At 37.4% G+C, this 61,735-nt stretch overlaps 3 protein-coding genes across 5 annotated transcripts; 2 read left to right on the top strand and 1 right to left on the bottom strand.

The window, feature by feature from the left end:
- The first annotated feature begins 34,184 nt into the window (after positions 1-34,184).
- LOC145137533 (uncharacterized) lies at positions 34,185-37,738 on the top strand. Of its 2 annotated transcripts, none has more exons than XM_079071665.1 (2): positions 34,185-35,631; positions 36,487-37,738. In XM_079071665.1, the coding sequence occupies exon 2, from the start codon at positions 36,504-36,506 to the stop codon at positions 37,428-37,430; it is 927 nt and encodes a 308-aa protein (XP_078927791.1). In that variant the 5' UTR covers positions 34,185-35,631; positions 36,487-36,503; the 3' UTR covers positions 37,431-37,738. The 2 variants fall into 2 exon arrangements, with proteins under 2 accessions (XP_078927791.1, XP_078927790.1); XM_079071664.1 differs by having other exon boundaries at positions 34,192-35,631; positions 36,475-37,738.
- Positions 37,739-45,853: 8,115 nt separating this feature from the next.
- LOC145137765 (uncharacterized) lies at positions 45,854-47,818 on the top strand. Its single transcript, XM_079071903.1, has 8 exons — positions 45,854-45,964; positions 46,144-46,309; positions 46,443-46,533; positions 46,793-46,851; positions 46,959-47,019; positions 47,202-47,292; positions 47,375-47,451; positions 47,555-47,818. The coding sequence occupies exons 1-8, from the start codon at positions 45,937-45,939 to the stop codon at positions 47,669-47,671; spliced, it is 690 nt and encodes a 229-aa protein (XP_078928029.1). The 5' UTR covers positions 45,854-45,936; the 3' UTR covers positions 47,672-47,818.
- Positions 47,819-48,769: 951 nt separating this feature from the next.
- On the bottom strand, positions 48,770-50,751 carry PYM (partner of Y14-MAGO). 2 transcript variants are annotated; one of them, XM_079069970.1, is made up of 4 exons: positions 50,379-50,751; positions 50,108-50,233; positions 49,527-49,709; positions 48,770-49,119 (listed from the first exon to the last, which is right to left on the bottom strand). In XM_079069970.1, the coding sequence occupies exons 1-4, from the start codon at positions 50,574-50,576 to the stop codon at positions 48,979-48,981; spliced, it is 648 nt and encodes a 215-aa protein (XP_078926096.1). In that variant the 5' UTR covers positions 50,577-50,751; the 3' UTR covers positions 48,770-48,978. The 2 variants fall into 2 exon arrangements, with proteins under 2 accessions (XP_078926096.1, XP_078926095.1); XM_079069969.1 differs by having other exon boundaries at positions 49,527-49,712.
- Positions 50,752-61,735: the final 10,984 nt, after the last annotated feature.

Consider the following 61,735-nt stretch of genomic DNA (forward strand, 5'->3'; position numbering starts at 1 on the left):
CATCTACTCTCAAAGTATCACTGCCACCAAGCACAAGAACCCAGTCCTTTGTCCTTCGCAAATACTTGAGTATATTCTTAACTGCTATCCAATGAGCTCTACCTGGGTTTCCCTGATAGCGACTGACCATGCTCAAAGCAAATGCCACATCAGGGTGAGTACATGTCATAGCGTACATGATCGATCCGACAGCGGAAGCATAAGGTACACGACTCATGTCATCTATTTCAACATCTGTACTCGGGCATTGAGTCTTACTCAATTTGGTATTGCTCTGGATAGGTAGCTCTCCCTTCTTGGAATTTTCCATACTAAACCTCTTTAGTACCTTATCCAAGTATGTGCTCTGACTAAGTCCAATTAGTCTCTTCTTTCTATCTCTCAATATTCTAATCCCAAGAATATAGGCAGCTTCTCCAAGGTCTTTCATTGCAAAACACTTTCCAAGCCAAGACTTAACCTCTTTCAAGGTTGGAACGTCGTTACCAATGAGTAATATGTCATCGACATATAACACCAGAAAAGTTACTATACTCCCACTAGCCTTGATATACACACAAAACTCATCTTCACTTCTAGAGAAACCAAACTCTTTGACTTTCTCATGGAAGCAAAGATTCCAACTGCGAGATGCTTGTTTCAATCCATAAATCGATTTCTCAAGCTTGCACACTCTATTGGGAAACTTTGCATCAACAAAACCCTCTGGCTGACTCATGTAAACATCTTCAGCCAACTTCCCATTAAGGAAAGCAGTTTTGACATCCATCTGCCAGATTTCATAATCATGAAAGGAAGCTATGGCGAGCAATATCCTAATAGATTTAATCTTAGCCACTGGCGAAAAAGTCTCATCATAGTCAACCCCTGGGGTTTGAGTAAAACCTTTTGCAACCAGTCGAGCCTTGAATGTATGCACATTCCCATCCATGTCTGTCTTCTTCTTGAAGATCCATTTGCACCCAACTGTCTTGCGACCTGGTGCACTATCAACCAAATTCCAAACTTGGTTGTCATACATGGACTTAATCTCGCTGTCCATTGCCTCTTTCCACTTGGAAGCCTCTGGGCCTGCCATTGCTTCCTTATAAGTGACTGGTTCATCTAAGTTTACCAGTGTTCTGTCACTTATGAATGTGTCACCATCTGAAGTAATATGAAAACCATACAACTCAGGTGGCACACTCACCCTAGTGGATCTTCTAAGAGGTAATGAGTTATCAATTGGTTCAACAGGAACTGTTTCCTCTGGTTGAGTGCTAGTGTCATCTAAGGTTCCTTCATTGGCTGACTCTTGAATTTCTTCAAGGTCAATAGTGCTCCCACTGTCCTCTTTGAATATGAGCTCTCTTTCAAGAAAGACTCCTCTTCGTGCTACAAAGACCACATTCTCACTAGGCCTGTAGAACAAATATCCAAAAGACTGTTTTGGGTAACCAATGAAAACACATTTCTCACTTCTAGCTGCTAGCTTGTCGTGAGTCTCTCGTCTTACGAAAGCTTCACAACCCCAGACTTTAATATGTGCTAACGAGGGAACTTTCCCTGTCCACATTTCGTGAGGTGTTTTGGCAACCTTCTTTGTAGGGACAAGATTGAGGATGTGGGCGGCTGTCTCTAAGGCATACCCCCAGAAGTGAATAGGAAGCGAAGCCCGACTCATCATAGAACGAACCATGTCTAACAAGGTTCGATTGCGCCTCTCAGCTACACCATTTAACTGTGGTGTCCTAGGAGGAGTCAATTGTGAGACTATCCCACATTCTTTCAGATAGTCGTTAAACTCGATACTAAGATACTCCCCGCCTCTATCGGATCTAAGTATCTTTATCTTTCTGCCCAATTGATTTTCGACTTCATGCTTAAACTCTTTGAACTTTTCAAAAGTTTCTGACTTATGCTTGATCAAGTAGATATATCCATATCTGCTATAATCGTCAGTGAAGGTCACATAGAATCGATTAGCATCTCTTGTAGTTGATCTGAAGGGTCCACACACATCCGTGTGTATGAGATCCAACAGACCTTCACCTCTTTCACAAGACCCTGTGAATGGTGATTTTGTCATCTTTCCCAAAAGACAAGACTCACACATATCATCTGACTTTAGGTCAAATGATTCCAACACTCCATCCTTTTGGAGTTGGGCTATGCGTTTCTTGTTAATGTGTCCAAGACGACAATGCCACAAGCATGCCTTGTCTACACTATTAGACAAGTCAATATTAAGTACACTATTTCCTAGGCTATCAACACAAGTCACTGTTTCATACACACCATTACAAGGCAAAGCTTCAAACATAAAAACACCATTCTTATAAACAGAAATTGAACCATTCAAATCATTAAAAGAATATGTAAAACCTTGTCTGAACAATGCATGAAATGAAATAATGTTTCTCGTCATCTCAGACGAATAGCAACAATTTATTAAATCTAATCTAACATCATTACTAAGCAGAAGCTGATAAACTCCGATCTTGGTTACTGGTGAAGACTTTCTGTTTCCCATGATCAGGTTTATCCTTCCTCGCTCTATCTCCTCACTTTCCTTTAGACCCTGCAAATCAGAACAGATATGAAAACCACATCCTGTATCAAGGACCCATGAACGAGAAGATAATGAGTTATTAGCAGAAATAGTGTAAATACCTGCCGAAGATGGCTTCACTTTGCCATCCTTGATATCTTGCAGATACTGTGGGCAAGATCTCTTCCAATGCCCCTTTTGGTTGCAGTAAAAGCAAACTGCCTCTTTTGGATCAGAAACATGGGGAGTGGAACCATTGGGCTTAGCCTTTGGGCCATTACTAGATAACCCAGCTTGAGCCTTGCTCTTCCAGTTTTGCTTGGGAGGACCTTTCCTCTTTTTCCCCTTTCCCTGTCCAATAGCCAAAACAGGGGCACTAGCAGGTGTGGAGGGTATACTTTTACCTTTCATCCCTGCCTCAGCTGTCTGCAACAAGTTGTGCAATTGGGCCAAGGTCTGCTCAGTATTGTTCAAATGGTAAGTTAGAATAAACTGACCATAACATTCAGGAAGTGAGTTCAAGACCATGTCAATGGCCAATTCCTCATCAAAGTGAATATTGAGCTTGACCAAACGCTCTATGTAGCGTTGCATTCTTTGCACATGTGACACAACTGACTCCCCATCTTTCATCTTGCAAGCCATGAGTGACTTGACTACTTCGAACTTTTCTTGACGAGCTCGCTTATGGTACTTTTCCATAAGGTCCTTGTTCATCTCGAAAGGCCAGTAGTCCTCATAGTACCTCTGCAGTTCTGGGGACATAGTTGCCACCATGATGCATGCCACTTTGGTAGCATCATCGTAATGTTTCTTGTAGGCAGCAAGATCTTCAGGAGTAGCTTCATTCTCATCAAGCTCTTTGAGCTCCTTTTCAAGAACATATTCTTTGTTCTCGAAGCGAAGAGCCATCTTGATGTTGCGCATCCAATCGTTATAGTTTGAGCCATCCATAACGACTTTGGAGCATATATTGAGCAAAGAGAAGTTTTGGTTGGAGGAGGACGAAGCAGAAGTGTTTCCAGGAGTAGACATCTGAAAAGAAAGAAAGTTTTAGTTAGATTTCAAGATACCTTAATAGAATAACCCAAAGATATAGTATCAAGGTTAGGATCCAACTATGAAGATTCACAACTTAGAAATGGGATGCCGAGATCCAAGTGCAAATTTCATAAAGGTAGGTGAATGACGATTCACCAATTCCACCATTAGACGAAACAAACGAAGTGAAATTCCTAATTCTTTTGAGATACATTGAAACTATTCAAAGGCATGTTTTATTCTCAGATTATGCTCTTCTATTTGTGACTGGGATGCCGAGGATCACAAACAAGATGTGAATAACCATGCAAATGTGCTTGGTAACCTCATTGTCTTTATCATTAACTATTGATGTGCTGGTAAACCACACACGCTCCATCAAAATGACAATTATGAGATACCCATTGCTACTCTTTATTAGTGCCTTTTAGTGTGCTGGTTAACCACACACGCTCCACTAACGACCAATAAAGCATAATGTGCAATTTCATGGATTAGCATACTTTTCACATTTTTCCTAAAGTAACTAGAGTTGGGATTTTGAAAATAATGTTCTAGTACTTTCTTTAATATCATTATACTTTTAATGAGAAGTAGTTGTCCTATCAAATCCGTTCTGCTAACGACCCTCCACCAATCAAGGAAGCGGTGGGTGAGAGTGGACACCCATTCAACTACCATTTTATAGGCAGTTTCCTTATACCCCCCTTATAGATTAGCTTCGTGAATGAGGCATACTAGCGATTTGACTGACCATATTCTTATACATATAATATTAAACCTTTAATTATAATATATATATAAGGTGTGTTTTAAAACTTTTTAAAACTTCAAGGGTTTATATAAATTTCGAAATTTAAGCTGTTAAATTCAAATTTAAATAAACCAATTCACTAGATTTAATATTTATCTATTAATTAACTATTAATCAAATTATTAAATCTTGTAAGGATTATCTAATTAAATTAATCAATTAATTTAATCCTAATCCTTATCCCTCTAATTTCGAAAAATAGGGTAAGGATAATTATCCAATTAATCTAATTAAGTAACAATTATCCAAAAAACAAGAAACCCTAGTTATCCTCTAGCATATTTCGAAATTTACAAGGGAGGAGGCTAGGGTTTTCAAAACCCTACCCTAATTTCGATTAGGGTTCTTTGGAGGCTAGGGTTTTCGAAAAAACCCTTTGATCCAAAACCCTAGAAATCGAAAATTTGGCCTTTAGGGTTTAATAGCTATAAACCCTAATTTGCAATTCAACAATTGTAGCAATTCAATTTAAAACAACAATGGCTCTGATACCACTGAAGGGTTTTAGGTAAAACAAATAAACTAGAAAAACAATTCCTAAGTTCACATGCAACCTACTTTGGATCTATGTTTTAACTATTGAACATACAACTTTGAATTGCAATACAAGAACCCTAGAGGAGAGAGGCTATTATCGAAAATAGTAAACTAGGGTTTAGGGTTTACATACCTTTCAATTGTTATAGCAAATAATTGATATTCCCTTGATCTTGATCTTGATCTTCTTGGAAGCTTTAGCACCACAAGTGTAATGCCTCTAATGGAGTCACACCCAAACTAGCAAGAAGGAAAGTAGAAGAGAGAGAGAGGAGAGGGAGTATGCAAAATCTCGGCCTTAGGGTTTCTTCAAAAGAAAGAGTGACCAAAAACATGAACCAGGAGGCTCCTTATATAGCTGAGGGATCTAGGGTTTAAGGGAAACCCTAGTTATCCTTTGCTTAGGGCCTAAGCAAACCCAAGGGCCTTATCCAAGCCCCTATGGACGAAATTATTAGGTTTTCCCCTAAAGATTTCGTCCACCCTCTTCCAAGGGGGTTCTAGAGCCTTCCACTCAACTATTAGATAATTGCAAACTAGTCCCTGCACCTTATAATTAATTCTTTTAACCCCAAAATCAATTCTGATTAATTTCTGGCTAACAATTAATTAAACATAATGATTTCTAATTAATATATTAATCCATTAACATATTAATAAATCATTTATATATATATATATATATATATATATATTAATTTATTAATCTTATAAATTAATATCTCTCCTTTCATAATTTCCTTGTCCAGTTGCTAGGTTGAGGGCAACCCAAAAGGACTGTGCTGCTGTCAATTCAAGTACATACCAATTATAGTTATGGGCTTAGACACCTAATCCAACAATAACAAAACCCACTTGTACTCCTACTATTCTAATGGAGCTTAAACGTGTTTATTAACTCCTTGTTTTCTTGACGTTCGTATGATTCACTAGATCATTACTATTTCGCACATCTCATTATAATCAGGGTCACTACAATTGGTATCAGAGCGGGTGTTCTTGAAGCTCTTAAGAGTTGATCCATGATGACAACTTTTGATTTGGTGAATCTCAAATGGGTGTATGTTCTTGATTTTTGAGAAAGTTTGTCTTTTAGAAATCGAATTTATTCCTTTATTTGATTCAAAATTCGAGTTTCTCTCTCTACAATACTTGTTATTTTCACTTTCTCTCTCTAGAACTTTATTCATATTCACTTTCTCTTTAGAGATTTTCAAGTTCTTATGATATTCTTCATTTTTCGGATTTGAAAATGAAAGAAACAATTTGTGAGAATTGGTTTGTAGATGATTATCCATGGTCATTCAGTTTTGAAGGATTTCTCAGTTGTTTTGCAACGGGGTATTTTAAACAAAATTCACTCATTTCTTGTGAGAAATGTGAATGTGGAAACTTCATTGGTTATCCTCTTGATCATGATCATAATAAAGTGTTGTTTAATCGTTTGGTAACAACTTATCATGAAAGAAGGAAGAAGAAGAAAGAAGATGAAGTCATTGAAGGAATTTGTCTTGACGAATGCAAATATGGTGTCAATGTTCTTGCACTTTACCCGGATGTTCATGATGTTCAAGAAATGGGAATTCAATGTGATTTTGATGAAGGTGTGTGTCACACCCCCGAACCAGACGGCGGAAACGTCCGGGGCTTGCACGTGGCTTCATCTTGAAATATCATTACAATGAATATACATGAAACATAACATCATCATCACCATGCATAATATAATACAACTATCATTGTTCACATCAAGTACACTATTAAATTACATGACCATAATATTCAACGTACGATGTTTAACAGTACACAAAACAAGATCCCATATTCTTGTTGATTCTTCCGCTTAACGAGTTCCTGAGAATACAAGTTATTTTGAAAACGGTCAACATAACAATGTTGGTGAGTTCATAAGTGTATTTTAATGAAAAGTTTTGTATCGTTAGTAAAACACCAGAAAATCCGATATTTTCTGCAAAACAGTTTGAAAATGATGTATCAAATCAAGTATTAATGCATGTGTGGTTTCCATTGTAGAAAATATGTAAGAATAAGTTCCCGAAAATCCTGTTTGTTTCTGTTGTAAGTTGAAGGTAGTGTACAAATGTATATTTTTCCCCAGAAAATCCGATATTTTCTGACTATAAAAGTATTGTAGTCTTAAAACCCTAAGACCAGGTATTAATGTGTGTACATTTTGTGTCGCCACGATTTGTATTTGTATTCCGTAATATCCTGATGGTATTGATCTCTATGTGAGTCGTTACAACCATGCTTAATAATGACTAATTCGCCTGTCATGGCGTATCAGACGCCGGTTTGTCAAAGGTAAGGTTTGTCACCCTAGACTGGCCTAGTCTAGCTGTAGCGAGCAGCTCAGGTGTGGGGTGTCACCCCGTATAGATCAATACACAAACTCCCGCTCTCCCTCCAGGAGACTCTGGTTATAACTACAGGCTACGATCATACATTCAAGGGTGTCAACCGACAAGTCTCACTTGATCCTTAACTTGTTCACGAGTAATGTACTACACCAAGTATAATGTTTACGGGTATGTTTTAAGTTTTCAAATTCAAAAGTATGTATATGAGTATATGAAGTTCAAAAAATATGTAGAGGGACAACTAAGGTCCAATAAGCATGTGACTTTCAGTCCAGACCCAATTAGCATGCAAATGGACCCATAAGGCCCAATAAATATGTGAAAGGGTAATTCAGGCCCAATAGGCATGTAAATGGACCACTAAGGCCCAATAAACATGTGATACATAGTTCAGGCCCAAATTAACATGGAAATGGACCACAAATGTCCAATAAATATGTCATGGAAAATATTAGGCCCAATATACATTTAAATAGGCCCCTAAGGCCCATTAGCCATGTAACGAGGGTATTAGGCCCAATAAAATGTTATCGAGGTATTTAGTCCATTTATTATTATTTCGTTGTTTGTTTTTGATTAAGAGTTTAACAGAATAACATAAAAAGGTTTAATTTTCGTAATAGTGACATTTTTGGCCCACTAGACCGAAAATATACAATTTAGTCACATTTTTTGAAAATTTGACACTTTAGGTCCCTTAAGGCTAAGAGTTTTCATTTTATGGGCTTAATTCTAATGAAATAGCTTTTATGGCCCATTTTGGTTAAAAACTTCATTTTTGGCCCAAAATCATAAATATTAACATCTTTGGCCCAAATATATTTAAATTGCTGTCTTCGACCCTTTTACTATGAGAATTTACATTTTCAGCCCATTTTTGATAAAAATGACAATTTCGGCCCAAATTTTATAAAAATAACATTTTTGGCCCAAATTCGAGGAAAGTGACATTTTCAGCCCCTATATCCGTAAATTCACATTTTTTACTCAAATTTGTATAGAATGACATTTTAGTCCACAAAAACCAAAAGTTTTACACTTTAAGCCCAAGAAAACCGTAAGGCCCATTTTATGGCCCATTATGCGAAAAATTTCACTTTTAGCCCCTTGGAAACTATGAATATTATAAAAACCCATTTTTATGTAAATGAGACCATTTTAGCCCTTGTAAAAACCGTATATGGCATAGAAGTCTCAATCTTTTGTTTATTAGTCATAAATAGTCCTCTTTCAAGAGTTTTTTTAGTTTCTTATGGATCTTCACATATTTAGCATATTTATCTTTATAGTAAGTTGTATATAGTGTTGTAGTTTCCAAATATTGTCTAGATCTATGATTTTCTTTACACAATCAAAACATACACTTAGAAAACACACATAAACATGCATAAATACATAGATCTAACATATATCAACTTGTATTCTCCCCCAAAAACAATGTAAAACCGAAATCAAGGGGGTATGAACTCACTTTGGGGTTTGGATTCGGTTTGATGAAGAGATTGATGAAGATCTCGACTTTAGCAAGCCTCTTGAAGAGGTTTTCGAACTTGGATGGTTCTAAGAAACATGATCCACAAAAATATGGGTGTAAGAGGAGTGATTTAAGTGTAAAGATGTGGTATTTCAACTTAGGTTTGTAAGATCTTACCTAGGATGATGATCTTAATGAAAAACCCTCTTGAAGACACCCACAAACTTGCGAAAATATGGAGGAGAGGGAGGAGTTCTTAGAGAGAGTTTGAAGTAGTTTGAAATGAGAAATGGAGGTGGGGTGGTGGAAGTCTTGGCCGAGAGCAATAAGAGAAGAGATAAGGAAGATAGTTTGAGGTGATGTTTGCATGGATACCTACCATGCAAACATAAGGTGTCTTATGCACATAAATCCTCATTTTTTTGTCTATCAAGCACATTGGGCCGAGAATTTGGGCTAGGAAGATAAAAATGATTTGGTTTGGGCCCATTCTTGGTCTTGTTCGAATTTATGAAGCCAAAAAATTATTTTTCTGCCCATTGGGCCCTTATGAGGGTCTACGGCCCAAAAGAAGTCCAATAGGTAAATTTACGGCCCATTAGGACTAATGGAAGCATTTATGGCCCAACGAGGCCCATTTGGGATAAGAGAGCCCTTTTTGGTCCATGATGATATATGGTCCATTGGCATGGCCCAGACTGCTCTAGCGCGTCAGCCTGGCCTGGCGCGCTCCTGCCAGCCCTGCCTGGCGTTCCCTTGCCAGCCTTGCTGGGGACTCCCTTGTCAGCCCTGCTGGGGACTCTCCTGTCGTCCCGGCCTGGCGCTCCCTTGCTCGACGCCCTCCTTGTCATCCCTTCCTGGTGCGCACCCGCCAGCCCCGCCCGGCGCCTCCGGGCGGCCTTGCCCATCTCCTTGCTAATTGGGCCTGAATTGGGCTGGCCCAAGGCCTGACCCAATTCCCCTTGACCTAATTGTCCACTATAAATAGATTAGTGCCTCCTCCATGAAGGAGGACCCTTTCCCAGGTGGTTCAACCACCACTAAGACCTTTCCCCTAGACTCTTCCCCCATGGCTCAGCCGCCACACTATACTCCGGCCGGATGGCTCAGCCGCCACCCGCCGCCGCCGTCAGCCACCATACACCACCACTAACACCAAGATGGTTCTCTCCAGCTATGGAGAACCATCTCAGATCTTCTAGCTGATCGAACTTGACTGTCGGAGTCCGCTCCCGGGGCACAGTCCCTGGGGCGGCTCTAACGACTTTGCACTGTGATGTCCAGATCTCCGCCGCAGCAGAAGACCAGAAGACTCGCCGGAGGTCGATGTCGCAACATTTGGCGCCATCCCGGATTCGAGCAAGTAGCAAAAACCTCAGTTGGCCTCAAGCTCGTTTTTGCCCAGATTTGTTCAGATCTAATGTGTTTTCGTGTAAGGTTTTCCTCAGATCTGTTCATTTCTAGCACCATTTTGTTCAAATCCATTTGGTTTCTACCAAGATCTGTTCAGATCGATTTGGTTTCGCCAAAATCTTTCCGATCTGTTTAGTTTTTTGCTCAGATCTTTAGATCTGTTGAGTTTTTGCTCAGATCGTTAGATTTACCTTGTTTTTGCTCAGATATCTAAATATGTCTTGTTTTAGTTTATTTGAGCAATTCTCAAGTTAAAACATTTTATCAGATCCATCTTTGTTGGATTATTCAGAAAGTTGGGGAGAAAATAGATTTCTATGAGTTTTTCCCCATCTTTGTTCATATTTTCGAGTTTTATTCAGCAAGTTGAAGAACAAACAATATTTTACAAGTCTTTACCTTTTTTGCTTGCTCATTTTCAAGAAAATCGGTTTTGGTTCCTGATTTCTCATGTGCAACTTCATTCAAGTTGTTTATCTGATGCTTCCTCTAGAAGCTTAGAGATGGAAAACAAAAGATTTCAGATCTATTGAGCAAGCTAAAGAGTAAAGAAGGTTTAGTGAGGATAAAACTTTGTTAGATCCATTTCGTATTTAGTTCAGATCTATGGATCTACATGATTTTCTTCACTCAAATACTCCCCAAATATGCAAAAACTTTCTTAGATTTGTTTTTTGTCTATATCTTGGGGGTTTGTTTCAGAAGAAAAGAAGTTTTATGAGTTGTCACTCATATTTTTCAGTTCATAAAATCAGGAGAAAACTCGAATTTTTACACCGCTTTTTATATTTTTGGTGTTTTTTCTTTAGAAGTTTAGAGGAGAAAAACGAAAATTTCCTCCAGATCTGCTCTTTGCTCATATCTTGATAGCTTGTTGAGCAAGCTGAAAAGAAAAAGAAGTTTTATGAGCAACATCCCACCTCAGATCCGTTTTTTCACTTTTAATATGGGATTTGTCCAGCAAGTGGGAAGAAAAGAAGTTTTTAAGAGTTTTTGTTTCATTTCCAGTTCACATATTATCAAAAATCGTTTTTAGCTATGATTCTTTGTGCTATCCCATCCCTGTAACAGCTATTTGTACACATAGTTGTATGGCTTGTATATTTTACAAGGCAGTTTAAAAGGAAAAAGAGAAGGGAGGAGAAGTTTTGATGGGTCTTAACCCACCCTCAGTTCATAGCTTTTCAGAAACTTCATTTAATTTATGCCTTTCCATTAATCTTCGGTAGTTTTGAAAAGGAAGAGAATTCTTATGAGTTTTTACCATCTTTCAGATGTCATATCATCAAAGGACTATTTCAGTAATAAGTCTAAATGCACAAGTCTATTTAAGCTGTGCTGTAATTTTTGTACATTTCAAAGGGTAAAAATTACTTCTACCCTATAGCTTTACCATTTTGGTTAATGGTTTTCAAAAAAAAAGGGGGATAATGGGATATTGTCTACATAAAAACGAACTAAAATGCAGAATGCTTCACGGGGACCCAGCTGGTCCAATTCTTGCGTATACTCCAAAAAAAGAAAAAAGAGAGAGAAAAGAAGAAGTTCAAGAAACGATGCACACTGCGTTTGTTGTTTCTTTCAAACCGACAAAAAAAGAGGGGTAGCTGGGACCCTATCTGCATATGGTACACATGAAATGCCAAAGTCAGTCGGTCCCACATGCTGTGAATGTTGAATGAAAGGCTTGACCACAAGACTCGAAGTGGTCCCACCTAGTCACGTGGGTCTCTCCCAGTACAATCGGTGACTGCCTCATTCAAAACCCACTCCCGTCACAGGCATCGACGGTCGACCATCACCAGTCGACTCCAGCTACAATGGATTAGCTCCGACAACAATCACCGTCTCCGATTAACCCCAACAAGCTCCAATACACCCCTAGTCACTGACACAGCCTCCAGCCGCCGAGCACCTTCAACTGACGACACAACAGACCAATGTCGCCGGCGAGCTCACATCAGCTATCCCTGCAGATGTCTCCGGTGACAGCAACTTCAGTTATAGGCCATCGTCGGACCACCTCCAGTCGCCGGCCACCTTAAAGTGACAACCCAGCAACGCAGCGTCACCGGTGCAACCCAGCACCACCGTTCCTTCACCACAGTTCCTTGATTCGTCGCTTCTCTGGCCTCCACCTACAAGTCATGAGTCCCGATGAGGAACTAAACCCACCGGGAAACCTCCAATCGCTCCGCCAACAACCACAGCCCGCTGATCTCCCTGCAATACAAGGGATGCCACTCGACCATCGCTGCCCTAACCAGTTCGATCGCCATCCCCCATGTTTGATTAATCCCAATGCATCCGTCGGAGTTCGATCGCCAGCCCCCATGTTTGATTAATCCCAATGCATCCGTCGAACTCTGGCAAGTAATCACCAGGAGCTCTGGTCACCGAAACCAAAACCAAATCGGCACCAGTTTTCGATTTCTCTTTGTGCACCCTTGGGAAATATCGTGAGAGCATGAGGAGGAGGCGGCAAGACGAAACAAGAACAAGAAGGCTCTGCGTGATACCCTTGGAGCGTTCAGACGCACAAAAGAGAGAACTTGGGCTTAAAGCTCTAGAAACCCTAACGAGCTGCATTCGTACGTGGGCTATAACATATGATTTGGGCTTCCCACATATTTTGGCATCTGGACTGCCTAAAAAACGATTAAATGGCCCCGTTTTGGCAAGAATAAATTGGCCTATTAGTCAACACTAAAGTGATATGATTACACTCAACAAACCTGTTTCTAAAAAATTCGTTATTCGCGGTGAGCCAGGCCTAGACCATTCAACATTTTCAAAAAAAAAATTAGCTTGGGCCCCTTTTTTCAACAATGAACTCGGATTTTCTTATATAAATGGGTCTATAATTTTATAAATGGGCTAAGCAATTTTATGGGCTACCCCAGCAAAAAATGGCCCATTCTTAAGTTTATTAGATCATCTGTTCAACATCCATTTACAACAATTTCGTTCACCAAAATTCGATTCTAGAAGATGTGTTGGAGTCAAGCCAACTCGACGCTTTCAAAAAAAAAGAAAAAAGTAGGAAAAAGGAGGCGTGGGCCTAATAGACTACAATTTTGTTTTGGGCTCCTCATAATTTGGGCTATCTCGCATTTTTGTGTCGTTTCAACAATAAAAATGGGTCCTCTTTGTAAGATAAGATCAACAGTTTCGTGTGCTCTAATTCAGTTTAGCTAAATCCAAATCAAGAAGATGCGGTCTAACTAGCTCAACATTAAAAAAAAAGGAGGGAAAAGAGTAGTACATCACTACTACTCGTAAAGCATTCTGAAATAACTCTCAACAATTGTGTTGCTCGGCTATCAGCAGCTATGTTGACCAACTTCAAGAAGTCTCGTTGCTTAGCTCTCAACAGTCGCACTGCTTGGACCCCAGCGGTCGCGCAACCTGACCCTCAGTAGCGACGCGGCCCAGCACAATAGCGGCAAAGCCCAATCATCAACAGTTGCGTTCTCTGACCAGCAGTCGTGCTACCCGGCTCTTATTAGCAGCTATATGACGGTCATTTCCCTTTTCCTCGCCTCTTCAAAAAAAGGGGGGGGGGTTGGCACGACACTATGCAGAAGTCATTTTTATTTTGAAGGAGCAGAGTTAAAGTACATGAAGAGCTAATGTTATGCATGACAGTGCACTCGGGGTGACATTAATATTCTAGAATGAAAGAGCAGCCTCGTGGTTCAACCCTCGGTAGTCTCGTTGCCCAGCTTTCAGTGGTCGCGCTGCCCACCTATCGCTAGCAGCTCGCTCCCCGGACCTTAGCGGCCCTGCTGACCAGTTCTTGACAGCAGTCTCGCTACGCACCACTTGATGGTAGCTACACTATTCAGCTCTAAGTAGCATCCCCGCATAGCCCTCGACAAACAGTCAAGACACCGAGGCATCAATTATTAGTGCGACTAGCGATGCAGCAAAGCATCAGGTACCACTCCGCTTTAACCCAAATTGATCACACGAGCTAGATACATAGGTTGTAGGACGCTAAGCCCAATCGTGCGAGGTTCAGTACCCTCGCCTTGAGTCGCCTGGCTTCCCAGCCCGGATCCAGTACAGCGGCAAGCTCCGCATGCGAGGTTCAGTACCCTTGCCCCGAATCGTCTGGCTTCTCATCCCGACTCAATTATAGCGGCAAGCTCTGCATGCAAGGTTAAGGACCCTCGCCTTCGTTTGGCTTCTCAGCCCCACTCCATTATAGCGGCAAGCTCCGCATGCGAGGTTAAGTACCCTCGCCTCGAGTCGTCTGGCTTCTCAGCTCGACTCCATTACAGCGGAAAGCTCCGCATGCGGGGTTCAGTACCCTCGCCCCGGGTCGCCTGACTCCTCAGCCTGACTCCATTATAGCGGCAAGCGCCGCATGCGAGGTTCAACACCCTTGCCTTGAGTCGCCTGACTTCTCAGCTCGGCTCCAAAGGCATGCTCCGCATACGAGGCTCAAAGGCTTGCAACCTTTGCCTATATGATCCCACGCGATGCTCTCCCGCATGAGTTATCTATGATCGTTGGCAGCTAAGCCCGATCCATTCTACGCGATGCTCTCCCGCGTGATGTATCTATGATCGTTAGCAGCTAAGCCCTATCTATTCCACGCAATGCTCTCCCACGTGATGTATCTATGATCGTTGGCAACTAAGCCTGATCCATTCCGCGTGATGCTCTCCCGCGTGATGTATCTATGATCGTTGGTAGCTAAGCCCGATCCATTCCGCACGATGCTCTCCCGCGTGATGTATCTATGATCGTTGACAGCCAAGCCCGATCCATCCCACGCGATGCTCTCCCGTGTGAGTTATCTATGATCGTTGGCAGCTAAGCCCGATCCATTCCACGCGATGCTCTCCCGGGTGATGTATCTATGATCATTGGCAGCTAAGCCCGATCCATTCCACGCGATGCTCTCCCGCGTGATGTATCTATGATCATTGGCAGCCAAGCCCGATCCATCCCACGCGATGCTCTCCCGCGTGAGTTATCTACGATCGTTGGCAGCTAAGCCCGATCCATTCCACGCGATGCTCTCTCGCGTGATTTATCTACGATCACTGGCAGCCAAGCCCGATCCACTCCACGTGATGCTCTCCCGCGTGATTTATCTACGATCGCTGGCAGCCAAGCCCGATCCACTCCAAGCGATGCTCTCTCGCGTGATCTATCTACGATCGTTAGCAGCCAAACCCGATCTGTTACACGCTAGGCTTTCCCGCATGACATCTCCATGTTTGTTGGCTGCTAAGCCCGAGCTATTCTCCTAAGTCGCGCAACATAAGTCGCGCATCGCCGCGCACCATAAGTCGCACATCACAAGCTTATTCCACGTCTAACACCATGATCTCGGTGTTTCCTCTCTCACAGTCATCATGGTTCTCTTGTGCTCGGACGATCGATGAAGTGTTATCCACATTACAACTTGCTATAGTGAGGTTACTCTCTAGAAAGAAGGTCGTCCCGACATCGGCCCTGCTGCCTACTACCTTACAGCATCTCTGTTTCCTGGCTCTCGGAAACGGTCTTGCTATGCAACTTTACCTGTAGCCTCGCCGTGTACCCCACATCATCTCTGTCTCCTGGCTCTCGGAAACGGTCTTGTTGTGCAACCTTATCTGTAGCCTCGCCGCATACCCTACAACATCTCTGTTTCCTAGCTCTCAGAAACGGTCTGGCTATGCAACCCTACCTGTAGCCTCACTGCCTGTCCCTCACGAATTCTGTTGTCGGGCTATCGACAATAGTCTCACTGCGTGACCCTTGCTAGCAACCTAGTCGCCCAGCTCCCGGAACCTCTACCACCTATGACACGGTCAGCAACCTTATGGCTTATCGGTTTGACAGTGCCCATCTCGTACAAAGAGTTTTACCACTTTGTCGCGAATTGACATAGCAACTTTGCCTTATTTATCATAGTTGATCTGGCTACCTACGCTACCCACATCAGACTTGTTGGGTTTTGAGCATTCTAACACTCCTATGGTGTACATGCAACCCTATAAACCTTGGATCTATGTTTTCTCTATTATACATGCAAATATTAACTAGTCCAAGGTTTCATCCTAACTAGCATATTATGAAGCACCTATACTACAAAGTTCTAGTTAGATGACATACCTTTTGATGTAGCTTGATGTCTTCAAGCTTTAAGAGCTTAGCCCCAATAGTATGGAAGCCTCAAATGGAATCACAAATCACCAAAACACCTTGGAAGAACTTGAGAGAATATGTATGCACACTAAAATCGGCCCACTCTTATTTTCACACACTTGTGCCAATTTTGTGAGCCAAGGACCCCTTTATATATTATGGAGGATTAGGGTTACATCCATGTAAACCCTAATACCCATGACCTTTCATTTACATAGGATCCATGGGTTAAAAGCTCCATGGACCATCCATGAAAGCTTAGCCCAACCTAAATGAACTTGGCCCATTCCATATATATAAGAGTCCATATTTAATTAGTTCTTTTTGATCACTTAATTAATTCTAAATTAATTCTTGATCAATACTAATTAAATAATATGATTACATATTAATATATTAGAACTTATAATATATTAATATAAATCATAAATATACTATTCTCAAAAGACTATCCATATAAATTGTGTCGGTGAAGTGCAACCCAAATGGACCATGCCGGGTCGGGTCAAGTACATACCAAATATAGTTATGGACTTAGACATTAATCCAACAGTCTCCCACTTGGATAAGTCTAAAACTATTATTGAGTATGACTTCAAAACCTAACTGGCAATCGTAGCTCTTAAAGCCGCTGTCGAACTCTGACCTTGTCAATGACTTGTGAATTAGATAAGGGATCATATATTCCTCCATTCTAGATATCATATGGACTGAGACATGGATTATAATCATTCTCTCTGTCCATTTGTTGTTTCCTGATTTTCGATTTATGATGACTGACTGATTGAACAAATCAAATCAGTCCTGGCTTGGCCAAGCACTCACATGTGTCATCGCTAAATCATCGAGGGGCCCACAGATATCGCTTTTATCTCGAAGGTAAAAGGAATGGATAAACTTCGACTCATATGGCTTGTTCTACTACTTGTTGAATCATACACAAAGGCACGTTTTATAACATCGAGTTACCAAATGTGTTTTCGTGCAATCAATGTATAACCAACTCATAGTAACAACTCATATCTCTAGGTTTGAAGAATATAAGATATTATCGTCTCATGATCACTCGTGATAAAATCCATGAAGTGATTCAAATGAGCGCGGGTTGAATCCAATACTCAGAACTTATGAGCACTCATGAGTGTTGTAGCACCACTTTGTCCACCAACTTGGACCTCTACAAACCAACCCATGACAGTCTTGATTCATATCTACTTCCAACATATGACCGACTGTGGATGGTTTGAATAACTTAATCATTCAGGAAGAGCGACTTAGTTATTCTGGAAGTCAAAACATGCAAAGTGAAACACAAGAATAAATGAATCAAATATGGTATCAAACCCTATGAATATAAATAAACACTTTTATTTATCACCATACTGATTACTCATTATTCATTGTTTCGGTTTTATCAACTTTATACTTGAATTAAAAACACTAGTTGTCCCATGCTCCAAGCATGTACACTATGTTTTTCTTAAACAATAGCTTTGCCATACACCAAGTATGCACCTCTATGTTTGTCTATGATCCTTACTTTGTGAAATAAACCAATTGAACATAATTTCAATGATTCTAATTTCACACTCCCAAATCCTTATCGAAAAATGTGAGAATTTCAAATTCCTATCATTTATCGAAATCTGTTTAGATTTTAAACTTATATGCACTGACCCTCCTGTAATGAATATGTACAAAGTCACAAAGACTTGTCAACAGTCATTATAAGGTATTCCAATGGAGATCAACTCCATGGAAACTAAGTCTCATATTCAAAGTACATTGCTTTGGACATGCTTCTTGCATTAAGTTTTCTAATCTTACACAGATAACTTCCACCTATGGAGACAACTCCATATTCTCATTTTGACTATCACTTCTGAATAAGAGATGCCTCTTTTCAGAATATGTCAATATGGTCCTTCCAAAATTAGCACTATACTTCCAACTGTCCCTGAGCAACCAATCTTTGGTAAACCTCAGATTGTCCTCGACAATTGCTTAATCATTTTAGTCATATCCAATTCTAGACCTTTTCCCTTCTTAATGCCTCTGGGCATTTGGAAAAATTTAGAAATGACAAATATTATAGCACATGCAATCGATCCTGTACCCAAAGCAAATGGTACACGATTCATGATGTCTCACATAAAGACATGATTCTATACCAGTCTTTTGCTACAATATTTTTATTTGCCATGTTTTCAAAATTTGACTATGAAGAGGGATGTCGTAATCATAATCGAATTTTGAGAACGCAATATATAGAATTTCCTTAAGTTGAACCAATCCAACATGAAATTCATATATATATATATATTCTTGACTAAAGATGATTAAGGTCTCAATCTAAGCCTTTAGAACTGAAATGAAGTATATCCTCTCCCTTAATTATAGCAAAACAACTTTTTCAATCCCTGCAGCCTCACGAATTGAAACTTTTGTTTTCTATAATTAACATTGCTAACTTGCAATAATAACAATAATTATCATGCTCCCACTAACATGATGATTATTAGCATAACACTTATGCTCCCACTAGCTTTGACATGTACTCAGAAATCAGCTGGACTTCTAGAAATCAATACTTTATTGACTTTCTTACCAAAGTTCAGATTTCTGATACGAGATGCTTTGATAAAAATTTATCAAAATCATACACCTTTCCTTAGATAGCATGCATGTGTGTCTAAACAATTTCAGAACTATGAAAAGGGATGCCGTAATCATAGTCTCAATTGTTTAGACCTTTTGTCATCTGCTTCAAATCTACTTGGTGGAAGTGTTTCCTCACCATCATTTTCATGAATCGGAGAGAAACCTTATGACCCTTAGATTTTATGGTGTATGTGTTCTTATCCATGTGAATCATCAAAACCATAGTCACAAGACAAGGATAATGACAAATCCAAACTCATATGGACTGAACTTATGCAATCTTAACTTCTTGTCACCTGGCAGTACAGGGCCTGTCATTGCTTCCAAGTTGTTATGCAACCAATTGAGAACTTTCAGAACTCCTATGCAAAGCCAACTTTAACTGGAATGGGCACAGAATATGTCAACACGATAGGTTATAAACCTCAAGTCGTGTGCTAGTGAAGAACCTCAGGTTTTATTCTTGATTAGTTCTTGAAATTCTTTTTAGGATCTTTAAGACTCCCACTATCCTCTTGACATATAAGACTATCTTGCCAAATATTCAAGAGATAGTGCGGATTCTTTATCAAGACAAACACTTCACACAATTGGCCTTAGTTGGTCTTTGTTTTATCCAAAACATCACAACTTACCAATTTCAAATGTACAAGACTAGGACACTTTTACTCTTACATTTGACAAGTGTTTTAAACCTTTCTTTAAGATATGTCACTCAAGTTACAATCTTGTAGTATGACTCTAAGAATTGTTTTGGAACGAAGTATGACTCATCTTCCTGATCTAACCATTTCAACAATTCATGACTCCTCTTCTTAGTCATAAGAATGCACTAAGATGACCTTTAGAGGACTAATTGTGATATGATTTCTAAATCATTAAGATGATCATAAATATGATACTCAAGTACTCTCCCATCTTTTCAGATTTGAGAAACTTTTATCTTTCTGCCTAATTTGATTCTTCCCATTCGTTCTGCCATACATTGAGACTTTTCCAATGTTTCAGAATTATACTTAAACTTGTAAGTATAACCATATTTACTAAACTTTAGTAAATCAAATAGTCTTAACGAGCTTTGTGGTGGACATGACCAGTGCACAACAATGTGTACTCGATCCCTTTAGTCCTTCACTTGACTCACACATCCATGTGAACAAGTAATTAGTCTTGATTTTCCAATGCTTGAAAGTTCTCATTCATCATACTATTCAACTTGCATGATTCCAAGTTTCGGTCCAATTGAAACGTGGGCGATGAGGAACTTTCCTGATTTGGTAAATTTAGACACTACCACAAATGAAAGAATCAAATCCATTTTCCAATATTGCTGTCAGTGGAATCATATAAGCAACAATTTTCCACAAATGCCATTGTAAGGATACTTCAAATAAATAAAATTAAACAATTTTCTTTTATTTTAAAACTTTGCGGAAAAACTTATCCTTACAATCCACATGGAAAATTGTTGTTATTTATTCCTTAGCAATATATCATAACTTCTTAAGCAACTGCTCAAAATTCTGATGCGATCGAAATCCACCTTCGCGATCAGAATCAGCATATACTTCCTTTAAGATTTCTCTCTATTCTTTGATTCTTAAAACATCAACATGTGACCCAATCACATCATGTAATGAGGATCTCAGAATAGAACTTAACAGAGTTAGATAATGGGCTCTACCTGATGTAGAGTCAAACTTATTGACTTTAACATCCTTAGGTAAATTTGGCAGCTTTGCAATCAACGCCCCTTCCTTTGGCAAAATAAACATATGGACCCTTTGGTAATGGGACTATCTCAGACTTAGCCTTTCTCTTTACCATTTGGTTAACCGGGTTGACTATGGCCAATCCCTTTCCATTGGGAAGAGAATGCTTTTTCTGGATTTCCAGTGTCACCATTGTCACTGTCCATAAAGTTTTTGGGAAGTTGATCTTCTAATCAAATTTGCTTTACTATCGTTCCAAATCATTGCTGATTCAGCAGCACCAAGCAAATAGATATGATCATTAAGGTTCATGTCATAGTCTGTTTCATAGTAGTCCCAAAGGAACTCACTATGTGACTTAGAAAGTGATTTAACATCCAACTTTCTCAAGACTTTGACACCCAACTCTCCCGGCTTGTCAATATGTGACTTCATCTCTAAGATATGATCACACATAGACCTTGCTTGCCATTAGGGCTTGAGTGACCTTGAACTTGTGGGTTAGGGAGAATAATTGGAGGAGGTGGAGGAAGAGAAGTATGACTTCCATGAGCCAAACTCGGGAAGTCATATCATTAGGAAAGCTTGGTTTGGGAAGATCATTGTTGTCTAAACCAGACATCAACAATGGGAGAAATTCACGTAAAGTTGATTTAAGTCCTTAATATAACACCCAATATGATATATTAAGGCTAGGACCCAACAAACTATTTTATAACTTGGAAGAGGGATGCCGTAATCCAAGCTATAAAATATTTGAAGGTAGGTGAATGACGATTCACCAATTTCCACCAAGATAAACGAAATGTATTATTAGGTTTTAATTGGTTTTGAAACTCCTAGATTCTTTTGAGATTCATTGAACTTTTCAGTGGCATGTTTCAATCTCGAGTGTGCCCTTCAGGTTTTGTGACTGGGATGCCGAGGATCACAAAACAAGGTGTGAATAACCATGCAAATATACTTGGTACCCTTAATATTTACCCCTCAATCGATGTGCTGGTTAACCACACACGCTCCAACGATACTATGATAAACATTAAGTTACCCTTTGCCTACCTTGTTAAGTGCAGGTTAGTGTGTCGGTTAACCACACACGCTCCACTAATAGCTTAAACAAAGTGCAAAGTGTAATTTCATGGATTAGCACCTTATTCACATTTTACTAAGTAACTAAGATTGGGAATTTATAAGTGTTTAGTTACTTAGTATTTATCATTATACTTATAATGAAGGGAGAATTATAGTCCTTGTCCTACCTATTCGGCTAACGACCCTCCACCAGTCAAGGAAGCGGTGGGTGAGAGTGGACACCCATTAAACTGTCATTTTATAGGCAGTAACCTTATACCCCCCCTTATAGACCGGCTTCGTGAATGAGGCCTACTAATGGTAAGACGACTTGCTCTTATACATATAATATATTAAACTTTTAATATTATAATAGTATAATGGTGTATTTTAGACATTTAAAATACTTGGTGGTTTAATCTATTAATTAAACTATACTCTTAATTTAATTAAATTTAAACCATGTCATTATGGAATTATTAATTCTCTTTTAATTAAACACTTTAATTATCTATTAATAAAGTCCATAAGAGTTAATTGAATTATTCAATAAAAACATCATAATTCCAATTATTAAATTCAAAATTAAAACCATTTAATTAATTGTTTAAGTTATGAACCCAAGAGTTTTAGAATTCAATTCTTTTTTTTTATCATAAAAAACTTTTTCCAAATTCCAAAATTTGAGGGCAAGTTTTGTAACTCTTGAAAACTTTTGGATTCCATAACTTATGGAGTTAAATACTTGTTTTATGATGAAACTTTTCATGTTCCATAACTTAAGAACAAGTTATGGAATTCTTTAAAACATTAAGACCAATTTTGTAACTCCATAAAAAACTTTGAATCAATTTTTTAAAAACCTTTTCATATCCATAACTTATGGAGGTTTCAAAAAACTCTTTAGATCAAACTTTTAAAACTAATAAAATAATCATATCATTTTATTTTTTACTAAATTTGACCTAATTCAACTCATATAGCAAATGATTCAAATTTTACAAATAATTAGTTTTTCACAAAAACAAGTAATTATCTTAAACTTTGACAAACGTCATGTTTTTTTTTTCCTTTTTTTTCAACTTGAAAATAAAACATTTGCATCAATATAACAGAAAACAACCCATGGCTCTGATACCACTGTTGGGTTTTGAGCATTCTAACACTCCTATGGTGTACATGCAACCCTATAAACCTTGGATCTATGTTTTCTCTATTATACATGCAAATATTAACTATTCCAAGGTTTCATCCTAACTAGCATATTATGAAGCACCTATACTACAAAGTTCTAGTTAGATGACATACCTTTTGATGTAGCTTGATGTCTTCAAGCTATAAGAGCTTAGCCCCAATAGTGTGGAAGCCTCAAATGGAATCACAAATCACCAAAACACCTTGGAAGAACTTGAGAGAATATGTATGCACACTAAATTCGTGTTGGATATAGTGTCTAAGTCCATAACTTTATTTGGTATGTACTTGACCCGACCCGACATGGTCCATTTGGGTTGCATGGCATTGCAATACTTTGATAGACTAGATGAGAGAATAAGGCACTTATGATTATTAATATATTATAAGTTCTAATATATTAATAATAGTATTATTTAATTAGTATTGATCAAGTATTAATCTAGTATTAATTTGGTGATCAAAGTGAGACTAATTAAATATATAGGGTTGATTATGACAATCATCAATTCTTTTATGGTGGATTAATGATCCATGGTTTATGGGTTTGGTTATAACCATATGGAGCTCTATGGATAGTCCATGGGAGTTACAAACCCATGGGTCATGAGAAATCAAGAGTCATGACAATTAAGGGCATTCATGTGTAAACCCTAATTGTGACAACACTATAAAAGGAACCCTATGGCTAGCAAAATCGTGACCTAGTTTTTCTAGTGAGGGCATAACCGATTTTCAAGTGTAAGAAGTATTCTCTCAAGTTATTCCAAGTCTTGTGGTGTTGTGTGAAGCATTTGAGGCACAACATTTGGGGTGCTAGGCTCACAAAGTCTTGAAGGAATCCAAGCAACAACAAGGTATGTATTTCTACTAGTTTTATGTTCTATGTAATCCCCATGCCATGCTAGTTAGGAAATAACCTTGAAAAGAAATTTGCATGTATATAGAGAAAACATAGATTCAAGGTTATTAGGGTTGCATGTACACTTAGGAAGTGTTAGAATGCTCAAAACCCATCAGTGGTATCAGAGCCTAGGATTGTTTTCTGTATACTTGATGCAAAACTGCTTAAAAATCGAAAATTCTGCACTCTGACGATTGGACTCGCCGAGTCCATGGGGAGGACTCGCCGAGTCCATGAACAAATTCATCCTACTCGACGAGTAGAATAATGCACTCGCCGAGTAGGAGCGTGCTGGGCAGTTTTTTCGAGTTTTGTTGTTGGAAATGAATTAAGATCATTATCCCAATCTGTTTTGGACTTGTAAAATCTGTTTTTCAAAATGATAATGATTATGTTAACCCATTTTACATGACTTTTATCAATTTTCAAGTATTGTATATGTTTATATGATTTTCTTGAAATTGCTTGACATGAATTTGTGTTCATATGAGTTTAGAAGATCATAGGAATTATGTGTAACCTCCATGTATGTTTAATTCATGATCTTAATGGCTATGATGGTGTCCATAACTTGTCCTCAAGTTATGGATAACCAAAAGTCACTTCTTTTAATTATGATTAAAGAACTAAAGAGGTTTCATAAAATGAAGAGTCTTCATTTTTATGAACCATTAAAACTCATAAGTTACAAATTGAAGAGACTTGGAATAGTTTCAAATCTTGCCCTCAAGTTTTGGAATTTGAAAAGTCTTACACTTTAATACTTTAATTCCAAATTAAACCTTAGATTTTTAAAAAGTTTAAAAATCAACACTTATACTATTATTATAATTTTATTATATAGATATGTATAAGAATATGTCATTCTTACCGTTAGTAGGCCTCATTCACGAAGCCGGTCTATAAGGGGGGTATAAGGTTGTTGCCTATAAAATGGTGACTTAATGGGTGTCCACTCTCACCCACCGCTTCCTTGATCGGTGGAGGGTCGTTAGCCGAACGGGTAGGATACGACTTTAAATACTCGTTAAAAGTATAATGAATTATAAAGTAACTATACATTATAAATTCCCAATCTTAGTTACTTTAGGAAAATATGAAATTGGTGCTAGCCCATAAAATTACACTTTGTACCTTACCAAGTCGTTAGTGGAGCGTGTGTGGTTAACCGGCACACTAACATGGACTAGTAAGAGTGGCAAAGGGTAACTTGACTTTATTATAGATCGGTGGAGCGTGTGTGGTTAACCGGCACATCGATTAGGTAATATTGTTAAGGGTACCAAGTCAATTTGTATGGTTATTCACACCTTGTTTGTGATCCTCGGCATCCCAGTCACAAACTTGAGAGGGCACAATCGAGATTCGAACATGCCATTGAAAAGTTCAATGTATCTCAAAAGATCTAGGAGTTTCAAAACCAATAAAACCTAATAATAAAATATTTCGTTCTTATGGTGGAAATTGGTAAATCGTCATTTACCTACCTTCAAATATTTTATAGTATGGATTACGGCATCCCTCTTCCAACTATAAATAGTTTGTTGGATCCTAGCCTTAATATTTCATTTGGGTGAATTATTAAGGATTCCTAATCTAATGAAACTTGTCTTTCTTTCCTTTCAGATGTCTTCCAACAATGTTGCTGGCTCAAACCCAACAGGCTCCTTTTCCCTTATGAACTTATGTGGTAAGGTCATCTTTGATGGATCCAATTTCAATGAGTGGATCAGAAACATCAGAATGATTACCCGCTATGAGGACAAAGAATATGTCCTCGATAGGGAGCTTAAGGTTGTGAATGAAGCCACTGCTACTCCTGAAGAGTTTGCGGAGTTTGTTGCACATGAAAAGGATGCTACTAAAGTAGCATGCATCATGATGGCCACCATGACTCCTGAACTTCAAAAATCCTATGAAGATTTCTACCCCTATGAGATGCACCTGGATCTGATGGAAAGGTACCATCAGAGCGCGCGTCAGGAGAGGTATGAAATCATCTCCTCCATGATAACCGCAAGGATGAAGGATGGTGAACCCATCACCGGTCACTTGCAGAAGATGCAAAGGTTCGTTGACCGGTTGCTGAAGCTAAATGTTGACTTTCCTGAGGAAATGGCGATTGACATCATTCTCCATTCCTTGCCTCCAAGTTATGATCAGTTTCGTATGACTTATCATATGAACAAGGAGGAAGTCACACTTAGCAAACTTCAAGGACTCTTAAGGACAGCTGAAAATGGCCTTAAGGGTAAAGCGGTTGCTACTTCTACTCCTTCAACAGCCCCTGTTCTGGCTATTGGGCAGGGAAAGGGTAAGAAGAGGAAAAACCCTTCGAAGGGTACCAAGGGTAAGACTCTTGATGGTTCCTCTTCAAGTGGGACAAAGAAAGGTCCCATTACTCCTTCTTCAAACCCAAAGGAAGCACAGTGCTTCTATTGCCAGGATAAGGGACACTTCAAGCGAAGCTGCCCTAAATATCTGCAAGATGTAAAGGATGGGAAGGTTAAACCCACCCATGCAGGTATTTACACAATATTGTCTAATAACTCATCTAATGCTAATTCTTGGGTGCTTGATACAGGTTGTGGTATTCACATTTGTACTGATTTGCAGGCACTAAGAAGAAGTGAGCAAGTGGAGCACGGGAAGATAAACTTAGTCATGGGCAACAGGAAAGCATCACCTGTTACCAAGATAGGAGTTTATTCTTTATTGCTTAATAATGGGTTAATGTTAGATTTGAATAAGTGTTGTTACTCGCCTGAAATGGCGAGAAATATTATTTCTTTTCATGACTTGTACAAACAAGGTTTTTCATTTTCATGGTGCTATTAATGTTTATTACAATGATGTATTTTACTTTAAAGCATTACCTTGTGATGGTGTATATGAAGCCGTGAATGTTGTAGACAATCTAGGAAATAATGTGTTGTATATTGATTCTTCAGATAGCTTGGATAAAGCATCCTTGTGGCATTGTCGTCTTGGACATGTTAACAAGAAGCGCATAGGCCAACTCCAAAAGGCTGGAGTCTTGGAATCATTTGACCTCAAGTCAAATGATAGTTGCGAGTCTTGTTTACTTGGAAAAATGACAAAGTCACCCTTCACAGGTACTTGTGATAGGGGTGAAGGTTTGTTGGACCTTATACACACGGATGTGTGTGGGCCCTTCAGAGTTGCTACAAGGGATGCTAATCGCTATTATGTGACTTTTACTGATGATTACAGTAGATATGGATGTATTTACTTAATCAAGCATAAGTCAGAAACCTTTGAAAAGTTCAAAGAGTTTAAGCAGGAAGTGGAGAATCAATTGGGTAGGAACATCAAGATGCTCTGATCCGATCGGGGAGGAGAGTATCTTAGCATTGAGTTCCTTGACTATCTTAAGGAATGTGGGATTGTCTCACAATTGACACCTCCCAGAACACCACAGTTGAATGGTGTAGCTGAGAGGCGCAATCGAACCTTGTTGGATATGGTTCGTTCCATGATGAGTCGAGCTTCGTTACCAATCTCTTTCTGGGGGTATGCCTTAGAGACTGCCGCCCATATCCTTAATCTAGTCCCTACTAAAAAGGTTGCCAAAACACCTCACGAGATGTGGACTGGGAAAGTTCCCAATTTGGACCACATCAAGATTTGGGGTTGTGAAGCTTTCGTGAGGCGTGAGACTCATGATAAGCTTGAACCTCGAAGTGAGAGGTGTATTTTCATCGGCTACCCACAGAGATCCTTTGGTTACCTCTTCTACAGACCCAGTGATAATGTGGTCTTTGTAGCAAGAAGATGAGTCTTTCGTGAGAGAGAATTCATAAGCCAAGGGGACAGTGGGAGGCAAATTGACCTTGAAGAGCTTCAAGAGTCAAGTGGTGAAGGAACCTCAAATACTATCGACCAACCTGAGGAGGAAACTCCTGTTGATCCGATAGATGAGTCTGTACCTCCAAGACGTTCCACTAGGGTGAGGAACACACCTGATTTTTATTATGGTTATCACATCACCACTGAAGGTGATACATTTATTAGTGATAGTACACTAATAGATTTGGATGAACCTAATAATTATAGGGAAGCCATGGCAGGCCCTGAGTCTGCTAAATGGAAGGAGGCTATGGACAGCGAGATTCAGTCCATGTATGACAATCAAGTTTGGAACTTGGTTGACAATGTACTAGGTCGTAAGACAGTTGGGTGCAAATGGATCTTCAAGAAGAAGACCGACATGGATGGGAAGGTACATACTTACAAAGTGCGACTGGTTGCGAAGGGCTTTACTCAAACTCCGGGAGTTGACTATGATGAGACCTTCTCACCAGTAGCTAAGATTAAGTCTATTAGAGTATTGTTAGCCATAGCTGCATTTCATGATTATGAAATATGGCAACTGGATGTCAAAACCGTTTTCCTTAATAGAAAGTTGGCTGAGGATGTTTACATGGCTCAACCAGAGGGTTTTGTCGATACAAGATACCCTAATAGAGTGTGTAAGCTTGATAAATCCATTTATGGATTGAAACAAGCATCTCGCAGATGGAATCTTTGCTTTGATGAGAAAGTCAAAGAGTTTGGCTTTTCTAGGAGTGAGGATGAGTCTTATGTGTATGTCAGGGCTAGTGGGAGCATAGTTAGCTTCTTGGTGTTGTATGTGGATGACATACTTCTCATAGGAAACGACGTCCCAACCTTGCAGGAGGTTAAGTCCTGGCTTGGGAAGTGTTTCGCTATGAAGGACCTTGGGGAAGCTGCCTATATCCTAGGGATAAGGATATTGAGAGATAGGAGTAAGAGACTAATTGGACTTAGTCAAAGTACTTACTTGGATAAGGTGCTGAAGAGGTTCAGCATGCAAGAATCCAAGAAAGGGGAATTACCCATCCAGGGTAATGCCAAGCTGAGTAAGACTCAGAGTCCATGTACAGAGGCTGAGATAGCTGAGATGAGTCATATACCATATGCTTCCGCTGTGGGCTCGATCATGTATGCTATGACTTGTACTCGCCCTGATGTGGCCTTTGCTTTGAGCATGGTCAGTAGATATCAAGGGAACCCTGGCAAGGCACACTGGACAGCGATAAAGAACATTCTCAAGTATCTGCGGAGGACTAAGGATTGGGTCCTTACCCTCGGAGGCAGTGATGACTTGAGAGTGGAAGGATATAGTGATGCTAGCTTCCAGACTGATAGGGATAATTTCCGCTCTTAGTCAGGCTGGGTCTTTATCCTAAATGGAGGGGCAATTACTTGGAAAAGTTCCAAGCAGGAGACAATAGCTGATTCTACTTGTAAATCAGAGTACATAGCATCAAGTGAAGCAGCTAAGGAGGCGATATGGCTAAAGAACTTCATCGAAGACCTTGGAGTTGTACCAGCTATAAAGGAGCCAATGGAAATTTTCTGTGACAGCGAAAGTGCGGTTGCTTTGGCTAAGGAACCGAGAGATCACGGGAGATCTAGGCACATTGACAGAATATACCATTTCATCAGACATCGAATAGAAGAAGGACTCCTCGTGGCTAAGAGGGTATCATCAGATGAGAACCCGGCAGATCCCCTCACGAAGGGACTGAGCAGGGTTAAGCATTTACAGCATGCGAGGCGCATTGGGCTGAAGGATGATATTAGTTTCAATAATTAGATTCCTGAAACTTGTAAAATGTAATTGACATTTGATGATAAATAAAAGTTGTTATTTATTTATGAGTAAGGTGTTACTATCTTGTGTTGATTGTTTACTATGTTTCAATTTTGCATGTTTTTACTTCCAGAATAATTATGTTATTATTCAAACCATCCACAGCCAGTCAAACTTTGGAAGTAAGTATTGATTTAAGACTGTCATGAATTTGGCTTGTATGATTTGTCTAAAAGTGCTTTGGACAATGCAATGGTTGCTACAACATTCATGAGTACTCATAAGGGCTGAGTATTGGATCCAACCCACGCTCACTTGCATCACTTCATGGAATTTATCTCGAGTGATCGTGAGACGGTAATATCATATAAATCTTCAAACCTAGAGATATGAGTTGTTGACTATGAGTTGGTTATTCATTGATTGCACGAAAACGCATTGGTAACTCGATGTCATAAAACGTGCCTTTGTGAATAATTCAACAAGTAGTTAGTACAAGCATATCAGTCGAAGTTTATCTGTTCCTTCTAGAAATAGAAGCGATATTTGGGCCCCTCGATGATTTGGTTTTGACCTATGTACCGGGCCCGGTCAGAACCTAATTGATGTGTTCAATTTAGTTCTATGTCGAAACAAATCAGAGATCGAGAAACAAATGTTGGACAATAAGTAAGACCATGTTCCATGTGTTTGTCCGGCTGATATCATGAGAACAGAGGATTATATGATCACTTATCTTAAATGGCGTATCATCATCATCTCAGTTCCGAGAGACTTTGAAAGAGCTACGATTGCTAGTCGGATTTTGAAGTCATATTTGCAAATATAGTTATTAGACTTATCCAAGTGGGAGACTGTTGGATATAGTGTCTAAGTCCATAACTTTATTTGGTATGTACTTGACCCGATCCGACATGGTCCATTTGGGTTGCATGGCATTGCAATACTTGGATAGACTAGATGAGAGAATAAGGCACTTATGATTATTAATATATTATAAGTTCTAATATATTAATAATAGTATTATTTAATTAGTATTGATCAAGTATTAATCTAGTATTAATTTGGTGATCAAAGTGAGACTAATTAAATATATAGGGTTGATTATGACAATCATCAATTCTTTTATGGTGGATTAATGATCCATGGTTTATGGGTTTGGTTATAACCATATGGAGCTCCATGGATAGTCCATGGGAGTTACAAACCCATGGGTCATAAGAAATCAAGAGTCATGACAATTAAGGGCATTCATGTGTAAACCCTAATTGTGACAACACTATAAAAGGAACCCTATGGCTAGCAAAATCGTGACCTAGTTTTTCTAGTGAGGGCATAACCGATTTTCAAGTGTAAGAAGTATTCTCTCAAGTTATTCCAAGTCTTGTGGTGTTGTGTGAAGCATTTGAGGCACAACATTTGGGGTGCTAGGCTCACAAAGTCTTGAAGGAATCCAAGCAACAACAAGGTATGTATTTCTACTAGTTTTATGTTCTATGTAATCCCCATGTCATGCTAGTTAGGAAATAACCTTGAATAGAAATTTGCATGTATATAGAGAAAACATAGATTCAAGGTTATTAGGGTTGCATGTACACTTAGGAAGTGTTAGAATGCTCAAAACCCATCAATTCGGCCCACTCTTATTTTCACACACTTGAGCCAATTTTGTGAGCCAAGGACCCCTTTATATATTATGGAGGATTAGGGTTACATCCATGTAAACCCTAATACCCATGACCTTTCATTTACATAGGATCCATGGGTTAAAAGCTCCATGGACCATCCATGAAAGCTTAGCCCAACCTAAATGAACTTGGCCCATTCCATATATATAAGAGTCCATATTTAATTAGTTCTTTTTGATCACTTAATTAATTATAAATTAATTCTTGATCAATACTGATTAAATAATATGATTCCATATTAATATATTAGAACTTATAATATATTAATATAAATCATAAATATACTATTCTCAAAAGACTATCCATATAAATTGTGCCGGTGAAGTGCAACCCAAATGGACCATGCCGGGTCGGGTCAAGTACATACCAAATATAGTTATGGACTTAGACATTAATCCAACAAGACTGAGAGGAATCCAGTTTGGTATAGTGTACTTTGGAAACACCTTCAGGACGGTTGATGGTTCTCATGCAAAGAAGACTATGTAGATAGTTATTGATGACATTCTGTTTGTGCGTAACTATAACAATCGCTGCGTCGGATAACAATCTTAGGGACTGAAGGGAAAGCTTACGCTTCTTAGCTACCCCGGCCCGACATTTTTTCGACATTAGTGTCGCGTAACACTCTTTAGCAACCTCACACTCTTCTCAAAGAAGGAGTATCAAGTCATCTTAAGTTGCATAAGTAACGCTTGGCTCTTCGCACAACCCCACGACTCTCGTGGGCGAGGTTCGGTCATTTCTCTTTATTATTTAAATGCTTTGGTGCTTTATCTAGTCCGATCCGATTGTCAGCAACCCAATCGCATCAGACTAGGGGGACTTGACGACGCACAATTTATATGACTAGTTCCAGTCCGATGTCGTTGGCCGCGTACCAATAACACCAGACTGGGGGGACTTGATGATATATGGTCCATTGGCATGGCCCAGACTGCTCTAGCGCGCCAGCCTGGCCTGGCGCGCTCCTGCCAACCCTGCCTGGCATTCCCTTGCCAGCCTTGCTGGGGACTCCCTTGCCAGCCCTGTTGGGGACACTCCTGCTGGCCCGACCTGGCGCTCCCTTGCCCGACGCCCTCCTTGTCATCCCTTCCTGGTGCGCGCCCGACAGCCCTGCCTGGGGCGCGCCCACCAACCCCGCCCGGCGCCTTCGGGCGGCCTTGCCCAGCTCCTTGCTAGTTGGGCCTGAATTGGGCTGGCCCAAGGCCTGACCCAATTCCCCTTGACCTAATTGTCCACTATAAATAGAATAGTGCCTCCTCCATGAAGGAGGACCCTTTCCCAGGTGGTTCAACCACCACTAAGACCTTTCCCCTAGACTCTTCCCCCATGGCTCAGCCGCCACACTATACTCCGGCCGGATGGCTCAGCCGCCACTCGCCGCCGCCGTCAGCCACCATACACCACCACTAGCACCAAGATGGTTCTCTCCAGCTATGGAGGACCATCTCAAATCTTCTAGCTGATCTAACTTGACCGTCGGAGTCCGCTCTCGGGACACAGTCCCTGGGGCGGCTCTAACGACTTTGCACTGTGATGTCCAGATCTCCGCCGCAGCAGAAGACCAGAAGACTCGTCGGAGGTCGATGCCGCAACAGTCCACATGGCCCAAAATGCTAAAATTTTATGAATGTGGTCCATTTAGAGCCCAATTAGGGTTCCTAGGCCCAAGATAGTGAAGTTGAAGGTTTATTGGCCTATTAGACCCAATAGGAGAATCTTAGTTCATACAGAACTGGAACCTGGATTTCTAGGGTTTCCAACCCTGAATTGAACATATGAGATGTATTTGAATGAGCATAGAGTATGATATTCATTTAGAGTACAAGTCATTACACTAGATGAATGTTTACATGAGAATAGAATTTCCTAGCTAAAATGCTAGTTGTGACAGTGTGAAAGTTTTTCGTTCAATTGGAGTTCAAACCGATGAATGGCTGAATTGTTGTGATTTGTTTGAAAGAATGGTGCCTTATCGAAAGCCTTCAATCCAAGAAGTCCAAATGTATCAAACTCCAAAAGACTTGATTCAAACTTGCAAAGTTGAAGTTGTCAAGAATGAAGTTGTTCTTGAATTCAAATCTTCAAGATCCAAAAAGATGAAAAGGAAGAAAAAGAAGAAGATCAAAAGCAAAAACAATTGGGTTTCTAAACAAAAATCTTCAAAAGTTGTCATGAATCTGAAATCTATGAAGCAAATTTGGGTTCCAAAGCAACAATCATCAAGTGTTGCAATGAATTTGAATTCCAAACCCAAAGTTGTTGAAGATTCTTATGAAGATGATGCTAGATTGTTGAAAAATGCGAAGAACGGGTTGTACAACATGCATCGTGGGTGGTACAATGTGAAGATTGAATATTTTCTTGTTCCAACAAAAGAACCAAAATCTTCAAAAATCGATTCATGTGTTGCAAACGAAAAAAGAATCATCAATAAGTTGTCTCAAATTCTCAAGTGGATTCCGAAAAATTCATGTTGAGATCGAAGATGAAGATGAATATTTTTCTCAAAATTTGAATTTTATCATTTTTTTTTAAATCGTGCTTTTCGTTTTTGATTGTTGATCGTTTTGATTTGTTGGATCTATTTCGTTTCAACCCCATTGATGATTCAATAATTTTTTTTAGATCAAGCGCAATCATGTTTCCTAATCATTTTGATCCAAAATTCAAGTCCAAATAAAAGCCCACACACATAATTCTTTTTGATCATATGAACCAATTTCATGATCTGATCAAAAGCCCAACTTCAATTAATTCAGATACTATTCATCGATCAAATAAGTCCAATCAATTTATCCGATTATTGCCGATTATTGAGTCCAAAATTGTTGAGCCCAAGATTCTTGATCTTTCGTTATTCATTGGTCCAATTACCATTCGCATAAGAGAAAGTCAAAGTTGAACAAATCGAACTCGATTTCGACGGTGTTCGTTGATTGAGTTCATGTCAAAAACAATTTTGGAATCGAAATCAAGTTTGATCGTATTGTTGATTTGTGTGGAGACTGGATTGGCATCGAGCTTATGTTGGTTAGAATCGCATTCAATTTTGACTAAGTTTTGTTCAAGTCAACCTTTATAATTCCGTATGATAAATGATGTTGTTGAGTTATTCAAGTCGATGAAGCATCAAGAGTCTCAAAATCGAATGTGTTTTGGTCAAAATCAGATGAGTCAGAATATATTTGGGAATTACGACTGATGTTGAGTCCCAGTCAAAGTTGATTTTGATTGGAGTAGTTCGAATTCTGATCAAACGTACTTGGAGTCGTATTTGGTTGAAGTCGTCTGAAAATCGAATCGAATTTAAAGTCAAAATTGTTGTTGATGGTTGATTTTGAGTCTAAATAAGATGGAAAGTGGCTTTGGAGTCGAACTGGTATGACTGATGCATTCTTAAATTTGGACGAAATTGATTTCGATGTGCACACTTGAAGTTCGATGTGTGACCAGTCGAATAGTTTGATGGTCTTGGTCATATAGTGGAAATCGAACAGGGGAAAAAATTAGATGGAATGTTGAGGTTGAACAAAGCAATGCTCAGGGTCGAACGTGTTTGAGTTGGAGTCGACATCGTGATTTCGAAATTTACTTGATAGAAATCGACTTGGAGACGAAAACAGATGGAACGTTGGGGTCATTCACATCTAGTGTTGATTTGGGGTCGAATGGGAAAACATATCGGTGGTGCAGATGAGATCAAACGGCTTCACGAGGATGGAACTTTGTTTAAGTTTGTGAAGGATTTTCCTGTTATTGATCCTGGGTTTTTTTTTTTTTGCGATAATTGTGGGGATGCAAGATTTTTTGCCATGCCCAAATTGCAGTGGGAGCAGGAAGGTTTTTGAGGAAGAAGAAGGGAGATCGATTAGGTGCCCTAATTACAACGAGGATGGATTCATCAGGTGTGCAATTAAAATGTTCGTAAACCGTCTTTTAGGTGAAATGACGAAAATACCCTCACTCATGTGCAAGGCACATGGAGGCATGTTAATGTTGCTTTAGCGAACATCCAACCCAAGGTCCATTTGCGTTCAAGGTTTCGTCCGGATTAACTCAGGGAAAAAAATACAAACTTAAAGGACCATTCGTGTGATTTAGTAAAAGATGTACCTAAACGCAAGGACCAAAATTGAAAACTCTGCTCAGTCCGTCGTCCGTGACTCCACGCTCCCTAAAATTGCGTGGATCCGCAGTACCCCACTACTCCCATTTCTCTCTCGCTTTTTCTCTCCCTACGTTTCAGAGCGAATATCGATTGGGCAATTTTTCGATAAATCCGATATATACTTCCCCTACGCAAAAGAGCGAAATTCAATCCCTCGATCTCCCCCCTTCAATTCAACAAAACCCTAATCTGATCTTTGTCTTTGACAAAAATCTAACCCTGTAAACTCCTCCCAAGGATTGTCAGGTATGATTTGTTTTTAACCAGTCTATTTCATCTTTTAGTTGGTGACTGTGTTTCGAATAATCATTTGATTTGATTTCTTTCAACGGATTATGACAAAATTGTAAAATTTACGTTTTTGAATCGTAGATTGCAGTTGGTTAGATTTCACTTGCTTTTCGATTTTCTATATTAAAACAAATTAGTTTTGTGTCCTTATGCTTCGGATTCGAAAGAATCTTATTTATTTATTCATTTCCATCTCTTGTTCCCCTGATGATTTCGATGTGGCACCTTATCTTTGATCTCTACTGGATCCAGATTTGTTTTGAAGTTCAAGTGGTTTGGTCAATTTTGCAGACTTCATGTTTGATAATTCAACTTATGTTACCTGAGCTTGCTTCCATTGCTCTAATTTGTTCTTAATTGCTCTTCTAGATGATGATCCACATAACGAATTTCAGCAATTACTTCTCAATAATTCAATTATCACAAGTGTTTCTCTTATGCTAGCAAAATGTAGCTTGTTTTGATATATTGATCGAAATGTTATGCTGTAATTTGTTTGTGTGAATTGTGATTAATATTATTGGATCAATTCTTGGAACATGGAAAGTAAATTAATGCTTAATTACATAGTTTCCACCTCATTTGTAGTTACTCCAGAGAACTTAATACCATATTTATGCAAAATACTTATACATGTATATGCATTCAGATTCTTCCTACAACTCACTATCTTTCAAAAGATACAATTTTGCGTGTTTATAATTGTTCTTTTCGGACATTGTGATTTACCATTTTTGCCTTTCTACTTTCTTGAAAACTTATTTCATCCCAAATCTCAAAATTATCAATCTTTTTCAGTTTTCACATCAGGTTAAAATCTTCAAAATATGGCAAAAAGTGCCAGGGGAAGACGTAGAACCGCTTCAAGCCACCACAGAACCACCCCATACCCACTCCTCACCTGCCGCCACGTCTCCGGCGACCTCACCGGAAAACCAAAAGACTGGGAAGACATAACCTGCTCAGTGTGCATGGAATACCCTCACAATGCTGTCCTCCTCCTCTGTTCTTCCCACAACAAAGGTTGCCGCCCATACATGTGCGGCACCAGCTCCCGCTACTCCAACTGTCTCGACCAGTACAAAGCCCACCACCACCCTCCTCCGCCCCCAGCAACCGGTGGTGGTGGTGGTGGTGGTGGTTCACCACCACCACCGGTTGAGAAAATCAGAGAAGGGGCGGAGCTCGCCTGCCCGCTGTGTCGCGGGCAGGTGAAAGGGTGGACAGTGGTGGAGTCTGCTCGTGAGTATCTTAATTTAAAGAAAAGAAGTTGTATGCATAATGAGTGTAGTTTTGTTGGGGTGTATAAGGAGTTAAAGAAACACGTGAGAGAGGTGCACCCATCGGCTAAGCCACGTGAAGTGGACCCCGACCAGGAGCAGAAATGGCGGCGGCTCGAGCAGGAACGTGAGCGGGAGGATGTGATTAGCACCGTCACCTCTTCAATGCCTGGTTCCGTGGTATTCGGTGATTACGTCATTGAACGGAATCCATACGGTTTGGATTCCGATGATGATGATGGTTTAGGGAATGTCGGAATCAATAATAATTTCATGAATATGCTTCTTTTGTTTCACGCATTTGGTCATGGGGGAGACACAAGAGTACTTGATGATGATGATGATGATGATGATGACGGTGGTGGTGATGGTGATGGGATGTCATTGGTGAGCCGTCTGAGGCGGCAGGGTAGGGTTATTTTGGGAAGATCGGGGAGGAGGAGGAGGAGGAGGAGATTGGGTGGTGAAAGATAGATGTATGATAAGAAAGTGAATGTAAAGAAGGGAATCATGAAGATAAAGGTTTTTAGGGATTTAGATTAGTTTTTTAGGAGTGATAAAAGGAGAAGTGGGTTCGATGCTTCCCTGTTGTCATCAATCAACGATATTTGTTGATGTGTATGACTGGAAGAAGCTTGAAAAAGAAAATTGGAGCTTCTTTTTTTTTTTTATATGTAAACTTTTGTTTGACAAAAAATGTTTTAATTTGTGTTTGTAATTTCGTGATTCCCTGGATTTGTTTATGTTCATGAGAGATTTATGAATCCGAAACATTCTTTAAATCTGGATGTAAATATGCAATTGATGGATTCAGATATTTGTTGGATGGATGTTAAAAAAAGAGTACATGGAATTGGAATTGGAATTATGATCGATTCCAATGGAATTGGAATTCGAGTTGGAATTGGAATTGGAATTCGAGATTCTATTCCTTGGTTTGTTTGGTTGTTAAATGGATGGAATTCAGGTATGTAGGGATCTATCATTCCTAAAAAGGATTCAATTACATAGTTATTTTTTATCAAAAGACCAAAATACTCGACATCTTATAAAATTGAATTATATATTGAGTAAATTACATGTTTAGTCCTGGATGTTTCTTCAACATAGCACCTGTGTCCATGTTGAGTAAAATTGACAGAATGATGTAGAAATGGTCCATGTTTTAAACTAAGTTACGAGGTTTGGTCCCTCACACTAGCGCCCGTTTGTTTTTAACTCCCTTATGTGCCATGCACATGAGGGTAGTTTCAGCTTTTCACAATGCTATTTCCCTTTTGAAAATTAAAAACATGACAGTCCTTCACCACCACCAATGTCCAATCCAAACCAAAATCAAATGAAAATCCGAAGCAAATAGAAATCTACAAATTAAGACAAGCATGATCATGTTATTCTTGACTGAAACTTGATGATACCAACCTAAAATTTGAAACTTGATTAGCATGATGAACCCAAACCATATATATATATATATATATATATATATATATATATATATATATATATATATATATATATATATATATATATTTGTCTATAAAAACAAATAAACATGATGGCTTATAAAAGAACTATATACAAAAAAAAATGATTCGTATATAACAAATTTTTTCCTTACACGTTGATTTGTGCATTAAAGTATTGTATTGTACAACTCCATAAAACATAAATTGTTGTGTATGGATAAAAATTGTTGTGTACGAATCACTCCCCTATACAAAAGTGTCCAACTCTTCATTCTTCTTCATGCACCCTTCCATGAAAAAGTTATCTCCAATCCTCGAGGAGATGGCATTTGGAATTTCTCTACCATCATTCTTCTAAATAGTTGCTAGGTTCTTTTGCAATGCTCTCCTTGTCTCTTTTATGTATTGTCTCGTCGAGTTCTAAAGTCTCATAATTGTCTTGATGGTCTGTTGTAACATCATCACCTTAAAATTCTCTTATTGATGAGCGAGTACAACTTCCATCTCGCCCATGAAAGCTTTTAACATGTTTGGTGTTGTGTGTGCATCCTTTCCTCCGGACTTGATCATAGTGTTATCAAAATTTTGATATATTATCTTCATTTCTTCCATAAGTATCAATTCTTGTTCATCTAACATTTCTCGAAATCTTCCAAGTAGTTTTTTTATCTCGCTGTTTCATTTCTCCCTCCGACATGAGTTTGAACTCCTCCAACATAGCTGACATTGCTTGTTCCCGGTTACCATCCTTGTTTGTCTTCTTTTCGACAACTTGGCAAGGATTTTTAGTTGTTATCATCCTTAGAAATCCAATTTGTTAGTTCCAAAATATTTATTATTTGCCTATAAAATGTATAAACATACGTTGTATAAAGTCTATCTAGGCATACATGAAGAATGTTAATTAGGTCCGTGCATTTTTTTTCTAAGATGTCTTATCTCGACTTCCTTGTCCTTGTTATCAAATTGTTAGGCTCTTGCAAAAGCTGCCACCTCATGTACCACCAACCATAACTAAGCATAACTAGAGTAGTTTCTTTCTTGACACCGGTTTCCATAATATTTCTATTATTTAAAGGACATGGTTACTATATATTCATCTTCCAAGAAATTCACAAGATATATCTAAGAAAATAATTAAACATTTAAAGACCAACACACGTAAATCTCTCACTTTACTCAAAAGTCAAATATGATACTTATTTTTCATCCCTAGAGTAATATGCGTTTAAGTCTAAGTACTAATTCAAGTACTTAGTTCACTTAAACCATTGCTCTGATACCAAAGTACAACTCCTGCAGACTAAACGTTAGCCAATTAAGGGAACCACCACCCTATGTCACACAAGGGGTAGCTAGCATGTATGTGCACATGAGAATTATCTAGAAATCTACTCACAAACAACGAATGGTCAATATTTAAGGTACCCGGGATCTCACATTCACAATTCATCCTAACATGATATGCATAAGTAGGATGCTCAAATCATTTTTCAAGAATCATATAATTTTTTTCTTTTATAATCAAACTAACTTTTGAAAATGACGTTTCATGAATGCACACATACATATAGTATACAAAGTACCAAACAAAAACATTTAAGTAAAAATGGGCATTCTACTTACGTTATGCGTCACTTTATACTAATTAATGCGTCTGTTTTGTACAACAAGTTATTAACTCAGTTTTGCACTCCCATTTAGCCATTCTAAATTCACTTAAACAAGTAGATTTAAAAATTACTTATTTGTACAACCAATATGGGCCTCCAAACACCATTAATATCCATTAAGCCACACATAAATACATTAACTTGATCCATAAAGTTCTTCATAATAAATCATGATATTTATTGATCATTAAACTTCCTATAATGGACTTAAGTGCTTAATTGACCAATAACATACTTAAGTTACTTGCAATCAATCCAACCATTTCAAACTATCAATTCATCATAGATGATGTAATTCAATACTTTCTCAATCTATTTAATTTGTTTAACTAAATTCTATAATGAGATCACAATTCAATTTCTTAAATTCTTAAATTTGCCCTTGTGGTTAAATATGTATTATAAACAAGGTGGAATTTCATCAATCAACTAATAAATCCCCAAATCTAAATCATACAAACTTGATTCTCCCATTTCTTGAGTTTGTGCATACTTGAATGTTTTGTTGCAACAATGCTACATTTTAATGGTCATAGAATCCAATTCATAATGGTTTTACAACTTCATCATCGTACCTTGAGGTTATATGGTTCATAACTAGGTTTCCACCTAAACACCAAATTTATCAAGTGGATGATAGATTGGAGCTTAGAAACAAATCAAATGTCTAAAAGGGTTATAAAATAAAACCCTGCCATTAAAAAATGCTAAAATTGAATTTGAATGCATATCTAGAACCCTACTCGGTTTTTGGAGTCTACAATGAGGGAATTATACCTCAAATAATCTCAATCCTTGTTGGTGATTTCAATATCTCACTTGGACTTCAATCCTAAACATAGAATTCCCTTTTGACACAATTCGTCATCCTTCATCTTGCCTTCATCAAATGATGAGATATAGCTTTTTAGAATATAACTTGATAATGAAATGTTTGACTCGTTACTAAATCAACATTTATTGCTTCAAATCAACCGTAAGGCAAAACGAATTTCTATGGAAGATATCCTTTTAGATCTTAATCGGATATACTAATAAAATAAGAATAGAAGTTACATCTTATAAAAAAATTTCAATTTCTACAGCCTTCCCTTTAATTTGACAAAAATGGTCCTAATCCGTCGACTAGTGGGCCTTAACTTAGGGAGTTAACACTTTTTAGCCCATTTTCATCCATTTTATCCCCTAATCTAATAAATAAGTACATTTTTCCCACGTGGCAATTACTAAGCCCCTCCCCAACTAATTTTCCCGCTCAAATCATCTATGTGAAATTCCTGTTCTACCCTCTTGCAGTCCATCTTGTATATTCATCAATCCGTAAAATCAGCAAATCATACCGCTCATCAAGGGTAATCCCATTAAATCAGGAAGTGACTACTTCATATCTGTTGATGTAAACCCTAATCGTCACAAACTTTCTTTGATTTAGGCTTTACAATATTGAATCGACAACTCCACCACCTCCACACTAGTGTTCGATTGAAAAGCAGAGATAGAGAGAGCGATTGAAATATTTGGACTCATCACCATGTTCAGGTCTGATAGCTTCTCTTCCATGTTTCAATTCAACCTTAAGAAACCGAAGCTCACCAATCACTTCAGAGCTTGCTCCGCCAATAGGTTCGATTTCTGATTTTTATTCGTCTTTTTGATTCCGAATTTGCTGTGGAGTAACTATTCTTCTTCTGTATGTCTGTTACTGTTTGATCGTAGTGATCCAAAACTTCGTCATATTTATAGCCATATATCATCCTAAGCCCCACAATTTGTTCAGAATTCTGCTCTGCGAATTAGTTGATAATAATATAGTTATAGGGTTTCGAATTTGTTGATTCACTAATGATTATCTATGTATGGTAGAACTCCTTAGGGTTTTTGTGTTAGGATTGCACATATCGGCTCAATACCTCTCTAAAATTGATAGCAATTCCGTGGGATAATCAAATGGATAATATTTCAAATTAAAATATGATCTTGCATGCATTAACCATTAAACTTTATGCAAAATCTACTTGGCAGGAAGTAGGGACCGATGTTGTAGCTTGTGTAAAATATACTTCGAATCTAGAAGATCTTCAATTCACAGATATTGTAATCGAACCAGTTATGGGAGCAGGAGGTGTGATACCTCCACCTGAAGGTTATTTTGAGAAGGTTGGGTTTTTATAAATTTACAGATTTGCCCCTGTGTTATAGTTAATGTAAGCAATGACTCTCACCAGTGTTATATCTTTTTAACCATTATGAAGGTCCAGGCTGTTGTTAAAAAATATAATATTTTATTCATAGCTGATGAGGTAAAGTGGTAGTTTTTATTTTTAAATTTATATTTTTATTTTGTTGAGCAGTAATAAGTAATAACATTTTGCAATTGTAATTTACAGGTAATCTGTGCATTTGAAAGGATTGGAACTATGTTGGATGTGATAAGTACAAGATTAAGCCTGATCTTGTCTCCATAGCAAAGGTATAATCACTAAACATTATATAAATAAAAATAAGTAAAATCAGATACTATATAATCTCAAATAGAATTACAATAAAAAAAGCCAAAAAAATTCAGTCCCTTTCCTCTGCATATATGCCTATTGGAGCTGTTCTTGTTAGCACAGAAGTTGCAGATGTCATATCTTCACAAATCAATAAACTCGGTAAAATCCCAAAACTTATTCCGTGATTTCGTCGGAATTGGTGATTCCCATCATTGCATGTAATTACATTTTCCAACATTTTATATTCCTTAGGTGTACTTTCTCATGGATTCACCTATTCTAGGCATCATGTATCATGTGCTCTTGCATTAGAAACTCTCAAAATTTACCAGTACTTTCTTACTTCACATCTTCAAAAAATAATAATAATTATTATTATACAATAAATGTTTCTCACATTTTATATATTTTCAGGGAGAGACATTTGTGATAGAGTAAATAAGGTGGCACCAAAGTTTCAAGAGGGTTTAAAATCGTTTTCCTCAAGTCCTATAATTGGAGAGTATTCATTATATATTATTTTTGTGATTATAAAATGTAGAAAAAATACAAATGTTTCTTTTTAGCCTATGATGATTTTGTACATCATTTTCTATGTTAATACTCATATTTGTAAGGGCATTTCCGTCCTTTCAGGTGATTATGTACATCATTTTCTATTTTAATACTCATATTTGCTGTGGAGTAACTACCCTTCATAGTCTATACATATGGAGCTAAATTGCGGTGGGAAAAAATTTGTGAATGGTGAGTGTGGGAGATGATATATATGTATAAATTATTTACTCTTCTAATAAAATCTTTTTTATCTACTAAACTAAGCTCTGATCATGAAAATTTACTTTTCATTCCAGTTTTTGGTTAAGATACAAACAAATTGTTATTTCCCTTCTAATGTATCCATAAATGAAATGTTAAAAAAGATGCATAGACTAGAAAGTAACCTTGTGAGTTCACTATAATTACAATGTTATATCTAGCATTTAAGCCAATCTTTTGTATCAATATAAAAGCTTTTGTCATTACTCACTCCTCCCCGTCTATCAATGCTCCCAATCTTGCTACTCTTTACTCAATATACTCGAAAGAAGAGTTAGACCCCTGTTCATTTAATTTTATTTCTAGAAATTTTTTATCTCAATATACCTGGTTCTTTGGTTATCGTTGTTCTTTTTATTTTATAATTTTGGATTTGACACTATTGGCTAAAAGGCTACAATAACGCATTAATCAAAAATATGGGTTGTCATAGAGGCGGTCTAATAAAAAAATTGAACGTCTTAATTATTTATTTGTTATAAGTTTAATTTACATTTATATATACATTATTATTTACGAAATAACTTTTATGTATCATATTTTTAATAAACTAATTAAATAAAAAATTTTAAATCATTGATTTTTCATTATCATTTTAATCATCAATATACTTTGTTTTAGTTTCAATTTCTCAATTAAGCATTCAACATTCATGTTATCGACTATGATGGAGCGTTTTACTTTTTTGTTTTTTTGTTTTTCTTTTTTTCCCGGTTATAGCATTGGTCTTTAATTTCAATGTTGATTATAGCATTTCTTTCATTTTCTTTTTTCAGTTCTAGCATTCAACTTTTATTTTAATGTCAATTATATCATTTTTTTTTTCAATTTTAACATTCAACTTTCGTTGGCCTTTAATTTCAATGTTGATTATAGCATATCCTTCATTTTTCTTTCAATTCTAGCATTCAACTTTTATTTTAACGTCAATTATATCATTTTTTCAATTTTAACATTCAACTTTCGTGTTAATGTTGATTATAGCATTTTGCTTTCATTTTCTTTTTGAAGTATAACATGTAACTTTCATGTTAATGTCGATTATAACATTTAATTTCATCTCAATGATAATTATAGTATTTGTATGTTAATTATAGCATTTTTAATTTAATATGAATAATAGCATTTTACTTTCGTGTTAAAATCATCCATATCATTTTATTTTTTAAAAATTGTCACTTACAACAGTCTACTTCATAAAAATTGTCTTTTTATTTTATTTTTTTAAGATTTCGAACATGAAAGGAGTAGATATGAATTCTATAGTTGAAAAATATTTAGTAAAAAAACATTGCACATATAGGAATCTTGGAACAAAGAAGTACAAATTTAGGAATCTTAGAACAAAGAAGTTTTTGCATTGAAATGTGTAAACAAGAGTGTTTGCAAATTCATGATAATGACTATGTTTTTGTTAGTATATGTTATTTTAACTTATCACCCGTGTAGTACACGAGTTTTAACCTAGTGAATATAATATAATGGTCCATGGATAAATTAATTGAGTCAACTCTATGGTAAAACATACTTTTATTATTTTCACATTTTTAGTCCTTAACTTCCAAGAGTTTACAACTTCAACTTTTGACCTTTTTCATAATCATGATTTACTTTTATAACTCATGTCATTCTAACTTATTGTTTATTTATTTATTATTTTAATGGTCTCTGTGGTATGTATTTTTTTGGGGTTTCATTCCAAACCTCGACTTTTTTGGATTCATGGTCCTTTTGGCCTAGTTTGTACGTAGAATTGGTCCTCCAACTTAACTTCCGTTAAGTTGTTGTTGTTAACCCCCTCATGTGCCTCCCACATGAGGGTATATTTGTCTTTTCACTTTTAAGGGACCATTTTTGCACATGAAAAAATATATCCCCCTTTTTTTAAAAAAAATTAATACTTATTTATTTATTTTAATAATTAAAAAATAAAAGAGGTTATTCAGTCGACTAAAAATGAAACCGTTACGATGAACACAAGGCCCATTTTTGCAATTTTGTCAATTTTCTATAATGTAGGGATTATTTATCGACTTTTATAAAGCAAAGGGATAATTAGTATAAATTTACTATTAGACAAAGACTTTTTTTTAAACTTTATAACAAATATAAACTATTTAATTAATTTGATGTTAACTAGAGATAATTTATATCACTTTATCAAATACTTAGTCAATTTGCTATAAGAAAGAAAACATTTATATAATTTTATCAAACACCTAAAATAATACTTATGTTAAACAAGGACTATTTGTATAAACATACACACATAGTTTTATAATATTTCTATTAAAAAGGGTGATTTATGTAAATATGTACATGTCAATGGTAATTGGTAAATAGGTATATTTGTATAACTGTATGGGCTAAACCCAACTCAAGTATGACCCGGCCCAAAAGAAGAACAAGAAGTCATGCCCTTTAAACCCTAGCAGCAAACACTAGAGAGGGTTTACTTCTGTCTTGTTTAACAGACCGACGGAAGAAGGCAGCGATACCTGCAATTTGAAAGGATTCTACTAAGATGCCGAAATCCAAGAGAGATAGAACAGGTAAATGCTTCTTTATGTTGAGATTCTAGATTTGATTTTGATTCTACAAAGGAAAAGGATGTCTTTGTTGATTCAGTTAGGTTAATCTAAGCTTGCGATATACTCGAATATTGGGAATTAGAATCGCATCTCATCTATTTCAAATCTTGCTTAACAACATCTACTTGTGTTGTATATAGTGACTTTGTCAAAGACAAAGAAGAAAGGAAGAGAACACAAAGAGACAATAGTCCAGTCAATAAGGGATGCAGTTGAAGAGTACAACTCCATATATGTTTTCAGCTTCGAAAACATGAGGAACCTCAAATTCAAGCAGTTCAGAGAACAGCTCAAATCTTCCAGCAGGTTTCTTCGTATTCCGAATCAATCAACTTTTATCTAGACACAATTAAACTACTTATATTCATATCAACATGTTTTCTCAAGGGTTTATGATAGAATCTCATCACAATGACAATGTTATGTTTTTATGTTTCAGATTTTTTCTTGGGTCAAATAAAGTCATGCAGGTTGCAATAGGTCGCGCAGATTCTGATGAGATAAGACCAGGGCTTCACAAAGTTTCTAAGGTAAGTAAAACACTTTAATTTCTTCCATCCATGAAAAAAATTGTTTTTATTTTTTTTTATTTTTTTATAGTTTTAATTGGGTTAAATGCAAGAATTAGCAAACATAATTTCATTTATATTTATTACAAAATTGTATTTCAAAGTACAATGCTGTAATATGAAGAAATGATTTTATAAACAAATCAATGAAAGAAACATATCTTAGCTTGTATGCTAAGTTTAGTAATGTATTTATTTATTACTTATTGTTTGAATACAGCTTCTTCGAGGTGATTGTGGGCTTTGTTTGACCAATATGCCCATAGAAGAGGCCCACAGGTTATAATTATAACTATCTTTTTCACCAATATGAACTAAATATGATCTATTAATTTCTTTTTTTTTATATATATTTTAATTTATTGTTGTTTTTCGATATTTGGCAGAATATTTGGTGAATATGAAGATCATGATTTTGCGAGGACTGGAAGTATTGCTTCAGAAACGGTTAGTTCGATCTTCAACTAGTCTACATGAAAAATTACATTTTTACCCTTGAGATCTTGTTATGAAATATATACCTAAAACGCCCTTCGATATTAAAAACATGACCACTTTCTCCACTCATGAAAATTGCATTTTCTATTTTTTTGCTTGGCTAATTAAAAAATGACCATTTTGCCCTTCAGGTTGAACTTAAGGAAGGTCCTCTAGACCAGTTTACACATGAAATGGAACCCTTTTTGCGGAAGCAAGGGATGCCAGTAAGGTTAAACAAAGGTTTGCATTCTCTCTCTCTCTCACACACACACACATTACTATGTGAAATTATAAATTTGCTTATTTTGATGATGGAATATAGGAGTGGTGGAGCTTGTTGGAGATTTTGTTGTTTGTGAAGAGGGGAAACCAATATCACCCGAGTCATCTCGCATACTAGTTAGTATCAAGTGTTTTGGTTTGCTCAGGGGCATTTTCGTCATTTGTGGGATTTCTGTTTTCATCATGACCCTGATCTTTTTTTTTTCTTATGTGAATGCAGCGTTTAATGGGGATAAAGATGGCAACCTTTAAACTAAGTTTGATATGCAGATGGAGCCCTGAGGATTATGAAGTTTATCAAGAAGGTTTGCAAGGTTCAGATATTGAATCTTCATAAAATCCATTATTGCATATGGTTTTGTGTTTTATGTGAGATTTTGCATGAAAAAGGTGCAATTCAGTTTTGTATGATTCAGAAAAAATGTGTAATGGATTTTGTGTAAAACGTACAACAAGTATAATGCGATTCTATTTTATTTTGTTATGCTTGTTTTTTGGGGGTCGCGTAGACAATTATTTAGTTTTACATTTAATATGCTTGTCGCATCATATTGGTTGAAAATTCTTAACGATCTATCATATTTTTATCATTTTTTTTTTTTTTACATTTATACTATGAACGTAATAATTTTATTTTTTTATTTAAAAAAGTCTTATTTTTTCAGTTTGGTTTGTTTTGTGGCATTATTAGTGTTACTATATGCAAAAAAAACTAATATCTCCTTGTACTATCTCATAAATTTTTTTTTTTTTTTTTTTTTCTATTCGATGAAGTCATGGAGCAACTTTTGGTACAAGTGCCTTTTAATTTTAGAAATATTACATATTTATTTTATAATATATTATATATGCTTAAAATCAAAAAATTAGATAAATGACTTTATAAAATATGTCACATAGATACGAGTAATCTAGTTAATTATATTAAAAGCTTTTAAAAGTTGTCAATAATTGGAGGATAGAACTCTAGTTTGCTCTATTTCCTCTTACAATAACTAAAAACCTCAAGATATTGTCAACTTTAAACATCTTGGGATTAGTAGAGTTTTTTTGTTCGGATTCAATGCAATGTACTTTGACTTATTTGTGTATTATAAGTTTATAATTTATAATACTAATTTCATTTCTTTCTATTACAGGATCATAGTTTCAGCTCTTTCTTCCTAATTATGCATTAAACCAAATTATATCATTGCACATACATTTTTTTCCTTATTAAGACATTGCATTATAAAGATACTACCCAATTATAGCAGTGAAAATGGCTTTCTACATAAATGACATTGCTATAATTTGGTAGATTTTCAAAATAGGATGCTATAATAAACAAACTAATAAAAACACAAACACGTTTCTATTTCTTGCCTAGATAATATATGAAGATTGTAATAGTAACAATTAAGCCTCTTTGTGTTGAAGCCAAAAAGAGCCAAAAGAAACTAAAAATAATTTGTTCAATTTGTTAACGATTCATGAGTCATGACCACAGAGTTCCCAGATTTTGTTTTGAATAATGGCAAATTTCAGCCTCAAAATCTGGACAGATTAATAAAAACCTAATAACATCTTAAGAAAGTAAATCACAAATTAAAAACTAGAGGTTTTTTAATCCTAAAGAAAAACATGAAAAAAAGCCTACTGATTTTATAAGGCTTCCAAGGAGGCCTTTTTGTCTTCCAAAAGTTTCAACTCTTTTCGCCAATCCTCTAATTTTGCAACTTTTTCCTGTTGTTCTGGTTTCAAATCATTCCCTGTTTTTTGCTGTTGACCCTCTGTCAGCCGAATCTGCAACAAAATTTCACAAGCAAATGACCATTTTACCCTTCTTACACACTTTCCATGTATGTATATGGATAAATCATGTCTCTGAGAAGTAGCTGTTATATAAGCAAAGACTAGTTCTTTTTTAGACCTAACGGACCGTCTGAACACGAGTAAATGACCATTTTACCCTTCTCGTTTTAGAATATATGAGTAAATGCCATTTTAATGAACAAGATGAGTAAATGACCATGTTACCCTCTTCTTATTTTTAGACTGAATGAACCATTTAAAACTTACCAGTTTACCCTTCTCATTTTAGATTGAATGAAACTCAAAAGAGTTTAGTGGATTCAAGAACAAGTTAACAGAACAAAATAAAAACAAAGTTATAAGTGCATATTTTTTTGAAGCAAGTTTAGAAAAATTACCTTCTTTTTTAGGGCACGGATTTTTTTATCGATATCAGGAACATGATCTGTTGAATTTAAGGGAGGGGTAGCAACGGAAATAGTGATATCATTTATCTGGGATACAATGGAGTCAAGAGGTTCCAATGCTTGATCTACACCATCAGTAGATGAAGCTTCACTTTTTCCTTTCTCAACAGATGCCTGCTTCATGCAATAAAAAGGAAAAGTAAATAAATAAGAAAAATCAAGATATGTTCATTTGCATGAAATTAATTCCAACTAGTAATATAGTTAGTCTAAGTTTTAAGCATGTGTAAAAAGTTAGGACTTATTAAGGTGAAGCTTTATTGGCCCAAATGGATTAAACAATCATCAAGAGCATGCATCCAATTCAGGTTATGGAGAAGTATGGAGGTTGCAGAAATGAGGATGCTATGACCTTATTGTTCACTGGGAGCTAATTTCATCTCTCCAAATGCATAAATTGTTCATATATTAGGCTTTGAATAGACATTGTGAAGTACATAATGCCATAAAACTCTACATTTACTATAACATAAAGCAAAATAATGCTGATATGTATGAGCTAAATGATAAACCTGCAAACGCTTCTCCTTCTTCCTTTCATTCCTCTTAGCGGATTTGCTCTTAGGTTTACTAATGGCATCCAATTCAGGATCATAACCAGGTGGCACAGTTTCCAGCGACTCCATCTCCTTCTTCAACTGTCCATGATCATCATCATCGTCATCATAAATCATACGCAAACACTAATTCTCTTCAAAAATCGACAAATCCATCAAATTGACTCAAATCATTTCGAATAACGCAAATAAATCGAGAAAAACTATGCGAATGTTGTAAACATACCAGGGCGCCTTTAGATTTGTAAATGGCGACTTCATCTTGAGGAACGTAACCAGCTCTAATGCGAATGGGTTTGCGTAAGGTTCCGTCGGGTCTTCGGGTCGGGGCAAGAATTCTTTCTCCTTCTTTTAGGGTTTTGCTTAGCTGAGCAGCGATTTCTTTCGCTTCATCTTCTCCTCCTCCGCCAATTTCATTCGCCATGAAAGAAACAATACGAAATCTGTTGGTGATTAAAGATATGCAAATTAATGATGATGATTATGGGCGAAGTGTAGGATTGGGAGTGGACTGAGAGACGTGGTTTCTTTCATGTGAAATCGACTCCTTCAATTGGAGGGTTTTTCCTTTTCGGAGTAAAATACTTTTTGATACTCGAAGGTTATAAAATGCAAAGATAATAACTAATTTTAGGTCATATTAGTTTCTAAGATAAGATGATTTTTTTTAAATAAGAAATCTAATCATTTTTTTAATATTTTCTGTAAATTAGCCAAAAATTAAGAACTTTTCGTTTTTAACCACTGAAATCACCAATAAATCAAATATGTATTTATGTTTGCGGTTTTATTAAGTCACATGTGGTTTTACATTTTGCATAAAAAATAATACCATTTTCTCGAGTTTTTTTAAAGAATGAAATGGGAGGAAAGGAAGAAAATAAAAGGAAATGTGCATTCTTGAGTTTTTTTAAAGAGAAAAAGGGAAGGAAAGGAAAAGAGAAGTGTTATCAAGTTTCATTCAAGAAAGAGAAATACAAGGAAACAAAGGGATTGAGTTAGTTTCTTAGATTTCTTTCCTCTTATTTTTGGGATATGATTGAGAGGGAAAGTAAGAGAAGAAAACAAAGTTTACTCATTCTCCTTTTTTTCTTTTCCATCATTTTCCTTCCTAAAAAAACTCGAGAACAGGACGTAAGTCACTCTGGATACAAAATCACAGATGACATATAGAAATATTCATTTTCCTTTCTATCAATCTACTATTTTATTCTTTTTTTTTCTAGATTGATATATATGATTGTACAAATCGTCAATGCGTTATTTATGCATTAAAGGGTTGTACAATTGCATATGGTCATGTTATCTATGATTTGGTATTTTTTTTTTCATAATTCAGAGAAAATAACTACAAACTACTGCTAGAATTCATCTGATATTTTAAAATACAAACAATAAGTACAACATAGTTAATAGGAAATTCGTTGTTTGTCACCAGAGAAATTTTTTAAGACTTAAATTTGAAATCGATATTGATTTTTTTATCGGATTTAAATTTATTAGGCTAATGAGGAGACGGGCTACGATTCCACAGTCCATTAACTGAGATTAAACATTATTGCTACTTGTATGCTCTTTCGCCGATTAAAATTGAAATTTTCTTAATTTTTGATTAATTTATGGGAAATGTTTTTTGAAAGACAAAATTGCAAAAATGGTCATTGTGGTTGACAAAATCATGTGATTTTGGGTGCAACATTGGATCTTTTTATTGTTTTTTTGTCCCTACACACTTAAAAAGACATTTATGCCCTTATAATATATATTTTTCATTTTCTTTAATTGCTTAAATACATAAATTAATTTAATTTATATTTTTCATTTATATTTCATTTGTCTTTTCTCTCTCAACAAAAGAAACACACATACTCAAGAAACGTATCACCCCTAATGGATGCCACCATCACCAACGGCTGCCACCACCGTCCACTACAAACATCTAATCCCACCCTCACCCATCTTTCTTTCCTCAGACCTCGATGAAATTTCCCCACCAGCACCACCCTTCTAATTGGTGTTTTCCCTACCCAAATACCACTACCTCCATCTTTCAGTGATTAGGGTTTTCAGCCGCCACCACCAGCGTCATAGAAGATGACGCCATCGTCATTCTCAACCACTACTCGCCGCCAACCACCTTCATTCCCCCCCCCCCCACCCTCACCTCTTTTTCCTTAACCAGATGACCCTTTACCACTGACCACCAAACCACCCTTCATTGATTTTTTCCAAATGTCTCTCCATCCCAGAAGACCTGAAACAAAAGAAAATCGATGGTTTAAAAAGATGACTTCGATTTGAAGGGTTTTATCACCTCTATCTTCTTCCTCGGGTTTGAATCTGCAGATGAATATGTTTAAAGAAAAGATCGGGTATGTCGGTCTCGTTTGCAGATTTGGAAACAAACATTTGGAGCTACCGGAGAAGACGAAGGGGCAGTGGTAGATGGGTCACATCGTTGGAATTTGCATCTGGGTCGCAAGCCATTGTCACCGAAGTTTGCTAGGTGGGCAGTGTTACACAAGTAAGGGGCGGCAATGGTGGTGTAGGTGGTGGTTTTAGAGCATCGGTAGAATAGAGGGAGAAGGTAGACCAATTACTGATTTTGGTGTTGTTGAGAGAGAGAGAGAGGGAGAGAGAGAGAGAGGGGTGGGGTATAGTAGGTGATAATTTATTGTTCTTTTTCTTTTAAATAAAATAATAGGAAATTTAATCAAATAAATTAAAAGGAATTATTTAAGGGTATATTGGTCATTTCATGTTGGGTGTGGACCAAAATCATACAAAAATGACAACTATATGGACCAAAACTACAGAACATATCCAAAATTGGATCACTAGTACATCATCAAACTTTTTTGGACCAAACTTACAAAATTTCACAGACCATTTTTGCAATTTTGTCTTTTCTAAAAAAATGCTAGCTTTGTCATTTACCTTTCTTTAATGGTAACTTCGTCAACTAATATAAAGAAACAAAACAAATATAAAGATCGGTAGAATACTATAAAAGATTTTATTTAATATAATCTGTATAATGTTATTAAATAATAATTAAAGTTTAATTTTCTTTCATCCAGATATCTTAAAAAAATTATAGTGTTTTTCCACTCAATTTTGTTTTTTATTTGATATCATGAAATATTTAAGTAAACTAAACCGATTATTACAAAATGTTATATATTACATAACTATCCAGGATATTAAAGTTTTATACATACATGAGTACTAAATACAAAAGTAATAGTTTTTAACTATTCAAAATCTTCTAACAGTATATGACTATATTGTATGCTTATCACCTGCAATTATTAAACACTGAGAGGGGTAAGTGGTGACGCTTAGTGAGTTCAATAATAGATACAATATAACGGTATGTCATATATATACTTCAATATAGCAGAAGCAAAGAGGAACAAGGAACAACAAATGTATATATGGATCATGTGACAAGCTTTCCATATCAATCAATGATTTGATTCAAAGATATACAATCAATGAGACATAACAATTTCGATACTTTATATACATCAATAAAGCTTCAGCCCAAATGGCACAGAAGACATACACTTTATGATTAAACATTTTGGTAGATTTCGGGCTTTCAGCCCTATCTAACCTTCTGCCAATGCCATAGGGGTAGAAGTCATTCTCTTACGAGGCATGCTCTACACGGCCAGAGGCTACATACCAATATCATCGTGAATCTAAGTCCTTTCACTGATCACATGGTCAAAGGTACAGCTTTTGCTACCATAATACCATGAAATAATAACACGAGATAATAGCACGGAAAAGCACATAGCACATATAACACATAACATACCATTGTTCCTATATATTGAACTCACCGTGAATTAACTGGAGGTTAAAATAGTAATTTGGGCAGCACTTCGTTACTATAATTAGCTTTCTTCGATGAAAACTGGGAGCTTTCTTGAAAATCGAGCCTTGCGAGGGTTGAGCTTCAAACCGAAAAGATAAATTTATCGGGCTCTTCGGGCACTTCGGAACGTGTTTCGGGTGTTGGGTATGATCTCGGGGCTTCGGGGGATGCTAAGTAGCTTAAAAGAGGGTTTAGGAGTGAAAAATGTGAGAAGTTCCAACCAAAACCGGGAGATCTCGCACCTCCCTTTATATAGGGGAGGCTTCGGACCGAGGAGAGAAGGAAGGAGCACGTGGCTTGCATGCGAGGGAGGCAGGTGGCGAGCATGCGAAGGGCGAGACAGGTGGAAGGCACGCGTCGGATTCTGGTTGGCCGAGCCTTCGGTGCGAGGAGGGTGCGACACGGGTCGACAACTGGCATCGTATGACTCATCAATTCGGACACGCGGCATGCTGCGAGCGAGGGTGACGTGGCCGAAATCTGACCATACGAAATTCCTTGGATTTTGGGATTTTCTCGAATTTTGTGCCCTGAACTTCAAAAATCCATAACTTTCGTATACGAGCTTCGTTTTTGACGTTCTTTATATGCAGGCGTAGGTGAAATTATGCTCTACAACTTTCGTTTAGACTCCGTCGGCTAATTTTGAGTTTATTATTATTATTATTATTTTTAACAGACCGGGGCAGGAAAATCCGTTAAAAATTCATAACTTCTTCATCCGATGTCCGTTTTCGTCTGTCTTTTTACCGTTGTACTACTATTGACGAGACCTTCGATTCTCGTTTAGGTTGTGTCGGCTAAAAATCACTCGATCTTTATTTCGAGTTTTTAGCTATCTACTGCTATTCCGAAACTTAGAAAAATCATAACTTCCTCATACGACCTCAGATTTGAACGTTCTTTTTATGAAAATCATCGGTTTAATGAATACTATGACTTTCGTTTAGATCATTAAAGCTAAAAAGTAGTTTATCGAAAACTCACTTTTTACGTCATACGGCGTCGTGCCGGTTCTGTCGCGAAACTTCAAATAGTCATAACTTCTTCGTTATAACTCGGATTTCGATGAGGTTTTCGCCTAAATGTTTCTAACAAGATTCTTTACAACTTTCAATAATAAAATTATACTTATTTCAAATTTTATATTTTCGTTAAATTTCAATATTTGACATTAGATTGGAATCTCATAAGACTTCCAATGTTTTCCGAGAGATTCTAAACATAGTTTTACTTCATTTCTAGTAAAAAATATCTGTTAGAACTCAATACTCAAATTCATATAGTATTTCATAATATTATTCATTATAAAACACGATAACAGAACGTGTATGTTATAAATACCTCCTCCTTTTGAGGATTTCGTCCCCGAAATCACAACGATTTAAACAATTGGGGATATTTCGCTCTTATCTTATTCTTATTTTCCTAAGTATAATTTGGGCCTCGATGGTGTTTTCACTTGACAAGCACCAACTCTACTTCTTTATTACGTAGATTAGTCGTTCTTTTATTTATGATCTCTTCAGGCTCTTCTACATATGTTAACTTATTATCCAGTTTCACCTCGGATAACGGGACTATTTCATCATATATGCTTAAACATTTAAGTAGATAACTCTCATGAAGCACATCATGAATATGTGCCAAATCTTCCGGCAATTCCAAACGGTATGCTTGCTTACCAATTCTCTGGATGATTTTGAAAGGTCCAACAAATTTAGGACTCAATTTTTTTTCCTTTCTTCCCAAATCGCATAATGCCTTTGGTCGATCCACTTGGAGTTCTATAGGTCGTCTTCTCTTTACTGCATAGGACTTTTGTCGATCCTGGGCCGCTTTCATTCTTTCTTGTACAATTTGAATTTTATCAGTGGTATCTTGAATCATCACGTTAACAATATGGAATACGACATTTACGCCCACATAGTGCTTCATATACCTTCAGTATATTTTCCACTGTTTGGATTGTTCTCTCCGTCTGATCATCTGTTTGGGGATAATAAGTTGTGCTGAGTATGAAGCTACTATCACGATCGGAAATAATCTTTAGCGGCACACCATGTCTCGCAACAGTTTCATCCAAGTATACCTGTGTGTATTTCTCTATTGGATCTATCTGGGGTAGTCTAGGCAAATCATCTGGGGAAAACGCCAGGATATTCGGGAATATCATTTACAGTTTTCTTCTCCTCTTTTGAGGTATCAACTGTATAGGCTAGATAAGCAGAATACTCCTTCGATGTAAGTTTATGAGTTTATAGGAAAGAGATTATTTTAAGATGTTAAGTCTTTGTTTACCGAAGACATAAAATAGAATTCTTCCATTCGATAAGGATGCGTACCATCTTTTCGTAACACAAGAATTCTGTGCGGTTCTTTAACAACCAATTCATGCCGAGAATAATTTCAAAGTTGAGCAAGGAAATAGGAATCAGGTTAACAAGAAAACTATAACCTTCAATTTCTATGACACAATTTATATAGACTCTATTAGCAAGTAATGATATACTTCCCGCAGTATCTACATGAAATGATTGGGCGAATGTGACATCCCCAAATTCACGGATAGAAAATACCGGTTTCATTTATGCTTTTAAAATAATTTCAGAGTAAATCCATTGATTTAAAAGAGTTGCGGAATTTGTCCCCAAAACAATACATGATAAGATAAGGTTTATCAAAGCATTTCATAAAGAAATGTATCTTCATTATATATCAAAACTCGGGATGTCATGTTCCGATACAGACACAAAAGCATAAACAATAAAACATAGACCTTACACAGTTATATACAACTATTGGTCTATAAACAAAAACATCTTCACAAGTTCTCCAACTTATGCTCTCGCGCCACTACCTGTAATACAAAGAAACTGAGTGGGTCAGGATTGGGAGCCTAGTGAGCATATAGGGTTTTCAACCCACAATAAATAATTATATTTAATTTCACCAACCAACAATAACCCGATTACCCATTTCCGTTATCCTCACTTTACGTCCCTATGACAAAAACTATTACAAGGGACCTAATCTAGGATTTTTATCGGGACGGACACTACTGCAAAGGGGTTTCCTCAGCAATGAATGTCCTAAGGCAACCATGAGGGGGATAGAATACAGCAAATGAACACCCAAGTTCACTACACCTACAGGTTATGAGCCTGTCAGCGTTCCACTGAACTGTCTAGAAAAGTCTGTGGTCGTCATCCATATTTTGCTGGACGACTAGATCACAATCACATCGAGGCCTCTCATCATTTTTATTTCATCACACATCACTATCTACCCATGTTCTACCCAACATATTTGTAGATAAAATATACTTGTTTATATACAGCTTAAAACCTGTATAACATATTCATTCAATACTCATACCACATAACATATAGTATATAATCACATAGCACGTATTTCATAGAGTATAATTCATATATGTGTATTATAAAAAGCAACTACACACTTACTCATATCATATATCTAATACATTCATCAATACTTGTATTAAAATCGTGTATATGAAAGGGATTATGCACTCACTTGATAAGATGATGCTCGGACAACACTACGACTCTTAAAGTGGAATTCTTCGGTGAAACTGTGATCTCTTCACACACCGGGCTTCTTGCGGGCAGAGCTTCGGCTCGGAAAATCTTTTTTTCTCGGGATCTTCGGAGCTTAGGGACTCGCTTCGGGTCTCTGAATGATACCGGGGCTTCGGGGGCTAATTTTGAGCTCTGACACAGGGGTTGAAGTTCGTGCCCCGAACTTTAGAAATTCATATATTTCGCATACGAGCTCCGTTTTCGACGTTCTTTATATCCACGCGTAAGTGAGATTATGCTCTACAACTCTCGTTTAGACTCCGTCGGTTAATTTTGAATTTAACTTTTATTAGATTATTTTTATTAGGCCGGGACAGGAAAACTCCGTTAGAAATTAATAACTTCTTCATCTGACGTCCGTTTTCGTCTGTCTTTTTACCGTTGCATTACTATCGACGGGATCTTCGATTCTCGTTTAGATTGTTTCGGCTAGAAACCACTCGATCTCATATTCGAACTTTGGGCTTCATACCGCTAAGTCGAAACTTCGAAAAATCATAACTTCCTCATACAAAGTCAGATTTAGACGTTCTTTTTATACACGCTCTCGGTTTAACTTATTCTACGACTTTCGTTTAGATCACTAAGACTAAATATCGCTCTATCGTAAATTCACTATTTACGTCACACAGTGTCGTACCGGTTCTGTCGCGAAACTTCGACAGGTCATAACTTCTTCGTTATAACTCGGATTTCGGCATTCTTTATATATTCGGAAACCTTGCCACGACCACTACAACTTCCTTCATAGATATCGGGCTTATCTAATATTTTACTTTATCGCTTATTTTTATCCTTAATTCATTTAAATCACACAATTAAGCCATAAACACATAATACTCAAATAATACATTCTTATTATTTCAAAACGAGTTACAAAGGTTAACCTAGACTGTTACACCATCATTAATGCCTAGCCTAGAAACACGGGCGTTACAATTCTCTCCCCCTTAGGATGATTCCGTCCCCGGAATCACACATCAACAAACAAATGCGGATAGCGACTCATCATGTCACTCTCCGTCTCCCAGGTGAGATTTGGCCCATTCGTATGTTTGTAAGGTCCTGAAAAGAATCTTTACCAATGATCAAGCAACAAACAATCACAAAAGAAGAATAAGATGAAAAGAAATCGAGCTTGCACACGTTTATATTCAGAAAAACGTCAGGTAAACTCGATGGAACACTTCTGTAAATGCAATGGCATCAACAACCACACAATGACCTACACCTCCACTATTTATACTGAACAAGACCGGAAACAGGGTTTACGACCGTAAACGTGTTTACGGCCGTAAACTCTGTTTATTGTCGTAAACACACTTTCTGAACAAAAACACTTAAACAACCCACAAACTGTGTTACAGACTCATACTGAACATAATACAATGAAAGCCTAGACCAAACCATTTACTGGACCCTTCAATCTCCCCCTTGGTTTGGTGCTAGCTTGGACTCAGCTTTTGTCGACCACCAGCACATCGGATTTTCCCATAGCTCCGTTCCACATCTCTTTCTCGATAATCTCAGCAACCATTGAAGTGTACTCCTTTGCACCGGGCTTAAAAATGTCTTCAGCCACCTTGATCTGATGAATGGAGAGCTGATGTATGTCCAACTTGCCAAATTGAAGCAAATCCTTCTTGTCATACAAGCGGATACAATCGTCTTTAAGCTTGATGACAGCAGCAGCAGCAGATTCATCAAACACCCAGTATTGCATGGATGCGAGAGATCCATCTGGATAATTTTGAAGAACGGGAACCTGCTTTACTTGAGCAGTAGCGGGCCACATCACTGATCGAAGTGGCTGACTTGTTTTGGGATCAATGACGCTAGGATAAATCTTGATAATAGACTCTGCAGTCTTCATTGAAGGGAAACCCTTAGCTACTTGATCTTCCAAAAATGATTTGAACTGAGTCGCCCTGGGATTGTTTGATGGATTTGAGAAAGGAGCTTTAGACAGCTCCGTAAGATCAATCCTAGTAAAGGAATGAAAATCGTGAGCATCTTTGTATAATTCAGTGTTGCCGCTCTTTCTTCTCACCATAAACATATTCATAGTGTCATGGAATCCCCACGAGATGATTCCTGACCTATCACCATAAACGTCTCTGAAACGATGTTCGCCCAGATCCGTAACGGTGATCTTTTGTTGATCCCAGGGGGCATTATGATCTGCACTCCTTTTGAATAGAAGTTGACCCTTTTCAGCTGACTTGGCCAATTTAGCGCGTTTTAATGCCATTATACTTGGAGCCTGAGCTGGTTATTTCTCAAACGGTCAACAACGGTGGTTGTTCTTGTAGGTCGTGGAGCTATGGGAGCATCTTGGTCGGGAAGATAGATCTTTGGCTCGTCAACGGATGATTTGAATTTGTCGCCAAATTCTTCTTCCAGCTTCTTCTTTAGATCGTAGTAGCTGGCGGTCAGTAAGCCAAAATGTGTCTGAAGATCAGTAATTTGCTTCGACTTCAGAGCTTTGTCTTCGATAAGTTCGGCCACTTGAATATTGAGCTTTGTATTCTCAGTCTGAAGGTCTGCGACCTTGATATACAGCTCAATATTTCTCTTATCCAAATCAACATTTTTCTGATTCAGAGCATCGATCTCTTTCTGGAGTCCAAGAAGTGAAGGATTCTATTCTCCTGAACTGCCACCCCCAATAGAAATTCCTTTGCCATGTAAGGGAGGCGTTGTGAGTTGTTCTCTGGCCAAAAACCTGGCTAACTTAACCGAGGCAGCATCATGCTCTGGCCTGGGAGGAGAGAAATCCGTGGGGAATGAAGATCCACCAGCTTCATAGAAGGTACTAGGACCTTCACTGATAGGTTCAGATGAGATGATAACTGGAGTTGTTGTTGGTGGAGCTGTAAAACTTTGAAGTGAACTCGAATCAAGAATTCCCTGTCTAGGGTCAAGTCTTCGTCTTTTTGATGGAGGGTGAGAGGCTTGTGTAGTTGTATGATCACTTTACAATGGCTCAGAAGTAGGTAAAACAACATCAAGGGGAGGAATCCCTGATACTGTCACCATAGGAATTGCTATTTCCGCCGTTGGATTGGTAGGAGGAGGCGTGGCTTCGAGAACGTCTTCTTTTTCCCTTATCTCCGTTGCTGGATGAGCAACTTCATCGATATTTTCAAGCAGTGTGTTGAGGTTTACACCGGTCATGAAATCTTCATTGCTACCGAAGTTGAGAGGAATTTCATCGTTATCAAATCCTATGAGGTCGAGGCCTTCATATAAATCAGTCTCCGTTTCAGACCCATCATTGTAATCTCCTTGTACCTGAACAGATGTAAATTCGTGTTCCTCGGCTACTTGAGCATTAGCAGCTGGAGTTTCTTCCTCATCATGATCTGAAACTGTGCTGACATCTTCAGAAACAACTCTCTCGGAGGAAGTGGGCTCAGAAGACATATTGTCAGACGTTCCATGAGATTCGGAAGATTCATCTATTTCAGCAAATTTCCCGAATTTCACGAGAGGATGTAAGCCTTGGAAGACGACTTTGCCCTTTCGATTTTGCTTAATGAGACCAATCGTGTGCGGGCCTAATGACTTTATATCCAGCTTGTCACCATCTTTGATCATCTTTGGGAATTGGTTGTCGATGAACGTCTGAATAAATCTCGGATATAGCAAGAATGCATCTCTGGTCTCCCGGCTTATAGCGTTGATATTTACCAAGAACTCATCCAAAATGAACTTCGAGAAGTTGAATTTGATGCCAGCAGCCAGTGAAACGATAGCCCCTGTGTTCCTGAGAGAGATTTCATCAGCTCCTGATCTCCTTCCCGAGATACAGCTCACGAACACATGCGCCAAAAATCTCCAGTAGGGAGGCAGAAGCTTCTTCACCGTGGGAGGGTAGATGCCCTCATATCCCATCCTTTTGAGAAACTTTTGAACATTATCAATCCCAATTTCAGTAGGAAAATCGGGTTGATCATTGATTAGCAATGTTTCTCTGATATACTGCTCAGTGATTATGATCTTGCATCCTTTAACCACAGCTTTAACAGCAATCGCACCATTTTCTTTTGACATCTTGGCCGTCTGCCAGAACTCCCGGACAATGTTCTG

Source organism: Lactuca virosa, chromosome 9 (genome assembly GCF_052849685.1).
Source record: "Lactuca virosa cultivar CGN04683 chromosome 9, Lactuca_virosa_CGN04683_v6, whole genome shotgun sequence".
Classification (NCBI taxonomy): domain Eukaryota; kingdom Viridiplantae; phylum Streptophyta; class Magnoliopsida; order Asterales; family Asteraceae; genus Lactuca; species Lactuca virosa.

Excerpts from the sequence above, each read along its gene's own strand:
- PYM (XM_079069969.1), bottom strand. The coding sequence starts at position 50,576 with ATGGCGAATGAAATTGGCGGAGGAGGAGAAGATGAAGCGAAAGAAATC. Across the intron at positions 50,234-50,378 it reads ACAAATCTAAAGGCGCCCTG|TTGAAGAAGGAGATGGAGTC; the intron begins GTATGTTTACAA and ends GATCATGGACAG. Across the intron at positions 49,120-49,526 it reads TCCGTGCCCTAAAAAAGAAG|ATTCGGCTGACAGAGGGTCA; the intron begins GTAATTTTTCTA and ends ATTTTGTTGCAG.
- LOC145137533 (XM_079071665.1), top strand. The coding sequence starts at position 36,504 with ATGGCAAAAAGTGCCAGGGGAAGACGTAGAACCGCTTCAAGCCACCAC.
- LOC145137765 (XM_079071903.1), top strand. The coding sequence starts at position 45,937 with ATGCCGAAATCCAAGAGAGATAGAACAG. Across the intron at positions 46,534-46,792 it reads GGCTTCACAAAGTTTCTAAG|CTTCTTCGAGGTGATTGTGG; the intron begins GTAAGTAAAACA and ends GTTTGAATACAG. Across the intron at positions 47,020-47,201 it reads GAAGTATTGCTTCAGAAACG|GTTGAACTTAAGGAAGGTCC; the intron begins GTTAGTTCGATC and ends TTTGCCCTTCAG.